We start from the raw sequence: 54,668 nt of genomic DNA, 5'->3' as shown, positions 1-54,668 counted from the left end.
AGATAATGAAAGTATTTTCAGATTTATCAAATTGCTATCCAGCATTTATCCTATGTGATCAGGCATAAATATCAGGTTCAATAAAACCTTTCTGTGTACTCTGCAACATGTTTCTATGCATTGTCCTTGACATTTCTGTGAAGTGAGCATTGTTTGCAATTATGTCAGCTTAGTATTGGCTTCTCTGCATTTTCCCCCAAACAGTTCTTCTCAATCATGACACTTTAATGAGCATTGCCTTTTTTTTTTTAGATTTATTTATGTATTTTGGGGGGTTCTCAGAATTGCATCAAATGGATAGCTAAATAGATGGACAAATATGAATGATGCAATGCTGGAAAACCTCATAAAATGCATAGAACGGCTTGTGTTCATGTGTATACTGTATTTCATCTATTCTAAGACATACTTTTTCCAATATAAACATCTCAAAAACAGGTTGCATCTTAGAATCACAGGTATTTTTGGAAATAAATAAAGCTTATTTTCTCTTGGTGGTACTGAAATTAGTGCGTGCCTTAGAATCAATATGATATATTAAATGTTTGTATGTATATGTGCGTGAGATATAGATATATATGAGCAGGAATCCTGTGGTCCTGTTTAACTACACTTCTCATTATTACTATTGGCTATTTTGGTTAGGACTGATGGAGGTAAAGAAAGCTACAGTGTCCTCACCCTTGATGTAGTTCTCACAGAATAAACCCACTTCCTCCCTTACTTGTATAAAATCAAGCCAGAACCAAAGTGTTGTCCTTGTGGAGAATGTGAACACCTTGGAAGAAGACAAGGTATTGAAGACTTACTCTCAGAAAGGGCCTCAGCCATATGGCAGGTGAACAGGTAAGTGGAAGTGTCACAATGCAGGATATGTCACTGTTACCTTAGCAACCTGGCTCATCCATAGGTATTCTTAGTTTATGGTTTTTGTGCAGCACTCATTTGTGTTCCAGGCAAAATGTTGTGAGGAATATCTACATCATTAAATGCCACTTCTGTGTTTTTCAGGATTCGATGCAAACCCAAAGTAGATGCAGTGCCATAGTTAAGAGCCATTGTGATATCGCCATAGTACTAATGGACAAAAATATCAAGCTATGAGTTGTTGGGTGATTTTTGGCAGTGGCAACCTCCTTGCACCTTAGAAAAATTACAAGTTTGTGCATCATAGGAGTTACCCAAAATATAGTTATGGACAGAGGCATGGATTTGTTAATGTCTTATTTATAAAGACTAGTCACCAAATCATTTTAATCAGAAGCATATAAAGGGTACCACGAAGGAGACCCAAAAGCCCCTCGGGTTGTCATCTAAAAGCCAGCAAAGAAGGAGCCAAGGAAATGTCTTCATAAGGAAGAGCTTCACAGCTTCCATATCATTGTAGAAAAGGCCTTGCCTCCGGTTGCCATTCACTTTGGATGTGTCTGCATTGTAGAACCAATGCAGTTTAAGACCACTTTAACTGCCATGGCTCAATGCAACAGAATAATGGGAGTTGTAGTTTTACAAGGTCTTTAGCCTTCTCTGTCAAAGATGGCTGGTGCCTCACCAGGCTACAAAATCCAAGGATTCCATAGCATTGAGCCAGAGCAGTTAAAGTGGTATCAAACTGCATTAATTCTACAGTGTAGACAGAGTCTGAGAATGAGATTGTTTGTAGCTTTTGGTAAACTCATGATGGGAGACCTGAGTCTATGACTATATATGAGCAGGATTCCTGCTCATATATATCTATATCTCATGCACACGCACACATATACATACAAACATCATGCTATTAATGGGTTGCTCTGAGTTTTCCAGGCTGTATGTCCATGTTCCAGAAGCATTTTCTCCTGACATGTCGCCCACACCTATGGCAGGCATCCTCAGAGATTGTGAGGTCTGTTAGAAACTAAGCAAGTGAGGTTTATATATCTGTGGACATGCTATCAATGTCTTCCTCTCATGACCCTATCATGCTGCACTGTTGTAGTGCTATTATTCCGCTTTAATTGCCATGGCAACACTGTATAGAATCCTAGGGTATGCAGTTTAGGGAAGGGCATTTAGAATTCTCAGCCAGAGAGCTCTTGGGCCTCACTAAACTACAAACCCCGGAATTGCATAGACTGTTGTCATGGCAGCAGTTAAAGTGGAATAATAGCGCTATAACAGTGTAGTGTGACATCCTGCCTTCCAAATTTTGGATATTGGAATGTATATTTTTGAAAATGTTCCAAAAGCAAAAGCAAAAAAAAAAAACCTGTGGAAATGTGGTCCTATGTGTTTTGGATAAAGGATACCCAACCTGTAATTAATCATTCCAAATACTAAATATTCTAATCATAAGTGGGATTTTATTAACTAGCTGCCCCCTGCCATGCATTGCTGTGGCCCAGTCTGGTGAGCTGGAAAATAAAGTAATGAGAAAGTGTTGGTTTCTAATATATGTAATTTCTTTATGCTTGTGAGTAAACAGTATTTCTTGCTGCTTCTTTGTCTGGTTTGCCTACTCTGGAAAATGCAACATATAATTGTCCTTCTTTAGGGGTCCCTTTCAAATCTATGATATTATATCTGTGTGTGTGAATCATATATATTCTGTATCAATGGCTGGATGGCTTTTTGTCAGGAGGGCTTTGATTACGTTTTCTTGCCCTGGTGAAGGGAGCTGGACTGGATGACCTTAAGTATTTTCTATTGGTCTTGGGGGTTCTGTGTGGGAAGTTTGGCCCAATTCTGTCGTTGGTGGGATTCAGAATGCTCTTTGATTGTAGGTGAACTATAAATCCCACAAATCATAACTCCCAAATATCAAGGTCTATTTTCCCCAAGCTCCATCAGTGTACACATTTGGGTATATTGAGTATTCATGCCAAGTTTGGTCCAGATTCATCATTGTTTGAGTCCAAAGTGCTCTCTGGATGTAGGTGGACTACAATTCCCAAACTCAAGGTCAATGTCCACCAAACCCTTCTAGTGTTTTCTGTTGGTTCTGTGTGCCACATTTGGTTCAATTCCATCATTGATGTAGGTGATTTGGTTCAATTCCATTGGGATGTAGGTGATTCCCAATTCATGCCAAGTTTGGTCCAGATTCATCATTGTTTGAGTCCACAGTGCTCTCTGGATGTAGGTGATTCCCAATTCCCAAACTCAAGGTCAATGTCCACCAAACCCTTCTAGTGTTTTCTGTTGGTCCTGTGTGCCACATTTGGTTCAATTCCATCATCGGTGGAGTTCAGAATGCTCTTTGATTGTAGGTGAACTATAAATCCCAGCAACTGCAACTCTCAAACGTCAAGGTCTATTTCCCTTGAACTCCATCTGTGTTCATATTTGGGCATATGAAATATTCATGCCAAGTTTGATCCAGATCCATCATTGTTTGAGTCCACAGTGCTCTCTGGATGTAGGTGAACTACAACTCCAAAACACAAGGTCAATGCCCATCATTGTTTCCCTCGAACTCCATCTGTGTTCATATGTGGGCATATGAAATATCCATGCCATGTTTGGTCCAGATTCATCATTGTTTGAGTCCATAGTGCTCTCTGGATGTAGGTGAACTACAACTCCCAAATTCAAGGTCAATGCCCACCAAACCCTTTTAGTGTTTTCTCTTGGTCATGAGTTCTGTGTGCCATATTTGGTTCAATTCCATCATTGGTGGAGTTCAGAATGTTCTTTGATTGTAGGTGAACTATAAATCCTAGCAAATACAACTCCCAAATGACAAAATCAATTTTTTGTGAGTGATGATCACTCCTTGGCTTAATCTTGTGGCCAAATTTGTGGGCAATTCATTCAGTGGTTTTGAGTTATGTTAATCCCACAAATGAACATTACATTTTTTTTATTGAGATAGATAGATAGATAGATAGATAGATAGATAGATAGATAGATAGATAGATAGATAGATAGATAGATAGATAGATTTGTGACAATTGAAGTAGAAGCAATAGTGGAAAAGTAGTCTATCCATTCAATTTTTTAAAACACACCAAGCCCCGCCCACTCCCCGTAGGACACGCCCCCTCTGTTTACCCAAATTGAGGTTCTATTTGGGGACGTCGTTTTCTATTGGCTAAAAGAAGCCCCTCCCCTTTTTCCCTTCTGATTGGTGTATCTCCATCGTCGTCCTCCCTTGATTTGCTAGAACGCAAGAGAAGACCATTCCCTTGCTTTGGATTGGTTTTCTGTCATGCCTTCCTCCAGTTTTGTAATCGGCCGAAGAGAGAACGAAACTGCGGGGTGGACTTTGACTCTCTTTAGGTTCTACGCATGCGCATTAAATGGGTAGAAGGTGAGCTGAATGTTGGCTTGCGGGAGACGTTTCAGGCTCGGTGTTTTGGCTCCCGTCGGCCTTCGTAGTTCAGGCCAAGCTGGAAACTCTTCTCATGCCATGGACCTGGGGCCCCTTCGGAAGAATTACAGGGGAGACGAGGAGGTGAGCGAGGAGGATTGGGACCCAGAATCCCCTTTCTCCATTGCAGGGGCTTAGCATGAAGAAAAGGCTGACTGGTTACCAATAAATGGTATCTCTGAGCATGTACAGAGTGTTTTCTTTACCAAAGAGAAATGAGCAAGAAGGAGCCAACCATAAAGTAACCAAGAGTGTCTCTGAGCATGTACAGAGTGTTTAGCAATAAGAAATTAGCAAAAAGGAGTCATTCATAATGTAATAGAGAGTGTCTCTGAGCATATACAAAGTGTTTTCTTGGCAAATGAGAAGTTAACAAGAAGGAGTAATTGATAATGTAACAAATGATGTCTCTGGGCATATACAGAGGGCTTTTTTAAACCAATGAGATCTTAGTCTGATGTGTGACCTCCAAATCTGAGACATTAATTTCAATCTATGGTAATTGTACTTAATTTCTAGTATGCAATTATTTATTTGGATTGCCCCCTGGTTTTTTATTTGTTCGTTTTTGTCGTGTCAGGAGCGACTTTTTTTTTTTTGAGAAACTGCAAGTCGCTTCTGGTGTGAGAGAATTGGCCATCTGCAAGGACGTTGCTCAGGGGACGCCCGGATGTTTTTGATGTGTTACCATCCATGTGGGAGGCTTCTCTCATGTCCCTGCATGGGGAGCTGGTTCTCAACCTTTCTATTGCCACAACCCTTTAATACAGTTCTTCATGTTGTGGTGACCCCTAACCATAAAATTAGTTTCATTGCTACTTCATAACTGTCATTTTGCTGCTGTTATGAATAGCAATGTAAATATCGGATATGCAGGATGTATTTTCATACACTGGACCAAATTTGGCACAAATTCTCAATACACCCAAATTTGAATACTGGTGGGATTGGGGGAGGGTATTGATTTTGTCATTTGGGAGTTGTAGTTGCTGGGATTTATAGTTCCCCTACAATCAAGTTCTTGGTGGGATGTTCTGGGTGGGATGGGCATCCCAAGCCACCTTCCCTCTCTCCTGAGGAATCTGTACAAGGACCAAGTAGCAACAGTCAGAACTGACCACGGAACAACAGACTGGTTCAAGATTGGGAAAGGCGTACGGCAAGGCTGCATACTCTCACCCAACCTTTTTAACTTGTATGCAGAACACATCATGCGATGTGCAGGGCTGGATGAATGCAAAGCTGGGGTGAAAATTGCTGGAAGAAACATTAACAACCTCAGATATGCAGATGACACCACTCTGATGGCCGAAAGCGAGGAGGAGCTGAGGAGCCTTCTAATCAAGGCGAAAGAAGAAAGCGCAAAAGCCGGGTTGCAGCTAAACGTCAAAAAAACCAAGATTATGGCAACAAGAATGATTGACAACTGGAAAATAGAGGGAGAAACCGTGGAGGCCGTGACAGACTTTGTATTTCTAGGTGCAAAGATTACTGCAGATGCAGACTGTGGCCAGGAAATCAGAAGACGCTTACTTCTTGGGAGGAGAGCAATGTCCAGTCCCGATAAAATAGTGAAGAGTAGAGACATCAGACTGGCAACAAAGATCCGCCTAGTCAAAGCCATGGTATTCCCTGTAGTCACCTACAGATGTGAGAGCTGGACCTTAGGGAAGGCTGAGCGAAGGAAGATGGATGCTTTTGAGCTGTGGTGTTGGAGGAAAGTGCTGAGAGTGCCTTGGACTGCGAGAAGATCCAACCAGTCCATCCTCCAGGAAATAAAGCCCGACTGCTCACTGGAGGGAAAGATACTAGAGACAAAGTTGAAGTACTTTGGCCACATCATGAGGAGACAGGAAAGCCTAGAGAAGACAATTATGCTGGGGAAAGTGGAAGGCAAAAGGAAGAGGGGCCGACCAAGGGCAAGATGGATGGATGGCATCCTTGAAGTGACTGGACTGACCTTGAGGGAGCTGGGGGTGGTAACGGCCGACAGGGAGCTCTGGCGTAGGCTGGTCCATGAGGTCACGAAGAGTCGGAGACGACTGAACGAATGAACAACAACAACAACAATCAAAGAGCATTCTGAACCCCACCAACGATTGAATTGAATCAAACTTGCCACACAGAACTCCCATGACAACAGGAAAATACTGGAAGGGTTTGGTGGGCATTGACCTTGAGTTTTGGGAGTTGTAGTTCACCTACATCTAGAGAGCACTGTGGACTCAAACAATGATGGATCTGGACCAAACTTGGCATGAATTCTCAATATGCCCAAATGTACAGACTAGTGGAGTTTGGGGGAAATAGACCTTGGCATTTGGGAGTTGTAGTTGCTGGGATTTATAGTTCACCTACAATCAAAGAGCATTCTGAACCCTACCAATGATTGAATTGGGCCAAACTTCCCACACAGAACCTCCATGACCAACAGAAAATACTGTGTTTTCTGGTGGTCTTTGGTGACCCCTCCGACACCCCCTCGCGACCCCTCCAGGGGTCCCGATCCCCAGGTTGAGAAACACTGTGATAGAGGGAGCTCATCGTGCAAAAAGCCACGTTAAGTTATTTAAATTATTAGTTTGGGATGATTTGGGCATATTCAGGCATCTGTGTTCTTGATGTCATAAATATGTGTTAAGCGGCAACATATTTTGTCCCTTCTCTCCATCAAGAGGTAAACTTCATGGGGGGATAATTTTCTTTAAATATGGAGATACTGTCAAAAACCCTAGGAAATTAGAGTTGAAATTACATGGAACGCTTCATGGCCCTCTCTTTCAGTGGACTACTCCCCATTTGTTAAAGGAGAGACAGGAATAGTATAAGCCCCTTCCTTGTGAATTTATGATCTCAAATGCCTGGATAAGTGCTTTTTGAGGCTGGGAAGGCCAATAAAATGGTGGAACCCCAAAACCAGTTGTTGGCTTCAACTCCCAGAAATCCCAGAAACACATGGTTGGCTTCTATGACAATGCTGTTTGTTTCTCTCCCCAGGCCTTTGAAGAAAAACACCTCATCTCCCTTAATCCCATAAAGCAGTTCTCCGCATGGTTTGAGGAAGCAATGAAATGCCCATCCATTGGGGAAGTTAATGCCATGTGCCTGGCCACATGTACCAGGTAGGAATCCTAATTGTTTTCATTCCTTCCTTATTGTATTGATTCTTATTTGTGTGACTTAGAAAAAACTGTGTTTATTCCTTCCCAGGGATGGCAGACCTTCGGCTCGAATGTTGCTTTTGAAGGGCTTTAGTCAGGAAGGCTTCCGCTTCTTCACCAACCATGAGAGCAGGAAAGGAAAGGAACTGGTGAGTGTTCACTGCTTTATTGGGGGGGGGGGGGGGGGGAAGCAGTATATAAATAATATTATAATAATAATAATAATAATAATAATAATAATAATAATGGAAAGACTCTGGCACAAGCCAGTCAGAATGGTCCCAGTGGTGATCGGCACACTGGGTGCAGTGCCTAAACACCTTGGCCTGCACTTAAACACAATCGGCGCTGACAAAATTACCATCTGCCAGCTGCAGAAGGCCACCTTACTGGGATCTGCACACATTATTCACCGATACATCACACAGTCCTAGACACTTGGGAAGTGTCTGACGTGTGATCCAATACAACAACCAGCAGAGTGTCTGCTGTGGACTCAACTTGTTGTGTTTCTAATAATAATAATAATGATAATAATAATAATAATAATAATAATGCTGTCCTGTTTGAGAAACGTATGGGAAAGAGCAAAGATGTCATAGGCTGGCAACTCAAACTGTTTGCTGTGGAGCTGACATATCAAGGCTTATTTAGAAAGAGAGCACAATATTAGTTTAAACTTCAGCAAATATGTAAAAATGTTCACTATTATCACTATGTTACTCTGTGGCAGCAAAACACAGAGATTTGTGGCACCATAAAAGACTAAAAGGGTTTTTTTTGGTGTAAACTTTCAGAGACTCTGTCTACTTATTAGTTTTATATAGTATAAACCAGGCATGGGCAAACTTTGACCCTCCAGGTGTTTTGGACTTCAGCTCCCAGAAATTCCAGCCAGCTTACCATTTTCTGGGAGTTGAAGTTCAAAACATCTGGAGGGCTGAAGTTTGCCCATGCCTGGTATAACCCCATTTGTTCAATGTTTATATCGCTATTTAGTAGGAAAAAATGGAAAGTTGCTTAACAAGTGATTGCTGTTGTGTTTTTGAATTTTTAAGTGCTTGCATGAAGAAAAGTTGGACAAAAACAACATGTTGGGATTGATAAAAGCATGCAGCCTAGATAAACAGATTACTTATATATGAGGATGACAAGATTTCAGCCAGCCAGAATAAAAATCAGCCTCGCAGTGAAGTCTAGTCTATGGAGGGCTAGAAATATGAGAGCTAGAGTGGACAGAAATTGGTAAGCAGGCAAAGAAAAAGTTGAGTGGGAATATAGACAAACCTGTATAAATGAGATGATTGCCTTATCTAGTGAGACAAAAACTTTCTGTTTCATTCTTGTCTTGGTTTCTTTTTCCTTCTCGATTTACAGGACTCAAATCCATTTGCTTCAATGGTCTTCTACTGGGAGCCTCTCAATCGCCAGGTAAACAATCTCCTTTTCAACAACTGAAAATGACTTCTGCAAACAGACTGAAAGTTGCATTAGGGGCACAGGCTACTGTGAGAAAGAGTTTTGAACCAACTTTATCATGCCTTATTCTTTCAGTTTTCCAGTTGCTCTGCAAATGCTTCAAAGCGTAGTTAAATCTGTTGAAGTCTTGAGTAAAGAATTTATTTATTTTTGCTATATTTCTATTCCACCTTTCTTACCCCAGATGGAACTCAAGGCAGCCTTATAACAGGGAACAATTTGATGCCAAACATGGTGGTTGTTGTTGATTCGTTCAGTCGTTTCCAACTTTTCGTGACTTCATGGACCAGTCCACGCCAGAGCTCCCTGTCAGTCGTCACCACCCCCAGCTCCTTCAAGGTCAATCCAGTCACTTCAAGGATACCAAACATACATGTATCAATACACAGTTACAATGAAATCCAAACAAGTAAAACATATTAAAACCAAACAATTAAAACCAGAGAGTTTTCCTATGGCTCGTTTTATGGAGGAAATTGTGTAGACTAGAGAATAAGGACAAAGAACTACCAATACTTCAGCTTTGATATTGCGTATGTCATCAGCCATGTGCTAGTGTCCATGGGAAATGTGTTTGCAAGGCTTAGGATATTGCTAGATTCTAAGATGAGTGGCTTTAGAAAATGAGAGGGATCATTTATCTGCGGAGCAGCAGTGGGAACTCCTTTGGATGGACCATGGAATGGAGTGGCCAAGTAACTCTCAAAGAAATGAGAAAGTTATCACAATTAGAACACAGTAACAAAATATGCCAAGATATTAATTTACTTTAGGGTGGGCCTTTCTTTACCATTTATTTCTGACATATTCAGGGTTAGAACCATATGCCATAACTCCTGATTAGTCTTCCCTCTTGTCTCCCCATTAGTTATTTTTATTGATTTCTTTGCAGGTGCGGATTGAAGGCTCGGTGGAGAGGCTTCCTGAGCAGGAATCTGAGAAGTATTTCCACTCGCGTCCAAAGAGCAGCCAAATTGGGGCCGTTGTGAGTCTGCAAAGCACAGTGATCCCAGATAGAGAGGTAAGGATTGTTCCTTGGGGTTCTTTTCTATGGCCATATACCTTAGGACTAAGCAAAGGCAAACACAAAATTAAAATGTGTCTTCTGTGCCATTCATACCGTTTCCATATAGAATTACCTTTTTTCTTACTGAATGTTTGGTCATGCTTTGTTAATTTACAGAATGTCTCCTACAGAATTCTCCATAGTTGTCCTTCCCATAGTTGTGTGTACGTGTGTGTGTATGATAAGCTTTGAGAAAATAGATTGGAGTTTGGAATCAGATCACCATTCAGATGTTACTCGATTACTGTTTCTGGCATTCCTTACCATTCGGGGATGGCTGGGACTGCTGGGAATTGCATCTGGAAGACCATATGATTCCTATGCCTGCAGTAAATGCACATTGTTAAGGATGACAACAAAAATGCTTATCTCTTACATTATCAGATACAATGATAGATAGATAAATAAATAAATAAGAAACACCAAGTCCCAGTGCTTCTTGTGGGAAGTTCTTTCTTAGAAATGTTAAACAACAATGTTAGATATCCTTCTGTGAATGAGAGATGGTGTTCCTCAGTTTTAGGGCTCACAAACTTTGTGCCCCATCCTACTTTTCAAATGTGTTTGGCTTCCGTTATCATAATTCCCAAAGAAGTAGCCAGTGCTTTTTAAAGCAAGGATTTTTGTTACCGAAAAGTACTGTCTTTCAAACTGGAGCAGGAGAAATATGCTAGCCTCAATGCCAAACCACTGAAAGTTTTGCTTAGTCTTGAGGAGTGAAACTTGGCACACAAACCTCTTCCTCCAAAAGTTGACCACTTCAGAATGTTGAATTTTGTACCAAGAAATTCTGACTGTGCGTAGGCCTGTTTACATTGTTAAATGTAACTGTGCAGTGCACATAATTGAAATTAATAGTTAAATGCAAGCATGTTCTTATATTGAAGATGTTGTTTGAAAGCCCTGGCTGACTAAAAATTCTATGCATATGAGCAAGAAGACTTGTGGAAGAAAGATATATTATTTTTCTCTTCTCCACTGATGGTTTGCTTAGCAGAAGAACACTTTTCCAGCCTTTGAGGTTTATGTGTATTTCCATACTGGCAAAAAGAATGCAGAGATGGGGTGGGGCTTCCCTTCCTTGGTAGCCAGCAGAGAAATACAAGATAATAAAGTTGACCACTTTTTTCGTGTCAGGAGTGACTTGTGAAACTACAAGTCACTTCTGGTGTGAGAAAATTGGCCGTCTGCAAGGACGTTGCCCAGGTGACGCCTTGATGTTTTATCATCCTTGTTGGGAGGCTTCTCTCATGTCCCCAGTGCAACTTATTTACAACATTGCACTACTAGTTTAGAGGTGGTGCTAAGCTTCCTGTTTTACTTTTGCTGTTTGCTTTCTGAAAGTGTTCCTATCCCTTTCCCTTTTTGTTAGTTTTTAAGGAAAAAGAATGCAGAGCTAGAAGAAGCATATCGAGAAGCCAAGGTGCCTAAGCCAGCCTATTGGTGAGTTGGAACTTTGTATGCCTTTCAGCTTTAGATTCTCTTACATTATCTTCCATTTGTTCACTGCCAGCCATAAACTGGGAAATTCATCAATATGTCTTTGTACCCCAGTGAAATGGTAATTTAAGTTATGGGTGGTTAAGACTGTGTTGTCACTCTAAAGCAGTGGTTCCCAACCTTTGGGCTTTTAGCTGCCATAGTTCCTATGTTTTGGACTTTAGCTCCCATAGTTCCTAACAGCTGGTAAGTGAAAATCTGTGAAGTAGGGACGCTATATTAATTGTAATATTTATACATTATTTTAGCATGTAGCATTTAGCATATGTATAAGAAACCCGCATGCACAGTCTAGCCCTCACACTTCCTTACCTGCCTCCAGAGCCACGCAGGCAGCAGCAGCCCAGAGAGGCAGGGCTTCCCTGCCGCGCTTCAGGCCACCGCTCTGCCGGGGTCTACAGAGGCCAGGGAGGCAGGCCTTCCCCACCGTGCAAGTGCTCCAAGGCAAGCAGAGTCGACAGAGGGAGTCCCAGCCCACACACCAGCCTCCCTTTCTGAGGCCCATTGTAATGTAAATATTTCATATTAATATTTATAAAAAAATCCGCGAAACAGCGAGTCCGTATAAAGCAAACCACAAAGTAGTAAGGGAACACTGTAGTAGGTTTAGCAAGATGGTTTCAGATTAGGTCTTGTATTTTTGAGCTCAGGCTGAATACCCGTGTTCTCTCTTTCTCTCTCACAGGGGTGGATACATCCTAAAGCCAGAAGTCATTGAGTTCTGGCAGGGCCAGACCAACCGTTTGCATGATCGTCTTGTCTTCCGGTACCTCCAGGATCCTAGTGTGCCATTGGAGCCCATGACCCGCAAGGCGGAGGGCAACTGGGTGTACGAGAGACTCTCCCCTTGAAAGCCTGTAGAGTTCATTGTCGTTGTGCCATTCTTGTAATATCTGTGCCAAAATCTGTGTTTCTTGCTTCCTCCCCAAGACAGAACAGGTTGCAGGTCAGTGGATAAACACTGGATCTCCCCAGAGGAAGTCTGGGATCAAGTCACTGCACAAACATCTTCACAGGATGATTGTGAAGATAAATGGTGCTATCCCTATTTGAACCTGATCTCATTGGAGATAGGTCAGGTTACAAATGTACTGGCTCAATAGGTGCTTAGGTTAGAAATATGGTACAATTTTATCTACTCTAATTCATTGAACTTTCATTCCTCCCAGACATGACATTGTAGGAATTTATAAAATACAGTTTTATGGCACAGCGGGTTAAACTGCTGCGCATCTGAACTTGCTTACCGAAAGGTTGGCAGTTTGAATCCATGGAGCGGGATGAGCTCCCGCTATTAACCCCAGCTTCTGCCAACCTAACAGTTCAAAAACATGCAAATTTGAGTAGATCAATAAGTACCATTTCTGCGGGAAGGTAGCGGTGCTCCATGCAGTCATGCCAGCCACATGTCTACAGACAACGCTGGCTCTTCGGCTTAGAAGTGGACATGAGCACCAACCCCTAGAGTCGGACATGACTAGACTTAATGTCAGGGGAAACCTTTGCCTTTACAGTTTTATGAGTAGAATCAAGAATTCTATATCTCCTGGGTTTGGGGAGCATGCCTATGAGAGATCCTAACAGATTGGATTCCTTTTGTAATGACTGGATTAACCTGTCTGGTTCTGCCTTGACATTGACAGATAGGTTTCAGTTTTGTATCCCTAAACCTGCAGGCAAGAGACTTTTTTTTATATAAACAGGCTTTTAACAATTGACTGTCTGCTGAAGAGAGGGGCTTTAGCAGGAGGTGCTGTATCTTTTTATCACTGATTTTATGCTGCTTTTAATTGTGTTCTGCTATAATTTGTTTACATTTTGGAGATGCTGAGGCTCACACAGGCCTCATTGCGTGGTTTGCATGTCACCCCAAAGATGTGCTTTGTCCACCACTGCTTTCGGAAGTGCTGTGTTGAGACCAATTATCTTTAACATAGTATTAGGATCTTAGAACATTTACGAAAAAGAGAATGTTTGAACTGCTCCAGCTTCCTCTAACACAGGAGCTAGTGACATCCAGATGGGCCCTGCTGGTCTGAGGGTGGTAGGAGTTTGTAATGTTTGTAAGCCGTAATTTTAAATGTCTGGAAGAGCTAGAAGGTGTGAGAGGGACATACGACATTTCTGCTTGGCTTTTGCTTCTGCTTTTTCAGAGCATTGCTGCTATATTTTTATTCTCTCAAGCTGTAAAAGCTAGGGACTTGATTCCATAGGAAAATTACGTTACATCCATTGAAATCTGATCAGGGCAGCCCATTCCGTGCTTGTATCACAGTCTCAAGAACACAATGGCTTGATCCCATATTGCTATTTTGCTCTGTGTAGCTCATGCTGTAGATTTTATGTCAGAGTTAGGAACTGACTAAACCTCTTCTGAGTGTTCCCTTTCTAAGAAAACCTTATGAACTTAATGCAGGAGCAGAATTCAAAACGATCTTAACAGGTGATAGAAATGGGCCAAAACTAACAAAATGAAGTTCAACAGAGACAAGTGCAAGATGCTCCACTTAGGGAGAAAAAATAAAATGCAAAGATATAGAATGGGAGAAGCTTGGCACAGTAGCAATACATGTGAAAAAGATCTTGGGAGTCCTTGTGAGCAACAAGTTAAACATGAACCAACAATGTCATGCGGCGGCAAAAAAGCCAATGGGATTTTGGTCTGCATAAATAGCAGTCAGGTGCCTAGATCCAGGGAATTCATGCTACCCCTCTATTCTACCTTGATCAAACCACACTTAGAATATTGTGTCCAATTCTGGGCACTGCAATTGAAGGGAGATGTTGATGAGCTGGAATGTGTCCAGAAAAGGGCAATTAAAGTGATCAAGAGTCTAGAGAACAAGCCCTATGAGGTTCAGCTCTTCTGTTTAGTCTGCAGAAGAGAAGGCTGAGAGGAGACATGATAGCCATGTATAAATATGTGAGGGGTAGTCATAGGAAGGAGGGAGCGGGCTTGTTTTCTGCTGTCCTGGAGACTAGGATGCGAAACAATGGCCTCAAACTACAGAAAACAAGATACCACCTGGACATTAGGAAGAACTTATGATCTGAAGATGGTAGGAGTTTGTAATGTTTGTATGTGAGAGCTGTTCAGCGGTGGAACTCTCTCCCCCAGAGTGTGGTGGAGGCTCCTTCTTTGGAGGCTTTTAAACAGGCTGGATGGCCATCTGTCTTGGAATACAATTTTCCTGCTTCTTGGCAGGGGGTCGGACTGGATGGCCCACGACGTCTCTTCCAACTCTATTATTCTAGTTGTCATAAGTTGATAGGTATCTTGAAGTCACAAAAAGCACACAAAAAAAGAATAAATTTTCACTCAGTCCTCGTGTATTTGCAGCAGGGGTGGGCAAAGTGCAATCCTTAGGCCCTTTTTAGGGGTCCCAAGCCTCTTCGGTCAGTTTTTTTAAAATTATTTGTCTCCTAGATAGTGGCACTTTTGTCAGTTTCTTTAGCCTCCTGGCCATTTTAAACATAGGAAAGGATTTTAAAAAACAAATAATTTCTCTTGGGTGTAAAATTTTCTCAAATCTGACCAAAACGTCTTGCTCTCTATGGGGTGTCAGGAGATTTGGAAGACACATTTTGAGTGGTATTGAGTTCTCTAGAGGATGAGTTAATACTGACCCTTAGCTTCCCATCGTTGTCCCCTCTCAATGTGCAGCCCCACGCTCTATATCTGTCGCTCAAGTGGCCTAGTCACCAGGATTCAAAATATTGGGAGTCTGTCAATATTTTGAATCCACCGAAAGAAATTCAGGATCCAGTCTATTGCATCTACCAAAACCAGTATTGACTAGAGAAACCCTGCCTTCTGCCTCTGAGGTGCCTAACCAAGCGTGTCAACCATTCATTATGTTTATGTTGAGGTAGTTTTCAAAAACTTGTAACTGGTTTATCCATTGCCATAAATGGAAGTGCAATAAAAGATCAGCTGATCCTAAGAGATGAGATGCTTACTTGGTAATGTGTGCTATGTAATGTTTCATATAAAATATGTTTGGTGTATGCTGTCCCAGTAATTCATGTCCTTGCTCTATCTGGTCCATCTGGCACCCGCTTGCTGCTGTGTACTAAGTTGGAGTCTGTGCTTATGTACATTGGACAATAAAAGTTAGCTTGCAGTTGAAGGGGAGTGTGGTTTAATATTAACTTTTGTCCAGTTTCTCTTTTTCTTTCTTCCAAAGTGGAGTGTGCCTCCATTTTCTCAAACATTTCAGTTGAAGAATGCCTCCCTCTGGCACCCAGAAGGGCTCTTGTGTCTCTAATCAACTTCACTCCAGATACAAATTCAGCCAGGAAAGCTGGGGATAACTATCCCATTCTTTTATTATTTGATATTTTGCCATCATTTGGAGGAGTATGCTATACATCCACTTTCCGCCAGGAGGAGCTAAGAGAAGAGCGTTTTCCAGTGTGCAGCCCAAGTATCGGTTTACTCTCGGTTGAGTTCTTGGGTTGCGTCCCAGTGAAACTGCAGCCTTGATAACTTTTTGCCCTTTCTCAGCTCCTGGTGCATATTTGCCTTCTCAGTCATCGGTCCCTTGTTCAGTCATCAGGGGTCAGGCTCTCCTGGGGCAGTTCATTAATGAGAATGGGATTCCCTTGGCTGGAAGAGTCCCCAGCAGGCTTGCAAACACTCATTTGTGGAATGCATGCAGAACACATTCAGTTTCCTTACTTCAAGCAGTGGTTTTGTGTATTTTCTGAAGGTTGAAGTAAACCATGTTTGCAAAGCAAAACAATTGGGACAAGAGTTTCCCAGCTTTGTGCAGAACAGCATTGCCTGAAAGCAATCAAAACCAGACCCTCCACACTGTCTTTCCTACACTAGGGATTGGAAAAGAGGTTTCAAGTTACCACATTTTCTATTTTATCTTGGGGCCCTTCCACACAGCCATATAACCCAGAATATCAAGACAGAAAATCCCACAATACTGCTTTGAACTGGGTTATCGGAGTCCACACTGCCCTATATTCCAATTCAAAGCAGATTAATGTGGGGTATTACTCAGTTGTGTGGAATAGGCCTTGGAATACAATAAAAAACACACACTACAAATTCTAGATGTTTGGAATTTTAACTTCTAGAACTGACTCAGATTCTGAGATCGGCCATCCAAAACGACCTTTCCAAGCCCTGCTTGGGGTGACATTCCAAAGAAACTCAAAAGTTGTGAGATATGATTGTAAGATACAGATCCCTCTTCATATCCCTGCTCAACTAATAACCTTGGGCCTAAATCTTTGTGTGTTTGTTTTCAAATCACCTGTTGACTTATGGCGATACCAGAAATTTAATAGGGTTTTCTTAGTCAATGAATACTCAGATGCTTTGCCGTTGCCAACTTCTGAATCTAGTCTACAATAATAAAATCATACTGGAGAAGGAAAGTGGTGGTGGTGCAGACACTATAAAATTAATGCAGTTTGGCCCTGCTTAGCATTGGCCCAGGCTCAATGCTATGGAACTGTGGGATTTATAGTTTGGTGAGGCACCACTCTGGCAGAGAACTCTAAAGACTTTGTAAAACCATGACTCCCTTGATTCCATATCATTGAGCCATGGCAGTTAAACTGGTGTCAAATCGCATTAATTCTGCAGATGCACACAGTTTTAGAGTCACAGGTCTCCATTTTATTTCAGATATTATTTCTGTCATCAGTTAAGTTCTGGAGGGATCTAAATGCTGGGAAAGGGCCGTCCACCTTTTTAGACATGTGAGGACAAAATACAATAAAAGACAGGCAATAAAGTTTCAATTCCCTTTGTCCCCAATCACCACAAGCACAAGAAAGGGAGTGCCTTCTACCTGCTTTGATATCATTTTTCTTCTCTATGATGTTTATCCTCTTTGCCTGAAGAAACCAGTGAAGCTTTGAAAGCTTGCCTACTGTATTTTGCACACTTTAGTTGGCCCACGGTTCTGTAGATTCTGTGGTGTCTATTGTCATGAGCAGCCCATGACTTGAATGGGCATTTAGCTTTACAAAGGACTGGTGGATTTGAAAGCTGCTAGAACTGGTTTGTTGACTTTGAGACAAAAGTGTTTCTCCTTGGTACTGGGGGAAAATAAAATACCTGGCAAATCTTCAGCTGGTGATCTTATGCTGTTTCGGGAGAGGTTATTTTCCAGTCTATGCCTTTCTTGCACTTTTGAGTATCTCTGGATGAAGTGTGGCCTGTTTTTTTTCCTGCAAGGTTTGTTTAGAGCAGTGGTTCCCAACCTGTGGTCTGTGGACCACCAGTGGTCTGCAAGAACTACAATATGGTCCACAACCTCACCATTGCAATGAGAGCGACTAGTCTCATGAAACCCTCTTGTAGTACCAAGGCTTATTAAATATATTTTTTGTGCAGATAGTGATTACTGGATGGCATATGGTCTGTATCAGAAACTAGAACTGATGTGATCTATCCAATGCAGTTTTCTGAATCGGCAACCCAAATAACTAAACCAAATCAACGACCAAAAATTGATTTGTAACTCTTTGGGTACTAATGGAGAGTGGTTCCTGGTCAAAGTGGTCCCTGGTCAAGCAGTCCCTGATCAAAAAAAAAGGTTGGAAACCATTGGTTTAGAGGTTTGCCATTGTCTTTCTCTGGGGCTGAGATTGAGTGACTTACCTACACACTCCCAATGGGTTTCCATGCCTAAGACAGGATTTGAACCCTAATCTCCCAAAATCCATGTGTTTGTGTGCCTTTAGATACTTGTTGATTTATGGTGACCGCATACATTTCATAGGGTTTTCTTAGGCAAGGAGTTCTTAAAGGTCTTCTAGTTCCTTCCTCTGAAATGGCATCAAATTGCTGCCAATTTGTAAGCCGCCTTGAGTCTCCTTCGGGCTTGAGAAAGGCAGGATAGAAATATCATAAAGAAATAAATTAATAAATAAAGCCAACAGAACCTGCTATGTTTTGGTGGTCTCCCATCCAAGTACTAAACATATCTAACCCTGATTAGCATCCAAGATCAGATGGAATATGGTGTCTTTAGGATAATGGTTTTAAACCTGTGGGTTCCCAGATATTTTGGCCTTCAACTTTCAGAAAACCTAACGCACAGGTTGAGAACCACTGCTTTAGGGTATTTAAGCCCCTACTATCCTAAGACAACCACTAGCTTTATTGCTTTGACCTTTGGCAGCTCATTGTTCTGGGAATGTGAGCTGATCCTAATCAAATGATGATTATGCAATGAACTTCTGATCTTTGGAGAGGGGTGTGTATGCCTGCAAGCAAACTAATATAATACGCTTATACAATATTATAGACCATATCGATCAACACATCTGCCTCCTCCTTTGGATTTACTGGAGTTGACTTATTTTGAAGCTCTTCAAAACTTGTTAACCCACTAAGCCCAACTGTTGTAGCACAAACCAGCTAAAACTTCAGGAGTGCTACATGGTAAGGTACTAATAAAGATGAGTATGTCCCTGAGCATTAACTAAGTTGCTAAGTGAAATTTGTGGCTTTGGAAATAGGAAATTTAAGGGTAAAGGTCTGGAGCACAGTTATAACTTGCACCCTACAAAAGTCCACTGTTGTTGTTGTTCATTCGTTCCATTGTTTCCGACTTCGTGATTTCATGGACCAGCCCACAGCAGAGCTCCCTGTTGGCTGTCACCACCCCCAGCTCCTTCAATGTCAACCCAGTCACTTCAAGGATGCCATCCATCCATCTTGCCCTTGGTCAGCCCCTCTTCCTTTTTCCTTCCATTTCCCCCAGCATAATTGTCTTCTCTAAGCTTTCCTTTCTTCTCATAATGTGACCAAAGTACTTCATCTTTGCCTCTACTATTCTTCCCTCCAATGAGCAGTCGGGCTTTATTTCCTGAAATATGGATTGGTTGGATCTTCTCTCTGTCCAAGGCAGTCTCAGAACTCTCCTCCAGCACCACAGTTCAAAAGTCCACTATCTACTTGTATTTCATCCCAGTGTTTTCCACCTGTGATAACCCATAGTCAAAAGGTCATTGTTGTGTCTATTATCTATATAAAGAGAAAGCAAAGGTAGGTGGAGGGGTTTGGGATGTGTATAGAATTGATCTGGCTGAAAAGCCCTTTTGTTACCACTGATTTAATGCAGGACTAGCTCTCTGTTTTTTTAAAGGGATGGGTGTAGTCAGCTTTGAAATTAAACAGAAATAAAGCACAGGGCCTTTTGGGCACAAAGAAAGGTTGTATTGTATGGAGTCGTGCTTTGTGTCCAGTTCTCACACACGCATGCAAGCCTATCCAAAGTTTGCCCAAAGGGAACTGTATTTCCTGCAACTGACTCTCTCTTTATTATTTGTTACCAAAACAGAACACAAGATGTTCTTTTGTCATCGACTGAGAGTCCACCTACATGCTGGGAATATAGTCTCCTTTCAGCAAAAAGGGCAGAAAAGGGAACAGGAAATGCCTTTTTACAAAGCCAAGACACTGTCTGTTGCTTGGCTGTGATAAATCTCATCATCCCACTGCCTTCTTGTCTCAGCATATGGCTGCTCTCATGACAGAATTGCTGTTCATTTCCATCATGTCAGCTTATGGTGATCCTATGAACATCTTCCTCTTTTCCTAACTGCTGTTCTCTTTGCCTATTATTGTCGTTTCTATTGAGGGTGATTCTGCACTGTAGAATTAATGCAGTTGGACACCATTTTTACTGCTATTGCTAAATGCTGTGGTATCCTGGGATTTATGGTTTGGTGAAACACCATCACTCTTCTGCAGAGAAAGCTAAAGGCCTTGTAAAACTACAGTTCACATGATTCCATAGCATTAAGCCATGGCGTTAAAGTGGGATCAAACTGTAGTCATTCTACAGTGTAGATCAGTGGTTCCCAACCTGTGGGTCACGGCCCACTGTTTGACCATGAGACCTAAAATAAGGTCTGCAACTCTATATTATTTAATATGGTTTTCTGTGGGCGAGCAGATGGAGACTACTGGTTGCATATGTTCTGTGGTACCTATAAGCAGGGGCACTTTGGTGTCTTCGTTTTTAGGCCTGTTCCTGGGATTATTTGGGGTAATGGTTCAGAAAATTGCATTGGATAGACCACATCAGCTCTAGATTATTAAATATGGCTTACTGTGGGTGAGCAGATGGTGACCACTGGATGGCATATGTTCTGCATCAGAAACTAGAGCTGATGTGGTCTATCCAATGTAATTTTCTGAATCAGCACCCCAAATAACCAAACCAAATCTAAAGTTGACCAAAAGCTGATTCATAACCCTTTTGGTACTAATGTTGGAGGGTAGTCCTTGGTCAAAGTAATCCATGGTCAAAGTGGTCCCTGGTCACATGGTCCCTGGTCAAGTGGTCCCTGGTCAAGTGGTCCCTGGTCAAAAAAGGGTTGGGAACCACTGATGTAGATGCAACCGGAGTCATCTCATCTCAGAGTCCCCATTGGGGGAGATGGTGGCGGGGTATAAAGATGATGATGATGATGATTATTATTATTACTATTATTATTATTATTATTATTATTATTGTATGTCCAAAGTGCAAAACCTTTGTTTAGTCAATTTGTTTTCCAAGAAGTCTTCAAGTTTGTTTATATCTTGGACCCCACAAGGCACTCCAGCATTGTATTTCAAATGACCTCTTCCTATCAACATTCTTTGCTGCCCAGCTTTCACAACCATATGCAGTAGGCCCTCCACTTTTGCAGGGGTTAGGGGCACAAAACCCCAGCAAAAATAGGAAAACTGACTTAAAAATAGTATTTTTCTCTAATTAGCAATAACACTTCTCTAGGAAGTTCTAGGTCCTCCAAGATAACTATGTCAAATCTCTGGCCAAACCACGTGGTTCCCATATGATGCAATCATGGCAGATATGGTGTTATAATTGTGCGGTGTGAATTGGCCCTGGGTATTGTTAAATTGGTATCTGCAATACACCTAGTGGAGCTAGTGGTGAAAATGCTGGGAGCTGTAGTCCAACAGCATTTGGAAAGACATATTATTTCCACCTCTGCTCTAAATGCTTCCAGATTATGAAAGAGCTAGAGAGCGGGGAGGGAGGGAGCTAGGGAGTTTCTAACCACAGTATATTTATCCTCTGCTCCCTTCCGCCCCACTCTTTCTATATGCACAGTTATGAAGGTCTTACACTTAAACGCAAGAGAGCTGAGCCAAGATATTTTGGTATTAGATATAACTGTCACTACTGTACTAAATATAGAGCCAGTGTGGTGGATAGATTTGGGAGATTCAGATGCTAATTCTCACTAAATCATGAAATTAAGTGGGTAATCTTGGGCAAGTCTCTCACTCTAACCTACTTCTCAAGGTTGTTGTTAGTGAAAAGTGGGAAGAAAACCAGAGTTTAAAGGAGAAAAGGTGGAGGAGATTCTAAATACAACAACCAAAGCAAGTAAACCTCTAAACATACCCCACCCTACATAGATATGGAACATAATCCACCAGGACGTTTATCTGCATATATACCGTATATACTCGAGTATAACCCAAACTTTTCCATCCTTTTTTAAGGCTGAAAAAGCCGCCCCCGTTCCTTGGCTTATACTTGAGTCAAGGTTATTTATTATTTTATTCTGTTATTATATTTTATTATATTTATTATTTTATTCTGTTATTATTGTTACATTTATTATTTACTCTATTTTTATTATTACATTTATTATTTACTCTTTTATTGTTATTTTTACATTTTTACATTTACATTATTTTACTCTATTATTACTGTTATTATTACATTTATTATTTTACTATTTTTAATATTATTAGAAGGATTCATAAGCACATTTACATTGAAGAAGGTTAGAATAATGGTTTCATCAGAGTTGGACAGTCTTATCTTAAATTACGGTTTTATGTAAATATTCAAAAACATTTAACCTACTGATGCCTCAATTAATGTATCATAATTTTATTGGTATCTATTTTTATTTTGAAATTGACCAGTAGCTTCTGCATTTCCCACCCTCGGCTTATACTTAGATCTATACGTTTTCCCATTTTTTGTGGTAAAATTAAGTGTCTTGGCTTATATTTAGGTCGGCTTATACTCAAGTATATACGGTATGTGTTTACACACTCACACATATTCATGTATGAAATTAGCCTTACAAAAGGGATGGATCGCCTCTGCTGACACATGAGAATCTCATCCTAGATTCCCTTATTCATTGGGAGATGTCTGAAAAATCAAAAGACTGGCTAGCCACAAGCATTTGCCTTTGAAATGCTACTTTCTAATGACTCTGGTCTATGATCACGGGAGAACACATGATCAGAGAGGGTTCACTTAGCAGAAATAGGATGTTAAAACAACTTTTAGGCAAGTATCCTAGTAAACCTTGATAGATAAAGACAGACAGCTTTTTAAAAAATCGCTGGGAGGGAAAGACCTACTTTGTAACCGTGGCACTTCTTTTCCTTCCTACCCAGATATTTGTATTTCAGCTTATTAAATGCTGGAGATACATTCTGTGAATGCTCAGAGACATAGTGTGTTCAAGGACAAAGGTCTCACATCCCAAACAAATACAGGTCGAATACCCCAAGCCAAAATACCCCAAAGTTGTTCAGTGACACCTTTGCATCCTGACGTTTCAGTGTTTACAAACTTGGTTTCATGAATAAAATTATTTTAAAATATATTGTTTATAAAATTACCTGTAAGCTATGAGTATGAGATATATATGAAACACAACTAATTTCATGTGTAACTGGGTCCTATCTCCAAGATGTCTCATTTTGTATCAGCAAACATTCCAAAATCCTAAATGCAAAGCAGTTCTGGTCCTAAGCATTTCAGATAAGGGCTGGGTACTCAGTTGGTAGTTAAAGTTTGTTATCCTGACTTGAATTACACTTTTTGTCCACACCGTAAGAGCACTTTTAAAATATTGTATGGAAAGCTTAGAGAAGACAATTATGCTGGGGAAATGGAAGAAAAAAGGAAGAGGGCCGACCAAGGGCAAGATGGATGGATGGCATCCTTGAAGTGACTGGACTGACCTTGAAGGAGCTGGGGGTGGTGACGGCCGACAGAGAGCTTTGGCGTGGGCTGATTCATGAAATCACAAAGTCAGAAAAAGTCAGAAACGACTGAACAAATGAACAACAAAATTTTGGATTATTACATAATTGTGACCACATCTCTGTATACGAACCCACATGATCTCTTCGATCATCTGGAGAGGCCCTGCTCGTGCTCCCACCTCCATTGCAAGCACGATTGGTGGGGACGAGGGAGAGGGCTTTTTCGGTGGTGGCCCCTTGACTCTGGAACTCACTCCCCAAGAACATCAGGCATGCCCCAACTCTGGCAGTCTTTAGGAGGAGCCTGAAGACATGGTTGTTCCAGTGTGCCTTCCCAGAATAAGGAAACCCCTAGCAATATGTCCCTAAATGCACTTTATCAATGATTTAGGATTGTCTGTACACCCCTTTCCTCTCCGAAATTCTATCCTAGTTATATATTTCACCTGGTCATGCTCAGCATTATTATTTTTAAAATTTTAATTATTACATTTGGCCCAGCCATAGGTTTTTAATGCGTTGTTGTGCTATTGTTAATGTTTACTGCTGTTTTTTGTTTATGAGTTTCATATTGTTTTGTATTGCTGTTGTTGTTTTTGCTGATGTATTGTGGGCTCGGCCTCAGGTAAGCCGCACCGAGTCCCTTGGGGAGATGGTAGTGGGGTATAAATAAAGTATTATTATTATTATTATTATTATTATTATTATTATTATTATTGAAATAGTCAGAGTCATAACTACAGTGGATATGGAGGAAGTCTAATTTAAAATATACAGACACATAGAGAGAAATGTCTCTGTACTGTATGCTTGTGGACAGACAGAAATGTATTTATGTTTCATCTATACCACCTAATCTATATACATCTCTATAGGATGGTTGAATTATAATAATAATAAACTTTGTTGTAAGTACTGCAAGAACAATGAATTGGAGATCTTTCTCTGTTGTGTGTGCCATTTAGGAATAAAAGAGATGTTATAGTGGGAGAACTCTTTCACATACATTTTCTTCCTCAAATGGATCTATAACAGTGGTTCTCAACCTGTGGGTCTCCAGGTGTTTTGGCCTACAACTCCCAGAAATCCCAGCCAGTTTACCAGCTGGTAGGATTTTTGGGAATTGAAGGCCAAAACATCTGGGGGCTCACAGGTTGAGAACCACTGATCTTTAGCAAAGTTCAATTTGGATAAGCCAATGACACAGTAGCAGGGGAGCCTATCCCCTTTCCCTCAGCACCATAACCCCAATACTGTTTCAGTAATTTTCTCTCTCTGTGGCCTGAGGGTATTCGATTGCATCCCTTATATAGCAGTCATCCCTTCCTTCTGTGACTTTGATCTAATTTGGGACACCCCACACCTAGTTGCCAACGAAATTTACACTGGATGAACCAGCCTTGGGACTTCCGTGTACAGTAATGATTCTTTTTAATGTTGTGCAGCAGGCATGAGAAAGCCCAGCAGCCTTGCTAAACCAGAGAAGGGTGGGGACAAACCTATCAATCAGGATGGTTATTTTCTGTCTCAAATCTAGAAAGGGCTGTGGAGCCAGGCTTATACATATTCTTAGATTACAACTCCCATAATCCCTGATCATCAGTCATGCAGTCTGGTGTAGTAGAAGTTTATCAACATTTAGGAAAGTCATAGGTTCTTGACCCTTCTTGGACAAGAGTCAGAGAGTTTGGGAAAGGAGAAGGGATATTGAAGCACAATCCGCAGAATCTCCAATCCAGCAAGAGTTGGGAGTTGTAATCCGAAATATGTTTCCAAGATCTAGTCAGGATAGCAGCTGCCCCTTAAGACTGCAATAATACATCTAGTGAGAGTTTTTTTTTTATGTTTTTGGTCGTGTCAAGAGCAAGTTGCTTCTGGTGTGAGAGAATTGGCCGTCTGCAAGGACGTTGCCCAGGGGACGCCTGGATGATTTGATGTTTTTATCATCCTTGTGGGAGACTTCTCTCATGTCCCCGCATGAGGAGCTGGAGCTGATAGAAGGAGCTCATCCGCCTCTCCCCGGATTCGAACCTGCGACCTGTCGGTCTTCAGTCCTGCTGGCACAGGGGTTTAACCCACTGCGCCACCGGGGACTCCTATGGATATATGATTGCTCATCTCTAGTGAGGTGAGCAATCATATATCCATAGACACACATATATTCATACGCACACATACATTGTTATGTGACTTTAAGTTTTTTCTGACTCATGATGACCCTAAGAAGAGTCCATCACAGGGTTCTTGTGGAAATATTTGTTGAGAAGAGGTTTGCCATTGCCTTTACCTTCCTCTGAGAGTGTGACTTGTCCAAGGTCACCCAATGGGTCAAGTGGGGATTCAAATCCTGGTCACCAGAGTTGTGGCCCAACACCCAAAGCACTACACCACACTGGCTAGTTATGTTTTTTCCCCTTTGTTAACAGAACCATATGGAACAACAGTTGGGACATTTGAAAGGTAAATGGCTAAAAGGCTTAGGAAAACAGGAGAGCAAAGTACAGCAAAACTGGAGCTTTTTACAAGCACATGGATGAGTTATTAATACAGTTCTTTGCAGTGAAAGTTCACTTGGCTTGCCAGACTGAGTTGGCTGGAATTGGCTTGGAGGTGACTGAACTGAATGTGAGAAAAGGACAACCTTGAATTCAGTGTGTGAAACAAACAACAGCTTTATCAGATATTTCCTGCACTTTAATGGATGGGAATCAGAACTAATACAAAAATTTGCCACCGTTTGAGTGAAGCTTTAGGCCGAGACCTCAGGATAGAATTCAAAAGCCCTTTACTCATGTATTTAAATAGGATTTAACTAGAAATGCAGATTCAAAATATCCTCTAGTCCAGGCTTAGGGAATGTATGACCTTCCATATGCTTTTGAAATGCAACTCCCATTAGTAGTAGCCATACCAATAGAGTCGTTGGTAATACTTAATAGCAGTTGTAGTCCAGAAAGATGGCTATACATCCCCATGCTCACCTTAGTCTAGTTCCCCTTTACATGGAAGAGGCATCCACCCGCCACCAATATTCCTTTCTTTGTCCCCAAAATTAATCCTGTCCTCTGGGCCACAAAACTATGCCGTATTAAAAATAAGAGGTCCCTGATTATTTAAAACCAGTGAGCCCTGGAAAATCCTTCCCCCCTTTAAGTTTAATGTTCAGTTTGGGCTGGAGAGAAACAATTTCTCATCTCCAGAGTACAGCAATTTTGGCCAGCATGAACAAATCCCACCCTGAGGAAAGGATTTTGGTTGTTACTTATGAGTCAGCCCCAGCAATAGGCAGATTATGGATGTCATGAAAGGGTATCAAATTGTTGCCTTTCTGTATTGCATATTATCGTATTGTATTTTTGCTGCCAGGATTGGGGAGAAGTACTTGTTGGACTGTCATCCTCATGTGCCAAAACAACTTGCCTTGCTCTGGATACTACAGACCCTAACTTGAGGCAGTAGGAATGTCATTTAGTGTTCCATCTTAAATGACAACATGTCTTGGTCCTGCTTTCTGGTGCCCCGTACCAAGCAACACCCTGATTCCCTTTATGAAAGCCCTTGAGGAGGCACAAGAAGGCAAGAGGCATAAGATCCCAAATGAAGGGAACAAAAAGAACGAGTTTTGTAGTCAAACTTGGTTGGAATCATGATGAATGAACAGAGTTATGTGGGGCACATTATACAGATATTATGGATTGCTTTGTAGCTGGTTACACACTATGTAGTTCACATACATCCCTGTTAATCTCTGGAAGAACAACATCCATGACTTCCAATAGTTAGCAGATGAAAATCGGGATGCTTCTTGTCCAGCAAATCAGAATACGGTCAAAATAGCAAATGTTATAAATTAGGAAGAATACACCAGCTAGGAAAGGCTGCATCATTTTTCCAGAACTTATAGGGAAATGTTAGGTTCCACTGTCTCCTCTCATCCTGCTGAATTAGTTGAGTGGAAATTGTTTTTTCACTTTGGAGTCAGTTTGTAGCCATTGAAATAAGCTGAGGACAAAGGGGAGAAATGGGAGCAGGAGGCGGCAAAACTGGGCATTTTAAAAATAATCTGAAAATGTGGGGTGAAAGAGGATTAATTGACATCTTTTGTGCCAAACAGGGAAAGGCAGAAGCTACGGATTTGATTGGCTTTGGAACTATGGAACTTGATTTGACTTGGAGTGCTGGGGTCAAGGAAGGGCGATCGCTTCACGTGGCAAATTGTCTCGGCCCAGCTTTCTGTTGCACAAACACCCTACCTTTATTAAAGTATTTTATAGAAAGGAGAGGGAGGACAAAGGTGGCTCTATAGCACACCACTTTATCCCTCTTGGTGCTACTTCCCAGCATTTGTGACCCAAGATGAGTGACCAGCCATCTAGTCTGGCAGGGTTAATATGAAGCAGTTCTGCATATGTCCTTTCATGCATTCCGCTTTTCGTTTTTCCGCTGCTGACTATGCAGCAGGTTTGTATTTCATGTAAATATTCTTTTTATTCCTTAAATTAAAAAAATAAAGAACAATAACAATAATAAAGTTCATTCCCCCCCGAACCGCCACTCTTCATGTGAAAATCGGGACCTAATCCTGGAGCCCCAGACAGGCCTCTCGTTAACTTCATTTGCAAATGTAATGGAATTGATTCACAGTCGGCTTCTCAGGGTCAGAGAAGCGTCTTCAAATAACCACCAAGGGTATATAATGGGCACCTCCTTCATTCGCCCATCATTTCTCATCCCGGTCATTGTCAGCAAAAAAGTTGGGGTTTTCCGACAACGTGGCCCTTTTCTTCTTTTCCTTGAAGCGCCCAGAATTGGAGACTTTGACGTGTTTGCCTTTGGTGCTTTTGTCCACAATCTTCTCCAGCCGGGCATTGAATTCCTGCTGATGGTTTGCGTCGCTGCCACCATCTGCTCGAATCCCTTCTTGTTGGTTTTCATTATTAGCAACAGGATAGATGTCAGGGCTTTCATACAGCACCTTGGGAGTGGATTTCTTCTTCCGGAGGAAGGTCAGCTTCCACCAGCTATAATTGTTTTCTGCCATGGTGAACAGAGAAGGACTTGTCAGCCCTGGGGAGAAGAAAGATCAAGTCTGTTATTGCTAGGTTCTTATGAATTGGATTCACTCCTTCCTCTCCAGCCTTCACAGAGCTGGTTAGTGGGTCTAGATCAGTGGTTCCCAACCTTTTTTGGCCAGGGACCGCTTGACTAGGGACCACTTAACCAGGGACCACTCTCCAAAATTAGTACCAAAAGGGTTATAAATCAGCTTTTGGTCAACTTTAGATTTGGTTTGGTTATTTGAGGTGCTGATTCAGAAAATTGCATTGGATAGACCACATCAGCTCTAGTTTCTGATACAGAACATATGCCATCCAGTGGTCACCATCTGCTTGCCCACAGAAAACCATATTTAATAATCTAGAGCTGATGTGTTAGTAGTAATCTTTTGTAGTCAGCCTCTCCCCTCCCGACATCCCTACCACCTCGGCACTATAAGAGGATTTCATGAGACCAGTTGCTCTTGTTGCCTTGTAATTCCAAGGCAACGGTGTAGTAATGGTGAGGCCGTGGACCATATTTTCATTCATGCGGACCACTGGTGGTCCCCGGACCACAGGTTGGGAACCATTGGTGTATGTATGTTTCTATGTATTTACTATATTTGTACACTGCCCTTCTCAGCCCTTAGGCGACTCAGGGCGGTTTACAATGGCAATGATTCGATGCCCAAAATCACCATAAAACATTTAAAAACATTAACACATAATAAAAACCATAACAAGAATACTAAAAGCATACATCATTTGCATCTCCTTTTTTTTTTTTTTTTGTCGTGTCAGGAGCGACTTGAGAAACTACAAGTCGCTTCTGGTGTGAGAGAAATGGCTGTCTGCAAGGACGTTGCCCAGGGGACGCCCGGATGATTTGATGTTTCTATCATCCATGTGGGAGGCTTCTCTCATGTCCCCGTATGAGGAGCTGGAGCTGATAGAGCGAGCTCATCCGCCTCTCCCTGGATTCGAACCTGTGACCTGTCGGTCTTCAGTCCTGCCAGCACAGGGGTTTAACCCACTGCGCCACCGGGGGCTCCAGATGTGCATCTCCTAATAAAAACATTGTCCCATCTCATCGTCCAGTCGTTCCAATTCCTATGTCTTTTACCTTGGCTTTTCAAACGCTTGCTCAAACAACCAATTCTGAATTCCAAGCTTACCATTCCGAAACCCAATTTCATACATTCCAACATGTCATAGAGGAAAACTAACATACATGTGGTCAAGTGACATCAATGCGTGTCCACACTAATGAATAATTACTGAGAAACAGTACACAAGCTAGCTGAACAACCTTACAATTTTGTTGTGTGAAAATCTGAAATTCATCAGTCAATGTAGGCAACTGCCCGAGACTTAGTAGCTACACATTCACACAACCATTATTGGACTTTAGAAGACTACTTTCAATACCCATAGGCCAACTTCACTTCTAGGTTTTTTTTTTTTAAGTGCTATAGTAACTTGTGAATGAGGAGTTTTAAAATTGTCCACATGACAGTTTCAATTTTACAAAACAATAAAATGAAGCCCAATATTCTCAACCCCAATACAAATATTTTGTTTTGGAAAGTACATATTGACATTCCTACTGACTGGAAATTGTGCCCTTCTAAACTACTGTTTCTCAACCTGTGGGTCTCCAGGTGTTTTGGCCTACAATTCCCAGAAATCTCAGCCAGTTTATCAGCTGAAGGCCAAAACATCTGGGGACCCACAGGTTGAGAACCACTGTTCTAAACCCTATTTCTAGATTGACTGGCAGTATACCTGTGCCAGTACCAGAGTTGGCTATGATTCCAGAGCAAAGAAATTTACACTTTTATTTCCCTCTTTCAGCTAGATAAGAGATTCTGGGAATTGTAGTTTCAAATAACCAAGCCTACAGACTTTTCCATGCTCTTTGTGATAGGCCACAATACTCGACCTTGCCACAGGAGTGAGGTAAGTCTTATCTCACAAATCACCGTGAGGTTTCTTGATCAGAAGCCAACTTCTGACTTGGGTTGAGGCGGCTTCTATCAGAGCCTCAAAAGGTATTTGCTGAAGGCGTCATCATGCTCTTACTTTTAATCTGTTTGTTAGCAAACAGAGGAGCATGTATGTAAGGGGAAGTGTATGCATGTGTTTCTGTTGCGCATGCATGCACTTCTCGCCAATGCCAAGGCACCAACTATGGAAGTAGTTGAGAAATTAACTATTTCCACAGATATATAAACCCCACTCGCCTAGTTTCCAATAGACCTCACAACCTCTGAGGATGCCTGTCATAGATGTGGGTGAAACGTCAGGAGAGAATGCTTCTGGAATATGGCCATATAGTCCAAAAAACTCACCGCAACCCAGTTAAGAAATTATTCAAGATGGACAACCTTCAAGATGACGTCCTGCTTTATTGTGGACAAATGTCTTCCTGGATGTATTAGCCAACCAAAAATCCTCTTTAAAGAGAAACAGAATCAAAAGGAGGGAGTGCAGGTAACTTAAAGCTGCCCATCCACAGGAAGCACCTAGATAACAGACCATGCAGGCAGATAAATCAGGTGCATATACACAGTAAAGTTAGTGTAGTTTGACACCAGTTTGACAGCGATAGTTCAATGCTATGGAATCATGAGAGCTAAAGTTTAGTGATGCATTAGCATTCTTTGGTAGAGCTTGTAAAACTACAACTTCCATGATTCCATTGCACTGAACCATGGCAGATAAAGTGGTATCAAACTGCATTAATGCTACAGTGTAGATGCACCCCTTCCTTGCTACAGAAAGGTAATTTCTTTTTTTCTATTTACATGGTAGCCATCACTTCTATGCATATGGTAGCATATTATAATATTATGCAAATCTCAGCAGTATTTCGTCCTCTTTTTGGGTAATGTGTAAGTAAGTGTCTACGTCAAAGGCTGATTATTACCCTTTCCTTTTTCAATAGGCTGCTTAGAAATACTACTTAATTGACCCTATTGTATTTCACATTATGTCCACCACATAAAAGCCACTTTTAGGCCTATGTTACATTTAAGATGATGTAACGTATCGGGCATTTAGGGAAAATTGAGCTCAGGGTTTTTTCTAATCACCTTTATGTATGTTCTCTGCTGTGAGACCAGTAGTTGTTAACATTGCCCAAGTTAAACTTAGAGCCGCCGGTTGCACAGTGGGTTAAACTTGTTGATAGAAAGGTCGCAGGTTCGAATCCGGGGAGTGGCGTAAGCTCCCGTTGTTAGCCCCAGCTTCTGCTGGCGCAGCGGGTTAAACTGCTGAGCTGCTGAACTTGCTGACCGAAAGGTTGGTGGTTCAAATCCTGGGAGTGGGGTGAGCTCCCACTGTTAGCCCCAACTTCTGCCAACCCAGCAGTTTGAAAACATGCAAATGTGAATAGATCAATAGGTACTGCTCCGGCAGGAAGGTAACAGCGTTCCATGCAGTCATGCTGGCCACATGACCTTGGAGGTGTCTACGGACAATGCTGGCTCTTTGGCTTAGAAACTGAGAGTCAGACACAACTAGGCTTAATATCAGGCGAAAACCTTTACCTTTACCTTAAATCAAACTTAACCTGAAAAGGTTCACATAAACAAAAATGTCAGTAAGTAGTCGTGTGAGAATTTATTCTGGAAACTGTACCAAATTGGCAAAAACAATCCCAATTAATTTTTGGTTGTCCCACTTCTCCAGGTACTTTAAAAATGTCTCAATTTCTATTGCTTCCTTCCAGTCCCCACTTTGTTCTCAGCTTTCTTCAATCACTTTAAGGTAAGTTTAAGATGCTAAAGTAGTCTGTATTGGAAGATGATGCTTTTCCAACTGCCAAAAGTTGTTGTGGACCCAACACAGGACATGTCTCAAAGCAAGAACTAGACTTTCCTGGGCTTGAAACAGGTCTAAGTACAAAATTGTGGCAAATGCCCACTGCCAAGGTGGTGACCTTGCCTAAGGGTGCATGTGGCTTTTGAAAGTCAACTGGGTGGGGTGTCAGGGAGGAGTAGGTCTGAAGGAGGCACTGCATGGTCACTGGATGTTCTTCATGCTTGCTTTATGCTTAAAGAATTGGACCAGGACAGTGGCTTTCAAGGTTTTAGTGTCCAAGACTCCTTTTCTACACTGATTAGCTTGGCTGATAAAGATTAGCTTGCCTGATGTCAAACACTGATGGAGCTGCAAAAGGGCATAGAATTATCCAAATAATGGAATAATAATGCCTGTTATTTGGAAGAATCCAAATAATGAGCATAGAGTCCAAAAAATTCAGGACTCAGGAGCCTTTTCTCATTATACAATTATAGCACTATAATTCCACTTTAAGTTCCATGGTGACTACCTAAAGCAGTGGTTCATACCTTTTTTGACCAGGGACCACTCTCCAACATCAGTACCAAAAGGATTATTAATCAGTTTTTGGTCAACTTTAGATTCTGTTTGGTTATTTGGGGTGCTGATGCAGAAAATTGCATTGGATAGACCACATAGGCTCTAGATTCTGATACAGAACATATACCATCCAGTAGTTGCCATCTGCTCACCTACAGAAAACAATATTTAATAATCTAGAGCTGATTATTTATTTACTGATGTGGTCTGTCTGAATCAGCACCCCAAATAACCCCAGGAACAGGCCTAAAAACAAAGACACCAAGGTACCCCAGCCATAGGTTTTTAAACGTTGTTGTGTTACTGTTAATGTCTATTGCTTATTTTCTGTTATGAGTTTTATTTTTATTGTTTTGTATTACTTGTTGTTATTGTTTTTATTATTGATGTACTGTGGGCTTGGCCTCATGTAAGCCGCACCGAGTCCCTTGGGGAGATGGTAGTGGGGTATAAATAAAGTATTATTATTATTATTATTATTATTATTATCCCCTCTTCTAGACACCGCATAGGACAGTTCCACTTAGGAGGAGGGAGGACGAGGAGAAGCAGCAGTCAGGAGGTCTTTCATGGATAGTCATCCTCTCCCCTCCCAACGTCCCCATTGCCTTGGCACTATAAGAGGGTTTAGCGAGACCAGTTGCTCTCGTTGCAACAGTTTAGTAATGGTTAAGCCATGGACCATATTTTAATTCCTGGGAACCAATGTTGGTCCATGGACCACAGGTTGGGAACCACTGGCCTAAAGAATCCTGATGTCTGCAGTTTAAAGAGTTCTCTGACACATAGCTCTAGTGCAGCATTTCTCAACTTGGGGGTCGGGACCCCTGAGGAGAGGTTGCTAGGGGATTTAAGAGGGTTCACCAAACACCATTAGCAAATGTATACCGGTATTTCTGATGGTCTTAGGAACCCCTGTGGCAGAAAAGGCTGAAGATTTTATCTGCCTGTCATTCTCTTCCACCAAAAGCCCTCCTTTGCTGTGATTGGCCAGCTTCTCAGCCAAGGGAGGGGCTGTTTCTGAGAGTCCAAGCAGAGAGGGGAGAGCAGGTGTCCTTGGTGCATAACAGGGTGGTGTGCATGTGCGAGGGAGAGCGTGTGAGGCTGAAGGGAGGATTGCACCAGCAAGTGCCTTCAAGGCATGGGGGTTCTGTGTGGGAAGTTTGACCCAATTCTGTCATTGGTGGGGTTCAGAATGCTCTCTGATTGTAGGTGAACTATAAATCCCAGCAACTACAACTCCCAAATGTCAAGGTCTATTTTCTCCAACTCTACCAGTGTTCACATTTGGCATATTGAATATTCAGGCCAAGTTTGATCCAGATCCATCATTGTTTGAGTCCATAGTGCTCTCTGGATGTAGATGAACTACAACTCCAAAACTCCAAGTCAATGCCAACCAAACCCTTCCAGTATTTTCTGCTGGTCATGGGAGTTCTGTGTGCCAAGTTTAGTTCCATTCCATCATTGGTAGAATTCAGAACGCTCTTTTATTGTAGGTGAACTATTAATGCTAGCAACAACAACTCCCAAAGGACAAAATCAATGCCCCCCCCCCCAACCCCACCAGAATTCAGATTTGGGTTTATCGGGTATTTGTGCCAAATTTGGTCCAGTGAATGAAAATACATCCTGCATATAAGATATTTACATTATGATGCATAACAGTAGCAGAATTACAGTTATGAAGTAGCAATGAAAATAATGTTATGGTTGGGGATCACCACAACAGGAGGAACTGTATTAAGGAGTTGCGGCATTAGGAAGGTTGAGAACCATTTTTCTAGTGCCTCCCCAAACTATAAGTCTCAAAGGTCCAGAGGATAAAGAAATGGCAGTTGAAGTGGAATAATAATGGTATAGTTGTGAAATAGTGTGAAAGGGTCCCTCATAAGGCTCTGATCCCTATTATTGTTCCACTACAGAGAGGAAATGCAATACAAAAGGGCAGCTGTCTTTGGGGTAAACTCACCCACCAGTAGTTATCTAAATTTTCAAGAAATCACTGAATTCTCCCTGAAAACTATCAGGATTGGTTTCCCTAGTGTTCTACCCAATTGTTTCATAGAATTCTCCTTCCTCAAAAGTATGTACTGTCTGTTTGTAGGAAAAAGTAGTAAGCTGTGCTGAAACAAGCAATTAAGGAAAGTTGGGGAATTTTCTTTTTCAGATGAGAAAAGGTTCAAAGGGCATCTTTCAGGAAGACTGGAGGCGTTTACATACTGGATATCCTGTCTTTAGGCAGAAGATTTAATTGGAAAGCTACTAGGACCTCCCTCCCCATGGCAACTCTTTTTGGAGGGATGAGGATGACAGTGGCCACGCCAAAAAAAGAGGATGCAGGTTTCCAAAGAATTTGCATGTGCTACTTTATATGTATGCATGCAAATTCAGAAATGGTTACAATGATTTAAATAGAAAATCAATACCTCTCCCTATAGTGACCAGATTGACTTTATGGTTGCTTCCTGGGTGTGTTTATTTGGATGTTCACGCTGGATCGACAACTTGAAGAACAACCCTTTCTTCCTCCTTATTTGTAAATATTGTCTTCTAAAAACTATCAGAATCCTCGGTATACCATACTCCATTTCCCTTACTGGTTGGGGGATTGTGGAAGGTATAGTCTCCAAAAGTAACTCTTCCAATCTTTCTCCAATGAAACTCTGGATTTATTGGCAAATCATTCTGACAAAGACATCAATCTCCTTCCCAGCTCTTTACTAACAGATATTTTCCTTTTTGCCTGGCTACACTACAGACATCAATATGACTCTGAGTTTATCTGTCATAGTTCCCTTATCCTAGAATTATGAAATTTGCATTTTTGTCATCTTCCATTAATTCATCAGCTAGATACTCCAGTCTTTCCTTCTCCAACTACCATTGGCTCTAACCAGCATAACTATGATTGATGGGAATGATGGGAGTGGTGATATCTGGAGGTGCCTTTTTGGGCATTCTACCATAGTCCCATCATGGAAACATCACATTGAATATTCCTAAGTTAGATAACATGAAGATTATATCATTTTCAAATTGGTTAAGCTGCTCAGTATAAAAAAAGGAGGGAATCATTTAGCAACCCATCAGATGTTGCTTAATTGCAGCAGCTGTCAATTTTCTTGAGATTTATTCAGAGGAGGTTTGCCATTGCCTTCTTTTAAGGCTGAGAAAGAGTGACTTGCCCAAGGTCATCCAGTAGGTATCCATAACTGACCAGAGATTTGAACCCTGACCTCTTGGTGGTCTAGCACCCAAAACACTAGCTCTCTCACCCCACATTTACATATTGCAAATATCCCACAATTCTTTTAAGATCAAAACAGCATATTGGAGCCTTCTAAACAAGAATGGTTTGGGAAAGTTATTTTTGGATTACATTTCCCAGAATTCCCCAGTCAGTATGACCAATGATCATTCAAGGATGTGTTGTCCAGAAAAGTGGCTTTTTCAGCTTTGTGGAGCTAGCTTTCTGCCATTCTTAACCTGGGTCCTATCTAAAAAGGACCCTATCTACAGCAGTTAAGTAATCAACAAAGACTTGAGAAAATGACATTTTTCTCAGTTCAAAAGGCTACATTGTGAACAGTTGGGGAACAGTTGCCACAAAAGTATCTTAGTGAGGAAAATATATGGGTCCTGTACAACAAATGAGTAGCAACTATAGTTTTAATATGTGGACCAGGCAAAACTGGCAACCTTAAATGTAGGAATTGTTGCTGAAGACCCTGACCACCGTGATTTTATTTAGGGCATTTTAAGTGTAAAAGGTAAAGGTTTCCCCCTGATATTAAGCCTAGTCGTGTTCAACTCTGGGGGGGGGTGGTGTTCATCTCAATTTCTAAGTTGAAGAGCCGGCATGGTCTGTAGACTCCTCCAAGGTCATGTGGCCAGCATGACTGCATAGAGCGCCGTTCCCGCCGAAGCAGTACCTATTGATCTACTCACATGTGCATGTTTTCGAACTGCATAAGCTGGGCCTAACAGTGGGAGCTCAGCCCACTCCCCGGATTCGAACCACCAATCTTTCAGTCTGCAAGTTCAGCAGCTCAGCAGTTTAACCCGCTGCGCCACCAGGGGCTCCCATTTTAAGTGTCCATGATGCATAAAAGCATGGACACATCGGATAAACGTGTGGATTCAAATAGATCTACTGCACATATATGAAGAACTCTGGATTAGAAAGATATATAGTATCTTAATTAATCTGCTACTGCAGAATAGGAAAAACACTATCAGCAATTGAGTTGCCTATGAGACATTCTCCTTTTCCATCCTGCCGCAAACATAACTTGCCGCCTCTCCTTACCTCAATCCTCACAACAAGGCAGTAAAGCAGATTATGCTGAGAAGATACATCCTGTCCAAACCAACACAGTGCCATTCCAAATCCAGAAAAGATGAGAAACTGTCTCTCCCAGATTTTGGATTAGTAACTTTTTGAACTACAACTCCTAGCATTCCCAGCCAGCTTAACCATTAGACCCGGTAGCTCAACACCTGGGGGCTGGTAATCCACGAAGCCACTTTCTGAAGCTCTGATCCTCCCCAGCTCGATACTTAAAACTCTGCCCACTCCAATACATTGGTTTCAGGCTTTCCACCTGTTGCACTGATCAATAAAACATTTGTGGCGGTGGTACTGAGGCACAAGACTCCAGGCAGTGGTTCAAGTTTCCCTCCTCACACCCCTTTCCCGGCTGCCGCAATAGTACCTTTACTAACATACCTGCTCTCTTGGGCTTCTAAACTTTGTTCCACCACCAGATCGTACGTTCAGCTGTTGTGGGCAAAGACCAACATGAAGAAGGGGTGGGATGGAGTAGATCTCTGTGGCAAAATGAGCAGGTTCCTCTCCTGTAACCAGTAGCAAAGCGGTTTTCACATCACAGGTGTGTCGAGGTGCCACATACCTGTTCCTGCTGCACCTTTCTCTCTGTGTGTCTCCCTCCCTCTTTCTCTCTCTCTCTCTCTCTCTTTCTTTCTCTCTGTATGTCAAGGTTAACTGGAGACGGGGCCACTCCTGTCTAAAGTAAACAGGAGCAAATAGAGGCTGAGCTGAGAGAGATCTGAATATTCATGACGAAAGGAAACTAAGCATTTTGCTGCAGACAGGTGCTCCAGTTCAACCCCATCAGAGAAGAGAAGAGGGGAGCATCTGAGGGTGTAGATTCAAAGCAGATTAAATTCCAGGAAAGCAAAAAAGTTGCAGAGAAAAAGTCCAGGCAACCCCAACGAATGACTCCTATGTTACTGTAGGTATTTGTTTGTTGTGGCAAAACCTTTCCGAGATACACCCTACTTCCTCAGGTGTATTGTGCTGACTCAGAAAGCCATAGGCAACATATATTATGCATTCACACACACATTCATGTGGTATGCTGGAATGCTGACCAGGTTAACCAAGTTAAAATGTAAGAGACTAGAATGACAAAGATTGCATCCTGATAAATAGGGTGTAAAACATCTTACGTGTTGCCTGAGGCAGGAAGGTGTAAAGGCCAAATAAAGATAATGACATTTTGCAGTGAGAGAAAACTATCACAACAGAATATGGTCCACATTCACTAGGGTTGTAAAATTGCAAACACAAATTGAGAAATTGCTATATTTTTAACTCGTGAAAACACCTCTTTAGGTCTTCTGGCACAATTCTTTGTTCAACATCTACTGCAAGCTCTACTGCAAGCTGACCATAGAATCGCAATTATTTATTTTATTTATTTATTTACAGTATTTATATTCCGCCCTTCTCACCCTGCAGGGGACTGAGGACGGATTACAATGCACATATACATGGCAAACATTCAGTGCCATTAGACATACAACATATATAGATAGACACAGAGGCAAATTACATTTCAGCTTTGTGGCTTCATGAGGGTATGATCGGTTCTGGCCACAAGGGGAGTTGATGCTTCACCATCGACTTGTGATAGTGAGTCCTTGATGGAGTACTTCCTCATTCTTACGCACGTTGCTGGAAGGTTTTATGGTGTTGTAAATTAGTTAAATTAGCCTTCCCACATAAAGCGGTATCTAAATTTCCTACTTGACAGATGCAACTGTCTTTCAAGCTGCATAGGTCAACAGCAAACTAGACTATTAATGGTCGGGAGCTTATCTGACCCGGGCTAGCTTCGAACTCATGACCTCTCAGTCAGTAGTGATTTAATGCAGCTGGCTATTAACTACAGCCTGGTCTGGAAGATCCAATGGAAGATTCAGCGGTTCCTAAGCATAACTGGAAGAAGTTGACCATGGAGTCACACTGGAAGAACTAGACATTGCTAGAGAGAACATTTTAAATCAAATCATCAAATCCACAAAAGTCAAAACTGCAAATGTGAAGGGTTTTCTGTCTTCATGGCACAGTGTCTGATTTACAAGGACCATTTCACCTGTGCATGTTTATCACTTGAAATTTTGTCATTTTATTATTGGCAGACAAAAATGTAATATGCTCCTATTTCTCCTGTTCATTGGTCGTATTTTATCTGACAAAAAAAATTGGATGTCTTGAAACCAGGTCCAAATCTTTCCTTTTGGTTGGCCTGATTTTTTTCATGTCCGGAATGACTTGAGAAACTGTAAGTCGCTTCTGGCGTGAGAGAATTGGCTGTCTGCAAGGACGTTGCCCAGAAGACACCCAGATGTTTTTGATGTTTTACCATCCTTGAGGGAGGCTTCTCTCATGTCCCCGCATGGGGAGCTGGAGCTGACAGAGGGAGCTCAACCTACTCTTCCTGGATTTGAACCGCTGACCTGTCGGTCATCAGTCCTGCCGGCACAAAGGTTTAACCCGCTGTGCCACCAGGGGCTTCTGGTTGGCCTGATAAAGCTATTGGTCTAAAATGATTTCAGGAGTTTCCCTATGTCTACTAATGCCTCTTATTTTTCCATCTGAAATTAATTTGAACACTATGAATATTTGGTCTGGGGTGTATGTAACCTGTACACCTTTATATGTATATATTCATCCCTTGAGGTTGTAGTCACCAGAGGATGAATGGCACACAGATATCAACCCTTAATAAATTTCTGCGTTGAGACTGCATGCTCTAATTGCCAGTTATTAACCATTTCTTTTATCTCCACCCAGCTTTTCCCAAAGAGCTTGAAGGGCTACGTGTATGATACTTTTTAAAACCCTCATTAACAAGCCTATAAGGTAGAAAAACCAGCAGCCATCCTTGTGACATTTTAAAAATTAACAAGTTTTATATGGCATGCACTTTTGTGGATTTCAACTTCACTTACCAAGGTCAGGTGAGTTAGACAAGGAAGAAGATGACAATTGACTAAAGAGGTAATGACAGGCATATTTACAAGGAAGTAAACACCGCAAGTTATATTTGTTGTTGTCATGTATCTTCCAAGTAATTTCTGATTTATGGCGAACCTAAGGTAAACCTATTACAGGGTTTTCTTGGCAGAATTTGCTCTAAAGGTTGAGGGTTTGTTTTTGGTTTTTTGTTTTTTGCCATTGCCTTCCTTTGAGGATGACAGCATGTGAGTTGGCCAAGATCATCCAATGGCTTCTTATAATCAAGCTGGGATTTGAATCCTGGTCTTCATTCAGAGTTGTTATCCAGTGGCAGGCCCGTAGCCAGGATTTCGATTCGGGGGGGGGGGGGGGGGGGCTAAGTTTGTTTCGGGGGGGCTGAGTCTGAGTGAAAGGGGGTCTACCCTAGCAAATCTTTTGTATTGTTACCCCAATACCCCCAATCATATAGGATATATTGAGTATGGTGATCAGATCATGATATGAACAAACATAACAAAAATAATGCACCAGTAAGGCCTTTTCACGAACCACCATGAGAATTGGGGGGGGGGGCTCAAGCCCCTCAAGCTCCCCCCCCCCCCCCCCGGCTACATGCCTGTCCAGTGGTAGACCATGAGGGTCTTCCTCCAGGGGCAAACCAAGAATGGGCAACTTGGAAGTCCCTGAACAGACTCAGAAGTGGAGTGGGCAGATCAAAAGACAACATGGCAAAATGGCCCTACTGTGGAGCAGAACAAACAACTCTGCATCTCTATGCTTGCTCACAATGCCCTGTCTCACAAACAGAGGAAAAACTGTTTAAAGCAGTGGTTCTCCACTGTCCTAATGCCGTGACCCCTTAATACAGTTCCTCATGTTGTGGTGAACCCCAACCATAGAATTATTTTCATTGCTACTTCATAACTGTAATTTTGCTACTGTTATTAATTATAATGTAAATATCCGATATGCAGGATGTACTTTCAAGTTGTAGTTGCTGGGATTTATAGTTAACCTACAATCAAAGAACATTTTGAACTCCACCAATGATGGATTTTTTTTCTATTTTTAAATTGTTTTATTGGTTTTTCCCACTCCCGCCCTCCCCTCCTTGTATATGCAATTTATACATCAAACTACAGAAGTTACATTTGAAATATCAGTCTGACTTAATTTTTCTACTCCACATCTTAACACATTCTCTAAATAATTCCTAACTGGTTCCCACATCCTCTTAGTTGTTGTAACCTTTTCAATTTTATCTATATTATTCCATGTGCAATTTGTTATTTCCACATTTAACATATTAACTATATAGCTATACCAATTAATCAGTGTCCATTTTGTTTTGTCTTTCCAACCACTCACTAAAACAATTTGTGCACATGCTATTAATTTGTCAACCAATTTTTCCTTTTGTATATTTTTCACTCCTGTTATCAGTGCATGTAGTACATTTCTATTAATTATTACTATTTGTAAATTTAACATTCTATTGATTTCCCCTTCAATCCTTTTCCAGTATTCTTGCACTTGATCACATTCCCATATCATATGATTAAACACCCCTCTTTGTTCACAGCTATGCTAACATCTATCCTTTATCCCTGGTATAAAGCGTGATGGAATTGAACCAAACTTAGCACACAGAATTCTCATGACCAACACAAAATGCTGGAAGGGTTTGGTGGGCATTAATCTTGAGTTTTGGAGTTGTAGTTCACCTACATCCAGAGAGCACTGTGGACTCAAACAATGATGGATCTGGACCAAACTTGGCATGAATACTCGATATGCCCAATGTGCACACTGGTGGAGTTTGGGGAAAATAGACCTTGACATTTGGGAGTTGTAGTTGCTGGGATTTACAGTTCACCAACAATAGAACTGGGTCAAATTTCCCACACAGAACCCCCGTGCCTTGCAGAGACTCACTGTTGTGAGCCTCCCTCCAGCCTTGTGCACTCTCCCTTGCTCGCACATGTGTACCACGCTGCCATGTGCCGAGCACACCTGCCCTCCCCTCCCTGCTTGGAGTCTCAGAAACAGCCCTCCCCTTGGCTGAGAGGCCTGCCAATCACAGTGGAGGAGTTTTATAGTTCACCTACAATCAAAGAGCATTCTGAACCCCACCAACAAACTTCCCACACAAAACCCCCATTACCAACAAAAAATACTGTGTTTTCTGATGGTTTTTGGCAACCCTTCTGATATCCCCCTCACAACCCCTCCAGGGGTCCCGACTCCCAGGTTGAAAAATGCTGGTTTAAAGCTACAGACAATGCAGTTGCTGTTGCCCGTTTTTGGTCTAAAATGATTTCGCTGCTTGTGTTCACTCTATTCTATCAGTTTTATACTTGTTTATTTATGCAATGCTTTAGACACTAAATAAATAAATCCAGTGGTAGAACTGCTATATCATGCTGGCTCTCTAAATGTAAATAGATTCCAAGGCTATCATACTAAACTTACTTTTAAAGAAATATGCTTTGGATTATGAAGTTTAGGGAATACTTTTCAGGAACTGAATTCGAGCTTCCTTAATCAGTCCATCACTTTACATTGTCCTCTGAATCTAAGGACTGCTTTATGTGTGAATAATCATCTAAATCTCAGTATGTTATAATGACTCCCTTCTGAATCTGTGTCCAGCCCCCATTAAAAGTGTCATTATATTGTATGATTTTAAGTACAATCAAATCTTTGTTCTTAGTGTGTGTCCTTGGACAAGCAATTCACACAGATGAGCTCAGTGCTAAGGAAACTGACCACAAATATGTACATGTGAACTTATCCTGAGAATGGTGACTTAAAACAGAATGTCCCAGGAGATGGAACACCTCTGCCGCTGGCATTTTCCCCTATTTTAATGCCACAATTGTGCCCATTAATTTTATTAACGAGAGACCAACTTGCTTTGCCTGTATAAAAGGCTTCAGGGGCATTGTGGCAGGTGACAGCACCCATTAACAGAGCTTACAAAAGTGACTTTTTGGACTACCGTACACAGAATCCATGAGCCAATATTGCTATCAGGGAAGGCTAAGGTGCTGTGGTGCAAAATGCACCCCCATCAAAAAGAAAGAAAAGCTCAGCTTTGTTCTGCTTCTCACTGAACTCAGGCTAGACCTACACTGTCCTGTATCCCAGGATCTGATCCCAGATTATCTGTTTATCCCAGATTCTGTCAGTTTAGACTCGTATAATCCAGTTCAAAGCATATCATCTGGGCTCACATCCTGGGATGTAGAGCAGCATAAATCCAGCCTCAGTCTAAGGGAGCCCTTTCCTCAATCGTCCATGGACTTTCTAAAAGGAGGAAAAGAGGGATGTGTTGTCAAAGGGTTTCATGGCTGGAATCACTGGATTGTTGTGGGTTTTCCGGGCTGTATACCCATGTTCCATGTGTTTGGGCACTGTGTTTGTTGGTCTCTTTGTGGACTTGTCTAGACTTGGCAGGAACGAGGGACAGGGTCTTCTCAGCGGTGGCCCCTAGGCTATGGAACACCCTCCCTAGGGATATCAGATCGGCTCCCACCCTCCTAACATTTTGAAAAAAAGTTAAAACCCTGCAATCATTCCCAAATGCAGTGTAGCAGACAACCTCTGATCTTCGGAATGACAGAACAAGGTAATTGGGTAATGATTTTAGTAATAAGACACTGTGGATTTATACTTTTATCAGTTTTATTTTATTTTATCACCTGTTATTTATGCTAAATGTTTTAATTGTTCTTTGTTATTGTAGGCATTGAATTGTGCCATTTGTAAACTGCCCTGAGTCACCTTCTGGCTGAGAAAGGCGGTACATAAATCTGGTTAATAAATAAATAATAATAAATTGTCCACAGCTGCATGGTATACGGTAAACTCCTGTAGAGGTGAGAGGATCCCTCTTGTTCTTTGCTGAACGTAGTATTTGTTGGATTTTCTTAGTGGGTTTGCAGCACTCAAGAACGAATCAATGAACATGAAAAGCTCTGCAGATTAATCGAGCCAGAGAAGCCAGCCATTACAGAGCACACGCACACAGCATATTATTTGAGAACACAGAAATGCTGGACCACTCTCACAACCATCATGTCAGACTACACAGAGAAGCCATTGAAATCCACAAGCATGTGGACAATTTCAACGGAAAGGAGGAAACTATGAAAATGAACAAAATCTGGCTACCCGTATTAAAAAAAACTCTAAAATCAGGACAATAAAGAAAGAACAATGCTCTGAAAACAAGGGAATTCCAGACATGAAACAATCAGGGATGCTTGCAGGACCAGCTAACACATCCCAACAAATGGTTCCCCCAGGCAAGAATCAGCCAGGTCTTGAAGCTGCAAGGCCATTAAATGCTAATCAAGGTGATTAATTACAACATTCACACTTGTCTGTATACAGACTTTTTGTATAAATTTCAGATTTCAATATTAATGTCAAAATACGTAGTATGATTTTACATAGGATTTGTGCTACATTAGAATAGTAAAGACAAATATCACTTAAGTAAAATAAACATTAAATATTAAATAACCAGAAAAATAAAATAAAGTATAAACACTAAACTAATCTGGGAAGAGTTCTTTCTCCTTTCCTGCTCCTTCCACAGATTTCCACAAACTTCCCTTGTCTAGTTTCCAATATACCTCACAACCTCTGAGGATGCCTGCCATAGATGTGGGTGAAAGATCAGGAGAGAATGCTTCTGGAACATGGGCATACAGCCTGGAAAATTCACAGCAACCCAAAGGAGGGATGCTTGCATGTATGATTAGTAGAATCAGAATAAGCTATGCAAAAGTGTAACTCAGATTACTAAATTAATTTCTTTCTGGTCACTTCAGTCTCCTTGGCATGGGGTTATTGTATAGCTGGTGGTAGGCTACAACCCATTCACTGGCTGGGAAAGGTATGTTCCTTACATCAGAAACTTTCCAGGTGAGAAAGTGCTCTCCCATGGTGTGGAATTGATTTCTATCAGAGCCCCATCTAGCCAGTCAGATGTACGTTTGGGACATTTTGCTCCAAATCTTTAATAGCAGTACCTCTATCATATAAACCTGAAAGTCCTAGGGTGGAGAAGGTTAAGGCCACATTCATATTCATCTATCTAGCCTTCTTGTGAACCTAGACCATTCAGTTGATGATGCATCACAGGATCATTGTGAGAATAAAAGGCTGGGTGGGAAGGGACCACACACAAGCTGTTGAGAATCTTATCAGGAAGGCAAGATTTAAATGTAAAGCAGTAGTTCCCAACCTTTTTGATTCAGTTTCTATGGTGGATCCCCTTAGGCCTATCCTTTGTCTTGCAAGTTAATGGTATTTAGGAGTAGCATTAAGTGGGGGAGGGGTATAGATAGTAATGGAACGGAAAGTAAAGAGATATCTAAACAATTCCGCAATGTCCATGCAATGAAATTATATGTTGTAAGTTTTTCAGGCTATATGGCCATGTTCTAGAAGCATTCTCTCCTGACGTTTCACCTGCATCTATGGCAAGCATCCTCAGAGGTTGTGAGAATACTTGCCATAGATGCAGGTGAAACGTCAGGAGAAAATGCTTCTAGAACATGGCCATATAGCCCGAAAAACCTACAACAACCCAGTGATTCCAGCCATGAAAGCCTTCGACAATGAAATTATATTTTTAAAACTTTGACATTTCCCATAATGTCTCAATTTATTCTCAGCTACCACCAATACACATGATATTGTCAAAACTTGGCCACACATAAACATTCTTCCAAAGTTCAATAAATCAAACCATATTCTTTTTTTCTTGTCAGGAGAGACTTGAAAAACTGCAAGTCACATCTAGTGTGAGAGAAATGACCGTCTGCAAGGACATTGCTCAGGGGGCACCCATATGTTTTGCCATTCTGTGGGAGGCTTCCCTCAAGTCCCCACATGGGAAGCTGGAGCTGACAGATGGGAGCTCACCCCACTTCCCGGATTCGAACTGCCAACCATTTGCATTACAACAGAACTAGAGTGCATTGTAGTGCAACAGTAGGCCTAAATTAAGATATAACATAAAATAATGTATAAACGCTTAATGAGACACCTGTGGTTGCATTATATTTATTTTATTTTATTTTTATTTTTATTTGCACAGTGACAAATTCAACTTGGCAAATTTCCATTCAGAATGTAATTAATAGTTTTCTTACTTCGATTCTACCTTTTGTTTCTTATTCTTGAATGTGATTCATTTTTTTTTTAATTTTCCTGGAGTGGCCATGAAGCCCCTGGGAAGTGCACATGGAGCCCTAAGGGCTTTGCGGAGCACAGGTTGGGAACCACTGAATTAAAGGAATGGACACATTATATATCAGTGTGTTGTCAAAGGCTTTCATGGCCAAAATCACAGGGTTGCTGCAATTTTTCCAAGCTGTATAGCCATGTTCCAGAAACATTCTCCCTTGACATTTCACCCACATCTATGGCAGGCATCCTCAGAGGTTGTGAGGTTTGTTGGAAACTGGGCAAGTGGGGTTTATATATCTGTGGAATGTCCAGGGTGGGAGAAAGAACTTCTGTCTACTTGAGCCAAGAGTGAATGTTGCAATTGTCTGCCTTTATTAGCATTTAATGGCCTTGTAGCTTCAAAGCCTGGCTGATTGCTGCCTGGGGGGATCATTCCACAGATATATAAACCTCACTTGCCCAGTTTCCAACAAACCTCACAAACTCTGAGGATGCCTGCCATAGATGTGGGGGGGGGGGGGGGTTGTCGCGTCAGGAGAGACTTGAGACTCTCCAATTCACTTCTGGTGTGAGAGTATTGGCCGTCTGCAAGGACATTGCCCAGGGGCACCCGGATGATTTTTGATGTTTTTTTATCATCCTTGTGGGAGGCTTCTCTCATGTCCCCGCATGAGAAGCTGGAGCTGGTAGAGGGAGCTCATCCGCTTCTCCCAGGATTCGAACCTGCAACCTGTCGGTCTTCAGACCTGCCTGGGTTGTTGTAAGTTTTTCAGGTTGTATGGCCATGTTCCAGAAGCATTCTTTCCTGACGTTTCACCCACATCTATGGCAGGCATCCTCAGAGATTGTGAGGTTTGTTGGAAACTGGACAAATGGGGTTTATATGTCTGTGGAATGTCCAGGGTGAAAGAACTCTTGTCAGCTTGAGGGAAATGTGAATGTTGCAATTAGCATTTAATAGCATTGCAGCTTCAAAGCCTGGCTGATTGCTGCCTGGGGGGGATCATTCCACAGATATATAAATCTCACTTGCCCAGTTTCCAACAAACCTCACAACCTCTGAGGATGCCTGCCATAGATGTGGGTGAAACATCAGGAGAGAATGCTTCTGGAGCATGGCCATACCACCCAGAAAACTCACAACAACCTTTATTATCAGGACCTGCTTTCATGGATTTGAGTCTGACTGGTATGTTTTCATGGACTGAAAAAGCTCCCATTATGGGCAGGAGAAGATCTCCAGTTCCCATCTCCCTGCTTCTCATGGCCACTTAAGAGTTAAGACCTCCAGCTCCCACTTTACTTGATTGGACTATTGTCTTTTCAAAATCTATTCTTTCCTTTTAGAAGATTAGTCAAACCAGACTCTGGCTCAGGCACTTGCCAGACCGGTTCCTCTCCTCTCTTCCTTTTCTTATACACTAGTGTGAAGGGGGAGCATTCCCTCTCTCATTCAGCACATATTCTCACTGCAAGAAAGGTTTCATTCAGCTGGTTTACTTATGGGAGCTTATGGGAGGCAGATATTGTTGAATGAAACTCTCATAGTCCTGGCAAATCTGATTCAGGGGTTAGAGTCCTACAGCATCTGGAGAGACAGCAAATTGCCCACCTGTGTACTAGAACAACATGGTGTTTGGGTGGGGATGGATGGGTGGATTCGTAAACAAATCATCTGAAACAGCACCTGTTTGCAAAAAAAATAAAAATCACATTTATATCCCTGTTTGACTTACATAAGGGAAAAGATCGAGTCTTAAGAAATGTATCCAGTCATTGCCATCACTTTTAGTCAAAAAAATACCCTCTCCTCAGTAGTTTCTAAAACCAGGAATACACGACATAAAAATGGAAAAAAACAAAGATAAAATCTTTTTCTATTTAATTACTGCCGCAAGGATGACACTAGCCAAATTATGGAAAGCGAAAGATATTCCAACAGTAGATCAGTGGATAACGAAGACAATGGATATAATTAATATGGCTATCCTGACCCAAAAAATCTCCACTAGTTACAAAAAACCCAAAAAAAACTGATTGGAAAGCCGTCCTAGACTTTATAAGAAAACTTAATGATGGATTACATATAATAGACATGTAATCCCAAGGGAAATACCAAAAAAAAAAAAATGTCTTGATACATCTATTTGCTTATCACAAAAACAGTAAAGCTAGCAGCTTAACAATCTTGCGATTATACAAGGGGTTAACAACAATAATAATTGAATGTAATATTTGTTAATCAACACTTAGCAACTTAAAAAAAAAAGGATGAATTGTATAATCGCGGATATAGGAAAAGTGCCAACCTGGTCTTACCTGGAAGTAAACCCCCCCCTCCTACCCCCACCTTCCCCAGACTTCGGTCCTCCCTCGATTCACCATACCACAATCCCCCTCCCTCCCTACCTCCCCTCCCTAACCCTATTGTCTATGTACCTTTCCCTATACCCGTCTGTTGTTTTTTTTTTTATTGTAAATCTGAAAATGAAATAAACATAACTTTAAAAAAAAAACCGAAATGTTTTTATAATAGGTAAGAAGGAATGCCCCCTTCTTCTATAATCTTGAGCACTGGTTTGAATTTTATTTTAGCATTTCCAATTAAAATTTTGTGTCAGGAGTGACTGCAAATCACTTCTGGTGTGAGAGAATTGGCTGTCTGCAAGGACATTGCTCAGGGGATGCCCGAATGTTTTGATATTTTACCATCCTTGTGGGAGGCTTCTCTCATGCCACCACATGGGAAGCTAGAGCTGACAGAGAGAGCTCATCTGCGTTCTACCCGGATTCGAACCTCATACCTGTCCGGGACAAAGGTTCAAACCATTGTGCTACCTGGGGCTCCTAGCATTTCTAATTAGGGATGAATTTCTTGTGCTTAAACACAGTTTTATCACCTTACACGAACTCTACTACTCCCTCCACACGGCTGTATAAAATCCACATTGAAGTGATTTTATGGCAGTGTGGACTCAGATAATCCAGTTCAAAGCAGATATTGTGGATTATCTGCTTTGATATCCTGGGTAATATGGCTGTGTGGAAGGGCCCTACAGGAAAATTTAGTTGCATTTAAACCTCATTGAAAGCAGTGGGTCCTGAATTAATCCCAAGTATAACATTGTCTGGACACAGGCCAATGGATATATGTTACAGGTTCAGTCCAGGCTTAGCCCCCGGTGGCACAGTGGGTTAAATCCCTGTGCTGGCAGGACTGAAGACCGACAGGTCGCAGGTGCGAATCTGGGGAGAGGCGGATGAGCTCCCTCTATCAGCTCCAGCTCCTCATGCGGGGACATGAGGGAAGCCTCCTACAAGGATGATAAAAACATCAAATCATCCAGGCGTCCCCTGGGCAACGTCCTTGCAGACGGCCAATTCTCTCACACCAGAAGCGACTTGCTCCTGACATGACAAAAAAAAAAAGTCCAGGCTTGCTATATCCACACTGCAAAAAGATAGTAGTTTGATCCCACTATAGGTCAAGGTAAAGGTTTCCCCTGACATTAAGTTCAGTCGTGTCCGACTCTGTGGGTTAGTGCTCATCTCCATTTCTAAGCCAAAGAGCTGGTGTTGTCTGTAGACACCTCCAAGGTCATGTGGCCGGCATGACTGCATGGCTTAGTCCAAACTCCTGCCTTGCGGGAATACCCAATCAAAGCACTCCTGAGAAGCGACTATCAAGCTTCTGTTTAAATACCTTTAGAGAAGACGATTCCACCATGCGCCAAGGCCGAACAACCCATTTCATTAGCCAGTTCTTCCCAATGTTTAGGTGGAGTCTTATTTCCTACAATTTGGATCCAATTTCAGAAAATTCTCAGTAGTCAATAAAACTATAAATCCCAAGATTGCATCTTTCAGAGCCATAGCAGTTAAAGTGTGTCAAAGTGCAATCATCATGTAGTGAGGTCAGGAGCCCCTGGTGGCGCAGTGGGTTAAGCCCCTGTGCTGGCAGGACTGAAGACCGACAGGTCGCAGGTTCAAATCCGGGGAGAGGCGGATGAGCTCCCTCTATCAGCTCCAGCTCCTCATGCGGGGACATGAGAGAAGCCTCCCACAAGGATGATAAAACATCAAGTCATCAGGGCATCCCCTGGGCAACGTCCTTGCAGACGGCCAATTCTCTCACACCAGAAACAACTTGTAGTTTCTCAGGTCGCTCCTGACACGACAAAAAAAAAAAATGTAGTGAGGACATAATTAATGGGACACATCAGCCACAAATAAGAAAATTATCGTGGGTCTTCTAGAAGCATAACTATGTCTGAATCCAAAGAGGTATCCCGTAAAGTAACTACCGTAACTTTGTTATCTTCATTTAGCCCAAGGCTTATGCGTAAGCACTACAGTGTGAGGCAATTGCCTTAAGCAATAGATGCTGGGAAGCAGTAGCAAGGTGCAAAGGGAGAGATCTTTGTGCCCAGCAGTGTGGAAGATGTTTGTCCATTATCAATTTTGAAGAAATATTGAACTGTGGAATAGAAGGATTTGCAGCCCCCCCCCCCCCCCCACACCTTTTGCAGAAAACATCTTGAGCGGCCCTGTTTTTGATCAATACACCTTCCAACAAAGGATTCCGCCAGGCAGGAATCAGACAGACTTTGACGCTACAAGGCTATTCAATGCTAATCAACATTTGCAACATTCACACTTGCCTCAAACAGACAACGAGTTCTTTCTCCCACTCTGGATGGGCATTCCACAGATATATAAACCCTACTCGCCTGGTTTCCAACAGACTCACAGTCTCTGAGGATACCTACCAAAAATGTGGACAAAATGTCAGGAGAGAATGCTTCTGGAACACTCAGACTCATGCAGCCCGGAAAACTCACAGCAACCCAAGAAAATAATAATGTAGTTTTTATTATATAATTCATAATAAAATTATAACTGAGATGCAATTTTCTTTAGGTAGTATTCTTGAATCACACTGATATCTTCCAGTCTCAGCACAGTTATTGAACTAGAGTTGTTAGATCTACAGAACAAGACCTATATATTAGATTTATAGAGCAATAACTAGAGCATGAAAATTAATGCCTTCAAACAATTTCTGTCTTAGGGCAACCCTAAGGTTGACTTATCAAAGGGTTTTATTGGTTCTGAGAAGGTTGGTCATGGTTTTCATCTGAGGCTGAGAGAGTGTGACCTGCCCAAGGTCACCCAATGGGTTTCCATGACCGAACAGGGATTTTAACACAGGTCTCCGGTGTCACAATCCAACGCTGAAACCACTACGTCAACCTGGCTCCATCACTTACGATCACAGGAGATTAGTGTAGATGTTATGGGAAAAACTTTTTCAAAGAACTTCCACTTCTTGGCAATGTAACCACCAGGGCTGGCTCCACCAATCTGATTGTTATACATGCAATCAGTGTTTGTGATGAAAACCTTGGCACTGTACCACGCATGTGATTTGGTGAGTTCTTTGTGTTTTTTGGTCTAAGTTTTCTTAGGACCTGTCCTGTAAGCAAATGAATGTACCAAGTGGAGAGCTGATGCTTAACATTACTGCTATGCAAATAATCCACCAGCCCAACAATTTCATTTCCTTCTCCCTCCTTCTGCTTCACAGTGAATTATCCCCCAGAGTCACAATTCAAAATAATAATCTTATCTAGGTACAAAGGTAATGGTAAAGGTTTCCCCTTGACGTTAAGTCTAGTCGTGTTTAACTCTGGGGGCTGGTGCTCATCTCCATTTCTAAGCCAAAGAGCCGGCGTTGTCCATAGACACCTCCAAGGTCATGACTGCACAGAGCATCATTACCTTCCCGCTGGGGCAGTACCTATTGATCTACTCACATTTGCATTTTTAAGTGCTAGGTTGGCAGCAGCTGGGGCTAACAGTGGGAGCTCACTCCACTCCCCGGATTCAAACCTCCGACCTTCCGGTCAGCAAGTTCAGCAGCTCAGCAATTTAACCCGCTGCACCACTGGTGGCTCCTATCTATCTATATACATAATAATAGTGAAAATACTATGTGTTTATGTGGCTAGAGTGTCCACTTATACAGACAAGCTCACCTATATCCAGGGCGCATTATGAGCCCAAACAATGATGGATCTAGATCCAAATTTGGCATGCATACCCTATATGTCCATACCTGAATACTGGTGGGTTTTGAGGGGAATTGGCCTGGACATTTTGGAGTTGTAGGTACTGGGATTTATAGTTCACCTGTAATCAATGAGCACTATGAACTCCACCAAAGATGGAATTGGACCAAACTTGGCATACAAGAGCCCCATGACCAGCAAAAAAAAATACTGGAGTTCTTTGAGGAAATTTCACCTTGGTTTGGTGGAGTTGTAGTTCACCTACACCCAGAGAGGACTGTGAACCCATACACCAATGCATCGGGACCAAACTTGGAATATATGTTTTAGGACCTGTCCTGTAAGCAAATGAATGTACCAAGTGGATACCTGGATGGGTATGTGGGGTGACTTTCCTTTCTGGGAGTTGTAGTTCACCCACAACCAGAGAAACTGTGACCTCAATTGATTATGGACCTTGGCCAAACTTGGCACACAAAAACCCCATGACTAACTCAAGCTATTGGAGGGGTTTGAAGGGACTGACTCACCATAGTGGGAGTTCTAGTTTACCCTACAGCCAGAAAGCATACTGAACTCCACCGATGTTGCATCTAGAGCAAATTTGCCCAACATAACAAACTTTAAATACTGATGGAGTTTTTCAGGGTTAACCTGGCATGATGTGAGTTGTAGTTCATCCACAACCTTATGCATTTTGTACAATTAAAAAATTGACTTTTTCAAATAACTGAGGCAACGCCAGGTACCCAAGCTAGTAATAATAAAACCCCACAGTGTATGAATTCATCTTGAACTAAATGACAAACTTCTGCAAAGTTTTGTGTGGTGACTGCTAGATGATTGTGCCTCGGAAAATCCTTGGCGATTTGGGGGTGTAGAATTAGTGCAGTTTGACCCCACTTCAGTTGTCATGGCTCAATGCGATGGAATTGTGGGAATTATAGTTTTACAAGGTCTTTCTCTTTCTCTACCAATGGCCACAGTGTTAAGTCTAACTACTTAGGACTGGACGCAACACGTTACAAGATAAATTACTTGTACACTTGTATAAAGTGATAACAGAGTGAAACTGTCCCTGGCATGTATACAGTTGTCACCAGTGAGTTGTGCATGCCAGCCAGTTTCAACAGGTTTGGAACAAAGAAGTGAGACGTACAACAGTTCCAAGCAGAACTCAGAGCATCCGATGTTTTTCTTATTTCAGATTAATAACCTATTATGTGTCTGTTTGTCTGTTTCCTCAAATAAAGATATGGTAGCAGAAGGAACGTTTGTTTCCTCTTCCCCTTCACTCAGATCAGCCCTTCGAGGTGGGTCAGGTTGAAGGAAAGTGACTGGTGCAAGGTCACCTTAAAGTCACAAAGCCAGAGTATAACAAAGGGTACATCTACACTACAGAATCAATTCAGTTTGACACGACTTCAACTGCCATGGCTCAGTGCTATGGAGTCATGGGAATTGTAGTTTTACACGTTCTCCATCCATCTTTGCGAAATAGATCTGATACCTCACCAAACTATAAACCCCCAAATTCCATAGCATTGAGCCATGGCAGTTAAAGTGGTGTTGAACTGCATTAATTAGTGTTAGATGCACCCCTATAGTGGATTAAAAGTAGTAGCAGAAAAGGGTATTCTTCATATTGAGTTGATGACATCATGACCTGACGTAAATTTCTCAGGCCCTATCTACACTGCCATATAAAACCCAGATTATCTGCTTTGAACTGGATTATATGGCAGTGTGGACTCATATAATGCAATGCTTACCTACAAAGCCCTGAACGGTTTGGGACCACCCTACCTACATGACCGCATATCCGTCTACGAACCCACGCGTTCACTTCGGTCATCTGGAGAGGCCCTGCTCATGATCCCGCCTGCGTCACAAGCGCGCTTGGTGGGGACTCAAGACAGGGTCTTTTCTGTGGTGGCCCCCCGACTCTGGAACGCCCTCTCAAAAGATCTTAGACAGGCCCCTACATTGGCAGTCTTCAGAAAGAACTTGAAGACCTGGCTGTTCCAATGTGCCTTCCCAGATTAGGAATCTCCAATACCAAGTCCTAGAAGCACTTTAGTAGAACTGAGATTGCTGCACACCGCACACTGCACTTACTTTA

At 41.8% G+C, this 54,668-nt stretch overlaps 2 protein-coding genes across 2 annotated transcripts; one reads left to right on the top strand and one right to left on the bottom strand.

The window, feature by feature from the left end:
• Window positions 1-4,210: 4,210 nt before the first annotated feature.
• Window positions 4,211-15,687, top strand: PNPO (pyridoxamine 5'-phosphate oxidase). The gene is made up of 7 exons (XM_060780888.2): window positions 4,211-4,435; window positions 7,349-7,473; window positions 7,562-7,661; window positions 8,890-8,943; window positions 9,884-10,012; window positions 11,430-11,500; window positions 12,243-15,687. Exons 1-7 carry the CDS (start codon window positions 4,301-4,303, stop codon window positions 12,406-12,408), a joined length of 780 nt encoding a protein of 259 aa, XP_060636871.2. The 5' UTR covers window positions 4,211-4,300; the 3' UTR covers window positions 12,409-15,687.
• A 10,534-nt stretch (window positions 15,688-26,221) lies between these two features.
• Window positions 26,222-38,001, bottom strand: PRR15L (proline rich 15 like). The gene is made up of 2 exons (XM_060780887.2): window positions 37,731-38,001; window positions 26,222-28,640 (listed from the first exon to the last, which is right to left on the bottom strand). The coding sequence occupies exon 2, from the start codon at window positions 28,612-28,614 to the stop codon at window positions 28,294-28,296; it is 321 nt and encodes a 106-aa protein (XP_060636870.2). The 5' UTR covers window positions 28,615-28,640; window positions 37,731-38,001; the 3' UTR covers window positions 26,222-28,293.
• Window positions 38,002-54,668: the final 16,667 nt, after the last annotated feature.

This window comes from Anolis sagrei, chromosome 6 (assembly GCF_037176765.1).
Source record: "Anolis sagrei isolate rAnoSag1 chromosome 6, rAnoSag1.mat, whole genome shotgun sequence".
Lineage (NCBI taxonomy): Eukaryota > Metazoa > Chordata > Lepidosauria > Squamata > Dactyloidae > Anolis > Anolis sagrei.
The sequence above is the reverse complement of the archived record's forward strand: the minus strand, read 5'-3'. Positions and strand labels throughout refer to the sequence as shown.

Bases quoted from the DNA above. Each gene is read 5' to 3' on its own strand.
- PNPO (XM_060780888.2), top strand. From the start codon at position 4,301: ATGTTGGCTTGCGGGAGACGTTTCAGGCTCGGTGTTTTGGCTCCCGTC. The intron at 7,474-7,561 runs GTAGGAATCCTA...ATTCCTTCCCAG, and splicing joins TGCCTGGCCACATGTACCAG to GGATGGCAGACCTTCGGCTC. The intron at 11,501-12,242 runs GTGAGTTGGAAC...TCTCTCTCACAG, and splicing joins GTGCCTAAGCCAGCCTATTG to GGGTGGATACATCCTAAAGC.
- PRR15L (XM_060780887.2), bottom strand. From the start codon at position 28,614: ATGGCAGAAAACAATTATAGCTGGTGGAAGCTGACCTTCCTCCGGAAG.